At 35.7% G+C, this 72,089-nt stretch overlaps 1 protein-coding gene across 4 annotated transcripts; it reads right to left on the bottom strand.

Annotated features, from left to right (window-relative positions):
• Positions 1-19,659: 19,659 nt before the first annotated feature.
• SLC35F5 (solute carrier family 35 member F5) lies at positions 19,660-55,690 on the bottom strand. Of its 4 annotated transcripts, XM_017664258.3 has the most exons (16): positions 55,387-55,688; positions 54,388-54,478; positions 54,094-54,235; positions 50,515-50,658; positions 48,805-48,867; positions 46,772-46,853; positions 45,830-46,020; positions 41,531-41,612; positions 40,847-40,934; positions 37,049-37,113; positions 35,025-35,129; positions 32,734-32,893; positions 28,611-28,701; positions 23,260-23,414; positions 22,730-22,823; positions 19,660-20,504 (listed from the first exon to the last, which is right to left on the bottom strand). In XM_017664258.3, exons 1-15 carry the CDS (start codon positions 55,424-55,426, stop codon positions 22,748-22,750), a joined length of 1,575 nt encoding a protein of 524 aa, XP_017519747.1. In that variant the 5' UTR covers positions 55,427-55,688; the 3' UTR covers positions 19,660-20,504; positions 22,730-22,747. The 4 variants fall into 4 exon arrangements, 3 of the variants coding, with proteins under 3 accessions (XP_017519747.1, XP_017519748.1, XP_073097440.1); XM_017664259.3 differs by lacking the exon at positions 54,388-54,478; XR_005061042.2 differs by lacking the exons at positions 19,660-20,504; positions 22,730-22,823; positions 23,260-23,414; positions 28,611-28,701; positions 32,734-32,893 and adding an exon at positions 36,179-36,237 and having other exon boundaries at positions 55,387-55,690.
• Positions 55,691-72,089: the final 16,399 nt, after the last annotated feature.

Below are 72,089 nucleotides of genomic sequence, written 5' to 3'. Positions count from 1 at the left end.
AACAGAATTAAAGGAGGAAATAGAATGCAATGCATTCATTTTAGGAGACTTCAACACACCACTCACTCCAAAGGACAGATCCACCAGACAGAAAATAAGTAAGGAGACAGAGGCACTGAACAACACACTAGAACAGATGGACTTAAGAGACATCTACAGACCTCTACACTCAAAAGCAGCAGGATACGCATTCTTCTCAAGTGCACATGGAACATTCTACAGAATAGACCATATATTAGCCCACAAAAGAGCCACAGTATATTTAAAAAGATTGAAATTCTACCAACCAGCTTCTCAGACTACAAAGGCATAAAACTAGAAATAAATTGTACAAAGAAAACAAAAAGGCTCACAAACACATGGAGGCTTAACCACACACTCCTAAATAATCAATGGATCAATGACCAAATTAAAACAGAGATCAAGCAATATATGGAGACAAATGAAAACAACAGCACAAAGCCCCAACTTCTGTGGGATGCAGCAAAGGCAGTTCTAAGAGGAAAGTATACATCAATCCAGGACTATTTAAAGAAGGAAGAACAATCCCAAATGAATAGTCTAAAGTCACAATTATTGAAACTGGAAAAAGAAGAACAAATGAGGCCCAAAGTCAGCAGAAGGAGGGAGATAATAAAGATCAGAGAAGAAATAAATAAAATTAAGAACAATAAAACAATAGAAAAAAATCAATGAAACCAAGAGCTGGTTCTTTGGAAAAATAAACAAAATAGATAAGTCCCTAGCCAGACTTTTTAAGAGAAAAAGAGAATCTACACACATCAACAGAATCAGAAATGAGAAAGGAAAAATCATGATGGACCCCACAGAAATACAAAAAATATTAGAGAATACTAAGAAAATCAACATGCTAACAAGCTGGAAAACCTAGAAGAAATTGACAATTTCCTAGAAAAATATAACCTTCCAAAACTGACCAAGGAAGAAACTGAAAATCCGAACAGACCAATTACCAGCAAAGAAATTGAATCGGTAAACCTAAAACTACTCAAGAACAAAAGTCCTGGGCCAGATGGATTCACTGGTGAATTTCATCAGACATATAGAGAAGACATAAAATGCATTCTCCTTATCGTTTCCCAAAAAAATAGAAGAGGAGGGAATACTTCTGAAATGATTCTATGAAGCTAGCATCACTCTAATACCAAAACCAGGCAAAGACCCCACCAAAAAAGAAAATTATAGACCAATATAACTGATTAACATAGATACAAAAATACTCAACAAAATATTAGCAAACTGAATTCAAAAATATTTCAAGAGGATCATACACCATGATCAAATGGGAATCATCTCAGGGATGCCATGATGGTACAACATTAGAAAATGCATCAACATCATCCACCACAGCAACAAAAAGAAGGATAAAAACCACATGATCATTTCCATAGATGCTGAAAAAGCATTTGACAAAATTCAACATCCATTCATGGTAAAAACTCTTAACAAAATGGGTATAGAGGACAAGTACCTCAACATAATAAAGGCCATATACAACAAACCCACAGCCAACATCATACTTAACAGTGAGAAGCTGAGAGGTTTTCCTCTCTAAGATCAGGAACAAGACAGGGATGCCCACTCTTTCAACTTTTATTCAACAAAGTACTGGAAGTCCTAGCCATGACAATTAGACAAAACAAAGAAATACAAGACATCCAGATTGGTAAAGAAGAAGTCAAACTGTCACTATTTGCAGATGACATGATATTGTACATTAAAAACCCTAAAGACTCCACTCCAAAACTACTAGAACTAATATCTGAATTCAGCAAAGTTGCAGGATACAAAATTAACACACAGAAATCTGTTGCTTTCCTATACACTAATGATGAACTAACAGAAGGAGAAATCAGGAAAACAATTCCATTCACAATTGCATCAGAAAGAATAAAATACCTAGGAATAAACCTAATCAAGGAAGTGAAGGACCTATACCCTGAAAACTACAAGGCACTCTTAAGAGAAATTAAAGAGGACATAAAAAATGGATGCTCATTCCATGCTCTTAGCTAGGAAGAATTAATATCGTCAAAATGGCCATCCTGCCTAAAGCAATCTACAGATTCTATGCAATGCCTATCAAAATACCAACAACATTCTTCAATGAACTGTAACAAATAGTTTTAAAACTCATATGGAACCACAAAAGACCCCGAATAGCCAAAGCAATCCTGAGAAGGAAGAATAAAGCAGAGTGAGCTTGCTTCCCAACTTCGAGTTCTACTACAAAGCCACAGTAATCAAGACAATTTGATACTGGCACAAGAACAGACCCACACACCAGTGGAACAGAATAGAGAGTCCAGATACTAACTCAAACATATATGGTCAATTAATATATGATAAAGAAGCCATGGACATATAATGGGGAAATGACAGCCTCTTCAACAGCTGGTGCTGGCAAAACTGGACAGCTACATGTAAGAGAATGAAACTGGATCATTGTCTAACCCCATACACAAAAGTAAATTCAAAATGAATCAAAAACCTGAATGTAAGTCATGAAACCATAAAACTCTTAGAAAAAAACATAGGCAAAAATCTCTTTGTCAGAAACATGAGCGACTTCTTCATGAACATATCTCCCTGGGCAAGGAAAACAAAAGCAAAAATGAACAAGTGGGACTACATCAAACTGAAAAGCTTCTGTACAGGGAAGGATACCACCAATAGAACAAAAAGGCATCCTACAGTATGGGAGAATATATTCGTAAATGACAGATCTGATAAAAGGTTGACATCCAAAATATATAAAGAGCTCACACACCTCAACAAACAAAAAGCAAATAATCCAATCAAAAAATGGTCACAGGAACTGAACAGACACTTCTCCAAAGAAGAAATTCAAATGGCCAACAGACACATGAAAAGATGCTCCACATCACTTGTCATCAGAGAAGTGCAAATTAAAACCACAATGAAATATCACCTCACACCAGTAAGGATCACCACCATCCAAAAGACAAACAACAACAAATGCTGGCAAGGATGTGGAGAAAGGGGAACCCTCCTACACTGCTGGTGTTAATGTAAATTAGTTCAACCATTGTGGAAAACAGTATGAAGATTCCTCAAAATGCTCAAAATAGAAATAGCATTTGACCCAGGAATTCCATTCCTAGGAATTTACCCTAAGAATGCAGCAGCCCAGTTTGAAAAAGACATATGCACTCCTATGTTTATCGCAGAAGTATTTACAATAGCCAAGAAATGGAAACAACCTAAGTGTCCATCAGTAGATGAATGGATAAAGAAGATGTGGTACATTTACACAATGGAATATTATTCAGCCATAAGAAAAAAACAAATTCTGCCATTTGCAACAACATGGATGGAGCTAGAGGGTGTTATGCTCAGTGAAATAAGCCAGGCAGTGGAAGACAAGTATCAGATGATTTCACTCATCTGTGAAGTATAAGAACAAAGAAAAAACTGAAGCGGCAAAACAGCAGGAGACTCACAGAACCCAAGAATGGACTTACAGTTACCAAAGGGAAAGGGACCAGGGAGGACAGGTGGGAAGGGAGGGCTAAGGCAGGGGGAAAAGAAAGGGGGCATTATGATTAGCTTGCATAATGTGGGGTGGGGGGCATAGGGAGGGCTGTACAGCACGGAGAGGACAGGTAGTGATTCTACAGCATCTTACTATTCTGATGGACAGTGACTGCAATGTGGTATGTGTGGGGGGAACTTGGTGATGGGGGGAGTCTAGTAAACATAATGTTCCTCATGTAATTGTAGATTAATGATACCAAAAACTATATATATATAATGGTAACCCAAGGAATGGAAGAAAATATTTGCAAGTCATATATTCAAAAAGGAATTAATATCCAAAATATATAAGGAACTCATAAAACTCAAGAGCAAGAAAACCAAATGCCTTAATTTAAAAATGGGCAAAAGACCTGAATAGACATTCTTCCAAACATACAAATAGCCAACAGGCCTATGAAAACATACATAACACTACTAATCAGGGAAATGAATGATAACTACAATGAGATATCACCCTCATACCTGTAGAATGGCTATAATCAAAGACAAGAGATAACAAAAGCTGACAATAATGTGGAGGAATGAGAACCTCTGTACACTGTTGGTGGGAATGTAAACTCAGATAGACACTATGGAAAACAGTAGAAAGGTTCCTCAAGAGATTAAAAATAGAATTACTATATGATCCAGCAATCCCACTTCTGGGTACATATCCTAAAAAAATACTATCTCAAAGAGATATATGTATTCCCATGTCCACTGCAGCATTATTCACAACAGATAATGTATGGGAGCAACCTAATGTCTGCCAACATATAAAAAAGTTGTGATATATGTATAGACACACACACACACACACACACAATGAAATATTATTCAGACTGATAAAAGGAAATCTTGCATGTGTGACAATATGGATGAATTTGGAGGACATTATACTAAATGAAATAAGCCAGACAGAACGCAGACAAAAACTGCATGGTATCACTTGTATGTGGAATCTAAAAAGAAAAGAAAAAGTCAAACTCAGAAACAGAATGGTGATTGCCAAGGGCTGGTTGGTGGAGGAAATGGGGAGAGACTGGTAAGAGTGCCAGCTTTCAGTTACAAGATTGATAAGGTCTAAGGATCTTATAGCATGGTTGCTATACATGATAATACTTTATCATATAGTTGAAATTTGCTAAAAGACTAGATATTAACCATTCACATCAAACAAACAAACTATGAAGGTGATAGATATTTTCATTAACTTGGTGGGAATCCTTCCACAATATATACATATATTGAATCACCACATTGTACACTTTAAATATATTACAATTCATTTTGTCAATTATACTTCAATAAAGCTGGGAAAAAAAAGAAGAAAAGTATTTGCTTGTTAACTTTTGTTTTATGATAACACCTGGGTTATGGCCTTAGGAAGGAAAATCTGAGCCAATAGAGAAAGCCTGATAATGTGGTTCTTCACTTACCTCCATCAAGAACCCTAGCAATCCACTACAGGAGGAAAATGGATTCAAGGTAGGACTCAACCTCCTGATCAAAAGACCCAAGATTAGTTGCTCATCAATATTGATTCCTTTATGGAAGCACATTAGTCTAGTATAAAGAACAATAGATTGGGAATCAGAAAATTGAAAAGTTGTCAGCAACCTTGATGTCAGGAAACATGGGGTATGAAAGAGTGGTCATATTTATTATCTAAACTGTGACACTTGAGTGAGAAAGCACACTGTGACTATATCAGGTGTATATAACATAGTATAAAATAGTACTATTTTGATTATAACAGATGTAAACTGGGACTTTCCTTAGCAAACTGGGATACATGGTCACCCTAATTTTGTCACTAGATATTCTCTACAGGCCCTTCCAGTTGTGAAACAGTGATCCCAAGATTAGTGAACTCATTTAAAATTTTTATCACTACAGGTTGTGGTTGACAAATGATTGGCTTCTGGTAGGTGAAGAAATAAGTTTTAAGTAGTCATAACCAGGTTTTGAGGACACTATCTCCTTAAGATTCACTCTTTCATGAGGGTTTTAATAAATTTTTTTTACTTCCTTTTGCCGAACACTTTCATGAATACATGATCCTGAATGCTTTATCTCTTTTCCTCACAGGCACTGAAAATTTTTTTCATGCTCTATTTTTATGTTGGTTTTTAAAAAAGCAATACTGTCACTCACATTTCCCTTTAGCCCAGTTTGAGGGGAGGAGATAGGAGAGAGGTGGGAAGTAAGTAGAGGGAGAGGGATGGGAATGATAAATAGAAGTCAAGGCAGGCATTTTTGCTAAATTCTTCTTTCTGGAATCACAGAACCAATCTTGGTTCGAGTATTTATTATACTGTGACATCTTCACAGGCTGTGATTCTATTGTTTGAAGACAGGTGTTTTCCATACAATCTGGCCTTCCAAATGCAAGCCAGCTACTTGGTGCTTATGTCAATTCTGGGCCTGCAGGACCTCCCCTCTCTAACTTGAAGGAGTTGAAACCCAAAGGCTGTATTTCCCAAGCTCCGTGTGGCCACTAGCTTCCAGTCAGGTTCTGCCAATGGGAGTCTATGGCAGAAAGAAAAGCAAGAGTATTTCTTTGCCTTCTTTGCCTCCAGCTGCATCATCTGTAAGGCTGCTATTCTTCAGTTTCCTGTGGGTGACCCTGGCTTTGCCCTACTTCCTCCCTTTGCTCTAACAGTCCCATAGTCTTAAGCTTGTTTGTCCTCTCAGCTTTTTTATTACCAGACCAGACAAGAGTAGTTTTCTTGGTGGGACCCTAACTGCTATTATATCCAGTAAGATAATGAGCTATCCTGATTCCGGAGGAAAAACTAGAAAGGGTATTTTCATGAGATGGAATGTAGTCTCCTACATGGAACCTTTCCAAGAGTAATGTGATTATTCAAAAATTTCAGCATTTATGTTGGCTTTAGATCTTAATATGAATAAGATGAACTCACTGTGCTTATTTAAAGTTTGGTCTCTCAAAATTGAACCATGTTTTTCCACAGGAATAACTCCTTTATCAATCCCTGAGATTATACCTTAGAGATTGGGCATGAAAGAATGAATTAATGGAAGTGTTTTAATAAATGGAAACTTTAGAAATCAAATACTTGTTTGTATAAGGATAGATCTGAACTTTTTATATATTTTTACTGAAATAAAAAACACATATGTTAAGTAGAATACACAAATGATTTTCTATGAAAATGCATTAAATCATATGTATTTTACATTAGGTTATTAATAGTCTATAAAATAATCTTCCTCAAATTATATAAGATGTGGTACATATACACTGTGAATACAGTGGAATATTATTCAGCCATAAGAAGCCATAAGAAGAAAACAAACCCTACCATTTGCAGCAACATGGGTGGAGCTAGAGGGTATTATGCTCAGTGAAATAAGCCAGGCAGAGAAAGACAAGTACCAAATGATTTCACTCATATGTGGAGTATAAGAACAAAGAAAAACTGAAGGAACAAAACAGCAGAATCACAGAACCCACGAATGGACTAACAGTTACCAGAGGGAAAGGGACTGGGGAGGATGGGTGGGAAGGGAGGGATAAGGGTGGGGAGAAAGAAAGGAGGCATTACAATTAGCATGTATAATGTGTGTGGGGGGGTAGAGGGCGGGCTCTACAACACAGAGAAGACAAGTAGTGATTTTACAGCATCTTACTACACTGATGGACAGTGACTGTGAAGGGGTATGTGGGTGGGACTTGTTGAAGGGGGGAGCCTAGTAAACATAATGTTCTTAATGTAATTGTAGATTAATGATACCAAAAAAATTATATAGTATAAAAATAAGCAATGTTTCAAAATGCCTCTAAAACCAAGACAGCTTTGGCACCAAATTATAACAGTAATGTAAGTAGTAATTAGAATTAATTTTGTAATTGCTTAGAGTTTAAATATTTCAGGATCTGAAAGATCTTAATTAAGTAGATTAATCATGAAGTTTAATAACACATTTGAGGTAAAAATATCTGCATTAAATTATCCACACCAAGGAAAATATATCTAAAAGACTTTCCTTAATTTACATACACATTCATCTTTCCAAAATACCCTTTCATTATCTCTGGCCTTCTGGGTCTGGTATATGAGCTGACTTATATGTGAAATGATTTCTACACTCTTACTTCCCTAGGAGTATTTGCACATAGCTGCTAATTACTCAACACAGTGCGCAACTTGGTCAGAATGATGTGCTCTTGTCTATGTAAAAATAAAAATCACAGTACACTAAGACCTGATAATGTCATCTTTATCAGCCAAAGGGGATGAAGAGGATACTATAAAATTATAGTACAGGGAATATCTTGGTTGCAAAACAAATCTTCACAAGGATTTACCAGAGTGACTAATAAAGAAATTCAAACTAAATATATATATTGAACTTTACCCTATACTGTTTCCTGGCATTTGATTTTATTTTTGTCATTATCAGATATTTCATGTTATACTAATAAAGGGAACTCACATTTTCAAAATCCTGTTTGCATTCTTTCTAGCATCTTTCTGCTCAGGTTGTTAGCCTTACTATTTCAAGTGCAGTTGTAGTCTCCCATGTGTGGGGAAAGCCTCCACCCAGGATCCCATGCTCTTGTCCAGCAGTCACTAGTTTAAGGAGACAGTTCTGGATGGATGCAAATTCTTCATTCAAGTTCCAACTATATCTCCAAACCTCAACCAACTGGTTATATGTGCTTTCTATTGCATATATTCTTCTCCATATTTACATTATAGCAGATTAAGATGGTGGGGGAAAGGCAAAAGGATCTGAGTTGTAATATTTTACAAACTATTGTACAATAGTTTGCAATTTAATTTAAAATGATAAAATATAACAGTTTAGATTGTAAATGAATTTAAAATGATAACTTTAATCATATTTAAAATATAATTTAAAAATTATAAAATTATTTTTAATTTGAAAATGACAAAATATGATAGTATTTTAGCTCAGTATTTCTGGCACCTGTAGTTTTTAAGATTATAAATTCATAATAGTGGATACACTAGTGATTATTTTTAAATAAAACACTGAATTATTACATGCTATAAAAGTCATATGCTCACACTTTAGCTTGGATTTGTTCTGCAGCTTATTCAATGTCTTAACATCAATCAGGTAGTGAAAATGACATATTTTTGAACATGCATTATAGGAGGCAATGTAGTGGAGACTCTAATCTAATAAGGCCAATCACTTAGAAAAGTGAGACTACTTATCTGATATACTCAGCCTCCATGAAACTATCATGGATTCAAACTTTGCTCAAATATAACTTCTTCAATGCTGCTTTATAAATCTGACTGAAAACTCCTGTGCCCTGACAAAAGCAAAAATGGAACATGGCCTATGCACTACCACTATTACTGCTACTGTCTCTAAAGCCTGAAGTACACATATGTTGTTTGGCATTGTCTATTTAACTAGAGAATGTTTACAATCCCAGAATTTGGGAGCTGAGAGGAATTTACAAGATGCAGAGTTTAGTGTCTCACTTTCCACTGAGAACAGTGAGCAGAGGGCTGAGCTGGGGACAATGAGCATCCAGGCTCACAGGGCTGGCAACTGCCAGCTTCACTACCTCTCTTCCCACAGTCCCAGGTGGGTAGCATCAATTTCCATTTCACAGGTCAGGAAATGTAGGCTTAAACTGGATTAAATAATACCCCCCCAAATACACCAGCTAATGAGGAACCGGGTAATCTAACTTCCAAGTTATTGCTCTCTCCTGAGGGTAATGATTCACAAGTATGGCCCCACCACCAGGAGCCAGGGGCATTACCTGGGCAAACTTGTTAGAAATGCAAATTCCCAGGATTTCCCCCAGACCCACTGAATCAGAAATGGTGTGTGGAGGGATGGGGGCCAGCAAGCCCTCTGGGTGATGCTGATACACACTCAAGTTTGAGAGCCACAGGTTCTTTAGCATATTATCTCTCTGAACTTTACTGGGGGCATGCATATTAAAGTATATATAATCTTACACTAAGCTACTACAAAGGTCTAAATAACTTAATGTGTTATTCTTTATGCCAGAATAATTAAAACAAGGATAGCCTGCAATAAAATTTTGCTTTGATGTTAGATGGTCTGATTGACACTGAGTTTATTTCACAAGAAAAAAAATAGTGAAAGCTACTCCACATAAGCAAATACTGGTATAAGATCCAAAGAACTGGTGTGAGAGAAAAGATGGTGATATGAGTAGTGTGGTGGAAATCTCCTCCCAAAACCATATATACAGCTTCACTACCTCTCTTCCCACATGTACAGAAGTAACAGTACATTAGCCAGTCTACATGTGGGAGAAGTTAACATCTCACAGACAAGGGTAAGGTAAAAAGCCATGACTTGGCAGGACCCGAGCACTCCCCCAACCCCAGCTCACTGGCGGGAGCAAAAAAATCAGAGTGGGGAGGGAGTGGAAGCACAGGACTGCTAAGTACCCACCCCTAGAAATCTACCCCGGGAGCACAAACCCACATTGCATGGTGCTCTGGAGATTAGAGGGGCTGAAAAGCAAAGTCTGAGACTAAGACTGTGAACAGGTTCCCACAACCAGCTGCCTTGGGACAAAAGAAAAGCAGGCGTTTTAAGGGACCTCTCAACAGTCAGAGGGTTGCTAAAAGGGCAAGGGATTAGGAGAAGGAACAGGTGGACAAAATCATCCTGGCACTCATAGGCCAGCAGACTATGAACTTTCAGGAGCTTCAGGCGCACTCTTCCCCTGGTTGGCAATGAAGCCCCGACGCCCCTCATGGTGCTAAGCAGCCGGCCACTCTTTCTTCCCACCAGCACCTTCATGCAAACTGGCTTTCTCCACCATTGTTGCAGACCAGCCAGAGGGCAGCCCCACCTATAGCAACTACACAGCTTAATGCAGAGGTTTCTCTCTGTGCACAGCTAACCAGCCCAGACCCAGAGGCTCTCCCTGTGCATGGGTAACTGGCACAGACAGCGGAGACGGGGACTGAGCACAGGAGGCACAAACGGACTTTGTTATTGTGGCAGAGCCCACACCAATCGCCTGCGACACCCGCCATTGCCCTAGGCCATTCCAAGGGCCACCCCACCCATGGCACATTAGCGGATTAACCCAGAGGGTGCTTCCTGCATGTGATTAACCAGCACAGATAGTGGAGACAGGCATGGTGACCGGTAAGTAGGAAGGGATTTTGTCATCCCAGCTGACACCCACGCCACTCACCAGTGACCACTCCCATCACTCCAGGACAATAAAAAGGCACAAGAACCTTGCTCAATCCAAAATTCCTCAAACATCAGAAAGAGGACTCGGTGAAACTGAAATCACCAATCTTCCTGAAAAAAAGAATTCAAAATAAAAATCGTAAGCATGCTAATGGAGGTACAGAAACATATTCAAGACTGAAGGGATGAATTCAGGAGGGAGATAACTGAAATGAAACAAAAAATGGAGGGATTTAAAAGCAGATTAGGGGAGGTAGAGGAGGCAGTGAATGAAACAGAAATCACAGAACAGGAATACAGAGAAGCTGAGGCAGAGAGAGGAAAAAGGATCTTTAGGAATGAAAGAATATTAAGAGAACTGTGTGACCAATCCAAATGGAACAATATTTGCATTACAGAGGTACCAGAAGAAGAGAAAGAAAAAGGGATAGAAAGTGTTTTGAAGAAATAGTTGCTGAAAACTTCCCCAATTTGGGGAAGGAAATAGTCTCTCAGGCCATGGAAGTCTACAGATCTCCCAATACAAGAGACCCAAGGAGGACAACACCAAGACATATAATAATTAGAATGACAAAGATCAAGGACAATGACTGAGTATTAAAAGCAGCCAGAGAGAGAAAAAGATAACCTACAAAGGAAAACCTATCAGGCTATCATCAGACTTCTCAGCAGAAACCTTACGGGCCAGAAGGGAGTGGCATGATATATTTAATACAATGAAATAGAAGGGCCTCAAACCAAGAATAATCTACCTGGAAAGATTATCATTTAAATTTGAAGGAGGGATTAAACAATTTCCAGATAAGCAAAAGTTGAGGGAATCTACCTCCCACAAACCATCTCTACAGTGTATTTTAATGGGACTGTTCAAGATGTAAGTGCTCCTAAGGTTAAATAGCTGTCATTAGAGAAAATAAAACCACAGCCAAGGAAGTAGACAACCATATGCAAAATTAAATCAGCTACCCAAAGTCAGTGAAGGGATACACAAAGAGTACAGAATATGACACCTAATATACAAAGAGTGGAGAAGGGAGAGAAAAAGTATCTTCAGACTGTTTATAATAGCATAATAAGTGAGTTAAGGTAGACTGCTAGATAGTAAAGAAGCTACCCTTGAACATTTGTAACCACAAATCTAAAGCCTGCAATGGCAATAAGTACATGTCTATTGATAATCACCCTAAATTTAAATGGACTGAATGTGCTAATCAAAAGACACAGAGTTACAGAATGGACAAAAAAGCAAGATGCATTTATATACTGCCTACAAGAGACTCACTTTAAACCCAAAGACATACACAAACTAAAAGTGAAGGGATGGAAAAAGATATTTCATGCAAACAATAGGGAGAAAAAATCAGGTGTTGCAGTACTTTTATCAGACAAAATAGACTTCAAAATAAAGAAAGTTACAAGAGACAAAGAAGGACATTAAATAATGATAAAGGGGTCAGTCCAACAGGAGGATATAACAATTAAAAACATAGATGCACCCAACATAGGAGCACTGACATAGGTGAAAGAAATAGAGAATTAAAGGGGGAAATAAAATGCAATGCATTCATTTTAGGAGACTTCAACATTCCACTCACTCAAATAACAGATCAACCATACAGAAAATAAGGAAGGAGACAGAGACACTGAACAACACATACAACAGATGGATCTAACAGACATCTATAGAACACTTCACCAAAAAGCAGGAGGATACACATTCTTCTCAAGTACACATGGAACATTTTCCAGAATAGGCCACATACTAGGGCACAAAAAGAGCATCAACAAATTCAAAAAGATAGAAATTGTACCAACCAACATCTCAGATCACAAACATATGAAACTAGTAATTTTACAAAGAAAACAAAAAGGCTCACAAACACATGGAGGCTTAACAACATGCTCCTAAATAATCAGTGGATCAATGACCAAATTAAAATGGTTTAGCAATATATGGAAACAAATAAAAACAACAGCACAATGCCTCAACTTCTGTGGGACGAAGTGAAGGCAGTTCTAAGAGGAAAGTATATAGCAATCCAGGTTACTTAAAGAAGGAAGAACAATCTCAAATGAACAGTCTAAAATCACAATTACTGAAACTGGATAAAGAAGAATAAATGAGGTCCAAACTTAGTAGAAGGAGGGACATAATAAATATGAGAGAATAAATAAATAAAACTGAGAAGAATAAAATACAAAAAAATTAATGAAACTAAGATGTAGTTCTTCGAGAAAATAAACAAAATAGGTAAACCCATAGCCAGACTTATCAAGCAAAAAAGAGAATCTACACACATAAACAGAATCAGAAATGAGAAAGGAAAAATAACTAACAACACCACAGAAATACAAAGAATTATGAGAGAATACTATGAAAAATTATATGCTAACAAACTGGATAACCTAGAAGAAATGGACAACTTTCTAGAAATATACAACCTGCCAAGACTGATCCAGAAAGAAACAAAATATGAACAAACCAATTACCAGCAATGAAACTGAATCAGTAATCAAAAACTACCCAAGAACAAAAATTTCTGGACCAGATGAATTCACCGCTGAATGTTATCAGACATTTACAGAACACATAATACCCATTCTCCTTAAAGTTTTCCAAAAAAAAGAAGAGGAGGGAATACTTCCAAACTCATTCTACGAAGGCAGCATCACTCTAAAATCAAAACCAGGCAAAACACCACAATAAAAGAAAACACAGACCAATATCCCTGATGAACATAGATGCAAAAATACTCAACAAAATATTACAAAACTGAATTCAAAAATACATCAAAGGATCATACATCATGATCAAGTGGGATTCATCCCAGGTATGCAAGGACGGTACATTTGAAAATCCATCAACATCATCCACTGTATCAATAAAAAGAAAGAAAAAATCACATGATCATTTCCATAGATGCTGAAAAAGCATTTGACAAAATTCAACACCCATTCATGATAAAAACTCTCAACAAAATAGGTATAGAGGGCAAGTACCTCAACATAATAAAGGCTATATATGACAAACCCACAGTGAACATCATACTTAACAGTGGGAAGCTGAAAGCTTTTCCTTTAAGATGGACAACAAGACAAGGATGCCTACTCTCCCCACTTTTATTCAACATAGTTCTGGAGGCCCTCACCTGGGCAATTAGACAACACAAAGAAACAAAAGAGATCCAGATTGGAAGGAAGAGGTTAAACTGTCACTGTTTGCAGATGATATGATATTGCACATAAAAAGCCCTAAAAAATCCACTCTAAAACTCCGAGATCTAATATCTGAATTCAGCAAAGTTGCAGAATACAAAATTAATACACAGAAATCTGTTGCATTCCTATACAGTAATGATGAACTAACAGAAAGAGAAATCAGGAAAACAATTCCATCCACAATTGCATCAAAAAGAATAAAATACCTAGGAATAAACCTAATGAAGGAAGTGAAAGACCTATATCCTGAAAACTACAAGACACTCTCGAGAGAAATTAAAGAGGACACTAATAAATGGAAATTCATCCCATGCTCTTGGGTCAGAAGTATTAATATTGTCAAAATGGCCATCCTGCTGAAAGCAATCTACAGATTCAATGCAATCCCTATCAAAATACCAACAGCGTTCCTCAACAAACTGGAACAAATAGTTCTAAAATTTATATGGAGCCACAAAAGACCCCAAATAGTCAAGGCAAACCTGAGAAGGAAGAATAAAGCTGGAGGGATTACGCTCCCCAAGTTCAGGCTGTACTACAAAGCCATAGTAATCAGTACAATTTGGTACTGGAAGAAGAAAAGACCCATAGAACAATGGGACAGAATAGAGTCCAGATATTAACCCAAGCAAATATGGTCAATTCATATACAATAAAGTAGCCATGGATATACAATGAGGAAATGACGCGTCTTCTACAACTGGTGTTGGCAAAACTGGACAAATACATGTAAAGGAATGAACCTGGATTACTGTCTAACTCCATACACAAAAGTAAACTCAAAATGGATCAGAGACCTGAATTTAAGTCATGAAACCATAAAACTCTTAGAACATAGGCAAAACTCTCTTGAATATAAACATGAGCAACTCTTTCATGAACATATCTCCCCTGGCAAGGGAAACAAAAGCAAACATGAACAAATGGGACTACATCAAACCAAAAATCTTCTGTATAGCAAAAGATACCATCAGTAGAACAAAAAGGCATCCTACAGTATGGGAGAATGTATTCATAAATGACATATCTGATAAGGGGTTGACATCCAAAAAATATAAATAGCTCACATGCCTCAACCACCAAAAAACAAATATCCTGATTAAGAAATGGGCAGAGGATCTGAACAGACACTTCTCCAAAGAAGAAATTCAGATGGCCAACAGGCACATGAAAAGATGCTCCACATCACTAATAATCAGGGAAATGCAAATTAAAACCACAATGAGGTATCACCTTACACCAGTTAGGATTGCCAACATCCAAAAGACACACAACAACAAATGCTGGCAAAGATGTGGAGAAAGGGGGACCCTCCTACACTGCTGATGGGAATGCAAATTAGTTCAACGATTGTGGAAAGCAGTATGGATGTTCCTCAAAAAACTAAAAATAGAAATACCATTTGACCCAGGAATTTCACTCCTAGGAATTTACCCTAAGAATACAGGACCCCAGATTCAAAAAGACATATGGACCCCTATGTTTATTGCAGCACTATTTACAATAGCCAAGAAATGGAAGCAACCTAAGTTCCATCATTAGATGAATGGATAAAGAAGATGTGGTACATATACACAATGGAATATTATTCAGCCATTAAGAAGAAAACAAGTCCTATCATTTGCAACAACATGGATGGAGCTAGACAGTATTATGCTCAGTGAAATAATCCAGGTGGAGAAAGACAAGTATTAAATGATTTCACTCATCTGTGGAGTACCACAACAAAGCAAAAACTGAAGGAACAAAACAGCAGCAGACTCACAGAACCCAAGAATGGACTAACAGTTACCAAATGGAAAGGGGCTGGGGAGGGTGGATGGGAAGGGAGGGATAAGGGGATTAAGTGGCATTATGATTAGCACACATTATGTAGTGGGTGGGCAAGGGGAAGCCACTATAGCACAGAGAAGACAAGTAGTGATGGGGAAGCCACTATAGCACAGAGAAGACAAGTAGTGACTCTATAACATCTTACGATGCTGATGGCCAGTGACTCTAATGGGGTATGCGGTGGGGACTTGATAATGGGAGGAATCTAGTAACCACAATGTTCCACATGTGACTGTATATTAATGATACCTTAATACAGGATCCCAGATTTAATACACTGTTTCTTAAAAAATGAACAAACAAAAAAAATATTCCAGAGAACCATTTTCACCTTGTGTCAAAAATAAGACTTGAAATCTGCCTGGTTTGCAAGGACCCACTGAAATTAATGGATATTCTTAGCTGATGGACTTTATTATTACTTGCCACATTCAAAACTAGGTATAGGAAAACCAAGTTCAGAAATACTGAATGCTTAGCATACAAGGATTTAAGGTAAAGTTAATAAAAGTAGCTCTTCAGAAAGAAATTACATGTAAAGTTAAATTAAAAACTAAAAATTTCATGAAGTACCTTGTTAAAGGCTTCAATCTGGAAGTTTTAATTTAAAAGTTCCCATTTGAAAGTTTTTCTTTTCCAATTTTAAAATATCATGAAGGAAATTTTGCCCTCAAATTAGTGTCTCTCCACCCCAAATCCCCAACTCATAAATAAAATCACATTCATGTTACCAAAATCTCAAAATTTCTGAGTTTCAAAATTTCGAAATGTTCTCAGTGGATAGTTTGCCATTTCAAAATAGCATTAGGGCAAGTATGCCTCACCAGGGAGCAGTAAGATTCCTATTTAATTTTCCTTAAATATGTCAATGAGTTCATTATTTGCCATTGTAATAGTTAACATATATCACATATAGGAAAATATTGCACATTTTATAGGAAGCATTATTTTTTAAATGGGGTATTATTAAATGATGCTCATTAAGATATATAAATCACTATTTATTTAGATAACCAATAAATTAGAATGAAAATAAGGTAATCTAATAGCAGTTAAAATAAAATTTCAATTATGCAATCTTTATGCCTGATGGCAAAACATAAAAGCTTCATGTTAATGTAACAGCAAATTCCCAAGGGTCATTATTTGTTTCTAGTTTATAATTCCTTTCTGTCCCCACTTGAATTATTAAAGTCACTTAAGATTATAAAGGAAAATTTCCTGTGTACATACAGTACATGAACTATGAAATGCTAAACTATTTTTGTACAAATGGATGAGGCTGATAAAAAAAAAAAAGGAAATGTGGGTAATCTAAAAGTTGTTAAGTCTATGTAAAAAAATGTACCTCAATTTGTCTAAATGAAATTTTTGACATAATATGACTAACTAAAATAGAACCTTAATTTCAAATTCTGCAAACTAAAAAACCTCATACTGTGAGACTGAGATTTGGCAGAGACAAGTTTGCTGTATGCAGACTTGCTCTGAGTGGATGGGATTCTAGTGACTGCCCTGCCACCATGGGAATAAAGTTGGGTATGAACCCTTTCACCACAAGAATGTTCCACTGTCATTTTTTTGGTCTCATTGAATCCATAGTGAACTTGTTTTCATGCTGAAACCCATTGGTAAAACATCCTTCTAAAATGTTATTCAGTAATAAAGAATATTTCAAAAGTAGGGAGAAATGAAGGATTGTAACTAGAATTGCTTAAAATAAAAATAACATTTTATTTACTTGCTAATATGGTTCTGGAAAAAACATTTTCTAATTAATTCCTACTTTACCCTTTGAAGATACTCTGTTTCTTCAAACAGCACACTGAGGATTAGTGCTACAGACCTTGCCACACAGCCTTAGGAAAAACCTTGGCTTCCAGAGATGTCATACCTTGCAACCCCAAATTGGCTATGCATGATTGACAGTAAAGTGGGCATTAGCATTCTTCCTGAAACATAGCTATAATACCTTTGAGAGCATTCACATTTTACCTTGTGAGCTCACTTCTATAGAAACAAGGAATTTTATTTGGCAGTTGCTGGGGGAAAATCAGTTTAATGTAAGGAATTAATTAAGTCAGGCTGATGGAAGTCAATATATCAATTTTTTTAAAAATTAAAATTTATTTAAAGGAACAAGTATAGCTGCATTACATATACCTAATGGCTTTTAAAGGCTCCAGAAAGCATTCATCTAAGCACTTTTAAGGCTGCCTCATTTTTCAGTTTTGTTATAGTAGAGTCTGAAGTTCATCTAACAAAAGGTCTTTCTGACAGAATAGCAGACTTCCTTCAATTAAGATCATAATTTGAAACATTATACAATAATGGGGCTTAAATTATATTTGGGAAGAAAAACATTCGAGATCCCTGTAAGAAGGTATTTGGTATTGGAAATCCCTATTTGGTCTTTATATTTAGAAAAATATAATCATGCGTCAACATTGTTCTACAAAGGAAGGACATCAGCAGCTACTTGAATGTAATCTCTCCCAACATTTCTAAAGCCCTGTAATGTGGGGCCCGATACTGAGATTTCTGGGTAATCCCAGAAAGGAAGTAATCCCCCATAACTTTATTTCTGAAGAAGATGAAACCTTAACTAGAAAGGTACAGAAAGGAAGTCCTCAACTGCTCTCACCATGGCTACAGTATTTGAATGCAAAAATAATTCCGATAAATGAAACCTGAGAGAAAACAATAGGTGGGTGAGAAAAGCAGCAGTAATTCATACCTTCAGTTAACCTATTTAATGGTGCACCTTCTAAATAGGTTGTTCTTTGATTAAAAATCAGCAGCCTTGTGAAGACCTCCTCAACATCTATCCAGCATGTTAACTAAGGTTTACTACTGTCAGCATCCTGAGTGAAAACACGTGACCTACATGACGTGAACACAAAGCACATGAACAACCAAAACACTCTTATGTTCAATCTGTTTTTTAGCCATTTTTACAGAATAATTTAAAATTTGAATTGCACCTCCATTATTTCAACTGCTTTACCCAGTAAATTGCCGAAGGTTCTGGTAAACTGTCAAACAGCAAAAAACAACAGAAAGTAGAGATATCTAGGATATTTAGTTGATAAACAACAAAAATTAGTCTTTGAGTAATCAAAATGTTACATCATTAAGTTCTTTGTAAAAGAAAATTACTTAGAAGTCCACATTCTTTACGTGTTTTTATCTTGTGTCAGGCTATCAAAATTAGTATTACTTTCAGCTTAACAAGAATTTTGGGTGGCACCAAACAGAACAGCTTTTTTAACTTAATATTATAAACAAACAATCTTTTAATATAGTACAAGAGTTCTTGGGACAAGCAGAAAAATAGCTAAATTTCATTTTAGACTCATGGTAACACCAAAGTTTTTTAAGAAGGTAGGATGAATTGAAGCTAAATACTCCATAGAGAATTTTTAAAAACCAGATTTGTTAAGAAATTTTGAAGAGAAATTAAACTATTCTTACAAAACTTGACAAGGAAATGGGTTCTGATTAATCAAAAGCCTGGATGAACCTGAGGCCTATGTCCACCCACTGACATCTACAGTGAATAGAGTTCAGGAGTATTTGTACAATAAGTACATGTAAGACCTCAGTTTACAAGTTGCAATTAGAAAAATTTTATGTTTAGTTTAAGCTTGATAGAGGAAAAATTCAAATGTAATTTTTAAGGCAGAATTTCTTGACCTTCCTTCTTTGGTGTCATAATCACTAAAACTTTATTTAGGAAAACTGTAATTATTTAAAGAAGAGGAATCCAGTCTAGAGTAATTTGGCATATTTATGTATTAAAAAAATCAGAAACCAATCAATAGATCTATAACACACAAATACATATATATAAACATTTTATTTTAATAATACTCTTTGTCACTTCAATTTAAATCATTCCATTATGAAAACGTCTTAATTGAAGAGAGAGTATTTCTTCAAAACTCTAATTAAGCAGAGCTTTATCAATTAAATTTACAGCAATACAGCCTTTAGAAATACATAATTCTTCATTTTACAATACTTCCCCTTTAAAAATTTATCATAGTTTGTCACAGATTTAAAATACAAGGCACCTAATGCTATGAAAGAATAACACAGTATATGTAGTGTAAGTGAACCAGATATTTTCCCAAATAATCTTTTTAAAGTCTCACTAAATTTGCATGAACATAGTTAGTGCATAAATTAAACATTTGTTCTATGTTATTTGCAATATTCAATAAAACTCAAAAATATAATCCATACCTATTATAGGCAGCTTATTTTAGCATTTTACATGTAAGAAACACTGATTTATATACTTAAATGATTTCTTGAAAACATTTTCATAATATAGTCCAGCATTTAACAAATAATATGTGAAAATAAAATCTCCAGAACATTAGGTTTTTATTCCTTGATTAGTTTAAATTATTTCATAAGCTGAATTCCTTGAGATGTGTAAGGCAGGTTGGTCCTTTACATAGACTGCAGACTGGAAATTCCTTCAACTCTAGTGATTATGTACACAGCTACATAACAAAGTATTTCATTATGAAAATGAAGAAAACAGATACGAGGAAAATATATTTTAAAGTTTCAAAGAACTGAAACTGTTTTTTTTTCAGACTAGGCACTGAAACATTTCTCTATAAAAACTTGCCAGAGATTGTCTCTCCGCTCTATAATGTTCCATCATCAAGCTAAAAACAAAAACAAACACAAAATCAGATTACAATTGTCATAGCTTTAATTTTCTAAAGTTCATGTTTTAAAAAATTATCTCAGCATTGAAATATACATCAAACCCAGTATATATATTTAATAACTGTATACTTGAATTTGATGTGAGTACTAGAACTCATGAATGTCAAAAGCTGACATCCAATACTATTTCAAGATCATATAATAATAGTTGCATTCATGGTATATTCCACTACTACCCCTGCTGAAACAAAGACTCCTGCCCACCCTGTCCTACTTCACTCTCTCATAGTTCATCTTCTTCAGTCTTTATTATCTTCCCTTTATCTCACTTCTAAAAAAAGTACCAAATCCTTGCCTGGGTGGGAGTGGGTATGAGTGTGAGTAAGGGAATAGTGTATAGCCCAGTGGGGAGGCAAAATGCATATACTACAACTTTAATCATTTTTATTATGTAAAAAATTTAAAGATGGCAAATAAATACATAGTTAGTTCTGCTCTGTCCCCAAACCCTCTGTAAAAAGACAATAAAGGGACTTTTTTTGTAAAGGAATAAACCACATGAACAAAGAGAAGAGCAGAAACAAGAAAAAAGCAGCTAACTCTTAGCTAGCAGTGAGAAATACAACCAGATAGCTCTATAAGGAGGGGTGAAGAAACAATAAAAACGGGAAGATTGATACAAAGTTTACAGAAACAGCAGTTATACACTCAGATGCCCTCCCTTCACTTTTCAGAGCTGGTTAAGTTCCTTTTTCCCCCAAAGCTTTGACGTTTACTCCCTGAAAGGGGTAGTAACAGAGGATCTCTGGAGTGGGAAAATTTCAGGCACAATCCTACATGGCTCAGGTAAATGCAACATTTATGTAGCCCAGAACAAAGTAAACACTCATTATACATTTGTCCAAAATTATGCAATGTCTATACTGGGATGGCAAGGAGGTAGGAATGATACAGGATTGGAAAGCAGGCACATAGGGTGGTGAGGGAAGAGGGGGAAACTAGGAATTAATCTATCCTCATCTACCACAGTGGGAAACCCAGCTGAAGATGCCTAAACCCAGGAAGTCAAGAAATAGAAGTGTAAGCACAGTACTTAGAGATAGGGAGGAAAATATCAGAACAAATGGCTAAGAGTTTAGAGGGATTCGTCACAGTGGAAACAGAATGAAAGCAGGTTGGAAGTGCAGGGAAGGGGCCAACTGCATTGTACAAAAAGTCTTCAACTCTTTGAACAATGTGCATGTACAACCATCATAGCAGTAAAAACTAGAATAAAAAATGACCAAAGGAAAATACAAAACCAAGACAATTAGCCTTGGGCTAGAGGTGATTTTATCATGCAGATAATAAAACTTAAGCTTCAAAGCCAATGAAAGTGCAAGGAGTTGACAGGAGTTGTTCCTGTGAAGAGGGGAAGCCCAGTTACAATTAGGAAACATTTCAATTGCCCAAAGTTGTCTCAGAAGAAAGGGACCTGAATCTCCAGCAGTTCAGTAATTTATTGTTATCTCTCATTCTAAATAAATACATCATCACTTTGTACATGCTAAAGATATATGTTGGATGTATTTCATGCATTCATTCAGTGAAACACAAAATATCATGTATTCTTTTGTCATGTCAGAAGTATAAAAGATAATACTTCTTAAAATTAGAAAAAATTGATAAATATTCTTGAAATATTCTTAAGTGAAAAAGCAGTCAGTGAATTAGGATATACATTGTGCCAGTCATGGACAATACACACACATCCATAAAGAAGAGGCCATATATATACCACAGCAATACATCTTTTCTTACTTTTATACTCACTTTATATTTTTATACCTTTCTAAAGTATATCATTAAGTAAAACAATGGTCCTTGGCATGAATAAAATTAATAGTTAAAACTTGGGATCACTTAATTTGAGTCAGGCACTTATGTACTTTAAACTTATCAAACAGTTAATACTTCTAACATTTTATGAGGGAGGATCCATTGTACTCCTATTTCACAAGTAAGAAAACACTAACAGAAAGGTTAGAACCTTGCATAAAGGTTGCACAGCTAGTACATGAAGAAGTTGGAACTTGAACCCAAAAGTTTGACTCCAGAGTTTGACTCCCTCAGCCTTTAGGCTGTGTTGCCTATCAAACAACTAATTATGGAAAATCAGTTATGTATTTGAGCATTACAGAAATTATCCTTATTCAACACTAATGCCAACTAACATACAAACCTGGACTACAGACAACAGCTAATTAGCTCCATCTTCCTGAGAAACACCATGCATAGGAATGAGACTCTCACATTGCTCACTGTCTTCTGGAACCCTTAAAAAAAGGCAACAGTTAAGGAGTTAAAGAAAGCTTTGAGTGATTTGAAAATTATCTGTTTCACTGGCTCTTCGAAGCTGAGAGGTCAAAACTCTCTTAAAAAGAAATTGAAAAAGAAAATTTGAGGCAATGTTATGTCATTATAAATTTTGTTCAAGCCAATTAAGTTAGTTTTCTACACTTAAATTCTTCATTGTAAAGCAATAGCACTTTGGTTTTACCTGTGAATCAGAACATTTTTAAAGTAGTTGTGAACAAACTATCTTATCACCCAGAGTCTGAAGAGTTTATTTTATCTGGCATAATACATATATAAGTTATAATCTTTCAATAATTCTTAACAAAATCTCTAAAAGCTAGGCTAGTGTGATATGATTCCTAGCTTATTTAGCAAATATTATTTTTTAAAAATTTATATTGGCAATAAACCTACCTCTGAATTCGATGTTTTCTGCATATAAAGGCAAAAATTCTTCTGATTCCCACCATCACAGGATCCCAATTATTATAATGGCACAGGAGAGTTGCAATAAAAAATGAAAAAAATACAGGAATAGCGCCTGCAAAAAATAACCAAGAAAACTGCACCTAAAAATAAAAATAAAAACCCCACAGTTATCATTAAGGCAGTTTTCCTCTTTAATGTAAGTTTCCCATTTGTGAAAACTTGTAGGAATAAATTAAAATACCAGAAAGATAGTACTTAAGCATTGGAAATATATTATTAAGTATATTATTATTAAATATAAGTATTCAAGACTTATGTGATTCACTTAAGTTACCAACAAAAATACTGATCTGCTGCAAAACTGCCTAAGGAAAGCCAGGAGGCATGCTTTTCTTTTATTACACATAGTATGTATGAGAGCAGAACTATGAAACTTTAAGCTTTCGTCTCACACAACATGTTGGCCATTTCTCCTCTACTGATTACTGCCTATTTTCAAGCTGATCCATACCTTTCAGTTTCTGAAGTTATTTTTAAAAACTCACATTTTAAGAACAGTATGATCAGCTGTGATGTTACTATGCATGGCTATTTTCTGAAGATTACTAAAAACAGATTAAAACTCTACAGTGCAACTTTTATAAGCCTTTTATTACTAATTTGTAACAAATTCTAATCCTGACTCTTTAAACTAAGTTGGTTACCTAGTAACAATTGAAAAATATTCAAAAGGAAATCACAACTAAGTAAAATAAAGACTACAAAGAAGAATGCTTTTACTAAGAAATGTGAGCTGGAGAAGAGCTCTCAGCCATCACCAGGTCTGACCTTCTAATCCATAATTTTATCAAGAGTAAGATACCATAAAGTTACCAAAAAAAACATTTTTCCCTTTCACTAGTTTACCTTTGCCATCTAGATCCAACTAAGGATTAAAAACACTTGTCAAAGAAGCTCCCACTGCATGACCACTGGGACTTGGCTGCAACACACTGATGGTTTGCTTTCAAGAGAGTGATGAAAATAGCAACTCCTATCTTTAAAACAGAGAAAATCTGTGCTTGCCTTAGGTTTTTTTTTTTTTATTAAAGGTTTGTAATCACAAGCAAAGAAAAACCCTCTATGTAACAGCTAAAAAATTCCACAATTCATGTTTTAAGCTTATCTTTTGGTCCTTGTCAGGAGTTCCGTATGTTTACGTAGATCATTTAAGAACAAGAAAGCAGGTTTCTACATGCCATCTAGAATGTTACTGCCTTTTGACTTTAAATCTTGTTGGCTTTAATTAAGTCTGCAAAGAATGAAATTACATTTCTGAGCTAGGGTTATACTTTCATCATTTCTGATATTTCACATAGTAGAACCTCAAAAGGGTTCTCACTTTTCTCCCTTTATTTTTAGTGATAGAAATCCTTTTTCATGACTCAGCCCCAAAACAAACCAAAGATGGTTACATTAGAACAGTAGCAAAGGCAGCTTATTAATGGCACATTTAAAAAATTTTGTTGGTAACTTGAAACTCCAAATGTTTTTAAAGGCCTGGAAATTTAAAAATTACCAGGTTCTCAAGCTAATGTGGCTTAATTGACTGTGCACCATTAGAGTTAACATTACTTGTTTATATCCAAGGACAGGGAGTTAAGGGCAGGAGAACTAGAGGAAGAGGAGAGACTGGAAGAGGATGATGCCTTCCTGACTTGGCTAGAGGGCCAGTCCTTGACAGGAGTTGGAAGAAATGTCTGTCTTGGACTCCTCTCCCCTCTGACTTATCTCCCTGTGCCCAGGGTCTACCTTTGCCACAACACTCACTCCCCTGCTCCCTCCGATTCCAAAGTTCTCTCCTTTAGTGTCTGACAACTGCTCCTCGCATCTGATTACAGTCATGGGGTAGAGAGGGCTAGCTGAATCATGCAGTTAATTGTGTTGTGCTTTAATTTGCATGTATGCAGTTAATTGTGTCATACTTTAATTTCCAGGCTTTAAAAACTTTTGGACCATGATGTGCAGATTTTTATTTAAATACTGAAACTTCGTTGTATTATAGTTTTTGAATTGACGGTGAAATGTATCCTTTATTTTTCTTCAGACTAAAAAAAGTGGTTTTAGAGGGCTGCCATCTAACAAAGTAATTTCACCTTAGACTTGTAGAGCCCTAGCTTATGTAACTGCCTACTTGAGAAATAAATCTGTACCCATCATGACTCTGGTACCAACAAAAGAAGAGGTTTCCTATCAGTGCAGATGCAAGAGGAGTAATCCTAGTGGTGATTTTAACTTTTGCAAACATTGTTGAGGTTTCCTGATCATACTCTGAGCAGTGAGGTTATACTAGAAGTAGTGCTTCTAAAAATAATATCATTACTTGCTAAGCATAAATAGGCCCAAAGAGTGTCAGTTTTAGAAACTGGTTTCTAAACAGCCCCAGTCATGGTGCTTATGTTACCTGCCTGGCTCTACAGGAGGCTGTTTTCTGGCATGGGACCTTGACATGAAAAATGCTGACTGGGACATTTTTCTTCCTGTATTTCTACATTAGATTTGGGTGTTTCAGACTGTAAAAGTCTTTGGGACATGACAGTAATGTGACTGCAGTAATTTTATTGGAAGTAACTGTACCAAAATTCACCTGGGTTTCCTCCCATTATTGGATCCTACTCCAAGGAAGTATTTGGTAAACCTAAATGGATAACCTGTGTGCTACAGATTTATTACAGAACAACATTCTGTGTTTGGTCTACATAAAAAATAGTTTGCTGGGTATCTCCTGCCCAGGTTAGTCTTGGTTACCATACAAAATATTTTTAAATGTTCTCTGCATGAAAATGTATGTTGTATTTTTAAACTTTTAGGGGCTTTATCTATTTTTCTAAGTCAGTTAACTGTACTGTTTGAAAAAGTATTTTGCATCTATTTTTGTAACTTCATCAGAAAAGAATCACAGGCAAGATTCCCTCTGGTGCAAAACATATGCTATTCCATATCATAGCACCATTAGTCAGAGTAAAGGGGTTTTGTGAGAATAATGCTCCTATGAGGGACTCACATGAAACACAAGAATAATCACTGACAACTTTTAACACATACATCCTGCTTATATGGTGCGCGCGCACACACACACACACACACACACACACACACACACACACACACACACACACACACACACACACACACACACACACACACACACACAGAGGCTGAGTAACCATAAGAACACCCAGGAAAGAGCAGAAGGCAAGAGAAACTAAAAAGCTTCCACACTGTTATCAAATTAGTGGTGTAATATTCTTGGAATATTTGCCAGGATAATTAATAATCTAGAGAAATTATGATGCATTTTAATGACCCAAGACCAGAAAAGTATGACAAACTTATGACTGATGAGAGTTTAAAATGTAGAGTTGATACAATGATTTCATGAGTATTCAACCAACTATATTTTATAACTGAATGAAAGCAAACTTTATAAAGATAGGTAAAACACTAGATGACTTTTAAAGCCCACTTTTAACAGTGCAGTTATTTGTGTGCTGCCAAACAAAAAACTTCTAATTTGATTTCCAACAAGCTATGAAGAGAATTTTTTAAGATGAAGACACTATTAGCGAAGAAAATTTCCTACATAGACAAAAAATTGTGTAATTGCTGAATATAAATCTGAATATAATGGTAGATGCTTTCTATTATATAAAATATCAATTATAAATAGGCTAAAATAATTTGTTTTAAGCACAATAATGTTGATAAATGCTAAAATTTCAGAAACTATATATAAATATGGTTGTGTACTATAATTAAAAACTCCCATGCAAGTAGGTTTCTCCTATCATGTTTCTGTGACAGCTCTAAGGTACACCCTGCTCCCTTCTCTAGACGGCATCTTCCTACCCTATCCCCACCAAAGGCCCAGCCTACTCATTTAGCTAGCCGCTTAGTTCTAGATGTGAAGACTGGTTGTGTTTTTCTAATAAATTACACATACACGTATTTTCCCTTTTCTTGTGTTTTGCCTTCACCTTAAAATTTTTGCGAACAAATCACACATTTATTAAACTAGATCCCTTGTGACAGCTCCTAAAATTAACTCAATTTTACTTTTTCAAATTTGCAAAAGCTATTTTCAAAATATCAGTCCAGCAAAGTACATTTACACAGCAGGCTATCAAAATCATCCAATAAGCAGCATTTCCCAGTTTTACTAGAATAATTTTAATTGACAGTCAAGATTATGACCCTGAGATGTAGAAGGACCTGGATATTATTTAAAACTATAAAGAATCTAATGATGTATAGTATTAGTGTTACATATATTTTACAATATTTGCACTGTTTGAAAAGTGCATGGTATATGACATAATTCTCAATTAAGGAAAAGATCTCCATTTTTAATCATGACAAATAAATAAGAGTTTACTGGACCATAAGACAAAATTAAATATTAGCACAGAATCGTTTTTTAAATCCATCTTTTAAAACCTACCAGAGAATATTTTCTAAATATTCTCACAAACTGCACAAAGACTTAAAAAGCTTTAAAAATCTGATTATAACTTCTACACATCATAAGCCTTTGGATTTTCAAGTATTTCCTCTTCAAATTTTATTAAACTAACCTCACCCCACCACCACCACACACACAATTTTTTACTTAATAGATTTAAAAGCTTACAAATATTCAACTAAGTGATAAGTGACTACCCTACATCTTCAGCATTAGGCAATGGCACACCTCTTTTCTCTGCTACCCCTGGGAGTACTGAAGAAACTTCTCCCTTTGGCTGCTGGGAAGGACACTCCAGATCCTCTTTACTGTCTAGTTATCATTACCAATATTTATTGCAAGAATCCCTGAATTCAGCCATAACTTTAGAGAAAAGCCTGTGCCCTAAGTCCCAATGGAAATGAGCGTTTGCCGAGAAACACTACTTGTGCGGCTCACATATAGTCTATAAGTATTCGCATAGTGTTAGGCAATCTTTGTAGTTTATCTTAGAAATCAAAACACTACTATTTATATGATAAAATATATCCCCTATTCCATACCACCGACTTACCAAAAGACATCTGGAACAAGATAATTTCCAAAACTGGGGAACTGCATATAAAGATACTACTCTTAACTAAGAAATTAAGAAAAAAGTTGAAAAGCTAAAAAAGCAAGATATCCAATCCTTTGACACTTTCTTTATCTCTATATAGTAAAGCACCTCAGGAGAAAAAAGTATCAAGTGTTATTCATGGTCAGATCCTTTACAATTTATTCACATCCCTTATTAACTTTCATTACATCTGTTTTAGTAATATACCTAAAATATCTAATAAATAGTTTGCCTTACCTTTTGCATACACATGTCAGCTATTATGGACAGAGGTATTGTAAGACTTAGTGCAAGTGTGCCTATCAATGATGAGGTAAGGAAGCAGCCCCTAAAAAGGAAAAAAAGAAAACAGGCATTTCTATATTGAAAAAGTAAATGAACCAAAGGAAAAAAGACTGATCAAAGACTATCCTACAATATAGGTATGAAAAATCAGGAGCAAAAAAAAAACTTAGGATGGACTCAGACATAAATAATAAAGTTACAAGGATGACTCAAAGTTTATCTTCAAACACTAAAATTCCAAATATACTGGTGCAAAAATTTTAAAATACTTCAAGCTATTTTCAAGATCTGCTTACAGATACTTACTCTGAATGTACAGCTTTATATTTCATTAACATTTTTCTATAAAACTATCAGAAAAGTTCATATAGTTTGGTGATGATACTTAGCTAGCAAAGCAAACTTTATTAAAATTGAAGTACAATACCTCACACAATGTACACTTTTAAGAAAGTGATAAGCCAACATGTGAGTCTGCCAACAAAGCAAAAACTATCTCACCCTCATGAAAACTAAAATTAGTCCTCAGATGTGTGTTGCTCTTTTGGTAGCTAGTATTGAAAAGAAAGAGCTAAGTATTTTTTAAGGATATTTCCTGTAGCTTTTCATTTTTCTAGGAATCATCCTAACCAACATGTAAGTTCTTCATTTTATTTTCACCTTGAACTTCCAATCTTGGTATCAAATTCTGAAATATCAATCTGCATATAATTTTGTTTAGTTGAAGGAAATGATTCAGGAAGGCAAGCATTTATACCAACCAGATAAGCCATTTATAAAGACTACTAACGTGGGTGTTAAAGAAGAAAATGAGTTATAGGCCAAGATAAAACTATAATGTGTATAATTAGGACTACAGACCCCTGGAAATTATAGGCTAGTAAATTCTACTTCAGTATTTGTTAGAATTAATAATGCTGTCCTGCAATAAGAGAGACTATCTCTTGACAAAGTGTCACTCAAAGTATTCGACAGAGGCTGGACAATCAGTCCACTAAGGATGACGCAAGTAACAAGAACGCAAGTACTAGTGGTTTCCACTTCTCATGAACAACTCTGTGAAAAGAGGGTTCAGGGGTCAAATATTTTTTTTTTCAATACAGCATATGTTCTTAGAGACTTATAATACAAAGTACAATTACAAAAAGTCTGAGACGAAGTATTTTAAAAACCTGTTTGATTTAACAGCTTTTCCCAATTAGTTGATAGCTAAATCCTATTTTCATGTATTAGCATTTCAGAGATATGCTCCAGGAAATGCTGAGACAGAGGACTGGACTCTATCTTCTAACATTTGTACTATTAGTACAGTATATGGACTGAACAGTGCACTTAAAAATTTTTTAAATAAGCAACAAGTGACAAGTACACTTGTTTAATGTGCAAAAAAAATTCACTACTGCACTTTTAAATCTGTAGTTTACTACTCAGCACTTGATTAAATATACTGAAGTTCACTGTTCTATTTATGCTTAAACATACAATAACCTTGCTTCCCTAAAAAGAATCATCAAAGATTATGATTTCTGATTTAAATTTTTATTTTTTTATGATTTAAAAAGATAAAAAATATATAGAGATATACTTTTTATCTTGGTTTTGTTACCAACAACACCTAGCATTTAAGGGATATGTTTGTTTCATTATTGATTCACTTACTGCTACTAAGTTGTCACCATAAGTACTCTTAAAACGCTTGAGTGTAGAAGTATATCTGAAAAATAAACCTTCTTGAAGTATTGAAAAATCTACACTAGGTAAGGATGAACACAGCTTTGTCTCCTAATGTATGACTTTGAGTGTCCAATTTAATTACTCCACAATAAACACTAATACACACAGTTGAGAATACAAACTGTGTTCCCTCTGTGGAGAAGGACTTTACAATTCTCTGTCAAAATCTAAAGTCCACACGTTGAACTCAGCATTTATCCTATAATACCCTTACACATATATGCAAAGACATATATAAGGATATTCAGTGCTGTATTATTTGCAAAGCAAAAGACTGGAAGCCTAAAATGTTTCTCAATAGGACTGGTATGTAATAAGGGCTTAGAACATAGTGGATCAGAAGTGACTCAGGCTTTTAAAAAATTGATTGAATCGAAGTGTGGATACGTAAAAATTTACAAGGCAATTTGTGTGGAAAAAAGATATGGAACAATATCCATAGTATGCTCCTGCTTGTGTATTAAAAATAAAACAAACTGGGGGGAAATTAAGAGATTGTTAACACACCTCTATATGTACAGAAAATTTTGTAAAAGGTTTAGCAGTTAATGGTAGTTGCCTCTAGGAAAAGGAATGGAAATATGGTATAAAGGGAGATAGATTTCCTTTTCATTGTAAACTCTTTTGTACATATTTATTCTTGTAATTTTAAAAACATCAAATAAAAAGAGAATAAAATATTCCAAACATGTTATTCACTATTACTTTAAGTACAAAATTTTCCAAGGGAGCAAACTCAAAAAGCTTGCATAACAGACTACATGTCACAGCTTATGTTTGATCATCCCCAAAGTCTACAGTAAATTCTAGTGAACATACTGAAACTTTTGCATGTTTATTAAACATATTCCTAGTGTTCAATAAAGATGAGCACTAATATTTGTAGGGGGTACAGTCCATGTTTATTATGAGTCTCAATGTAATAACAATGTAATAAGGACCATACTAAACCTTTCTCTAGCATAATACCTGAAGAAGATGTGAATTATTTATTTCAAATATGGACAAACTCCTTGCTTTGACACTTCTAATTTAAACTAAACCTAGAGAACTAGAGAATATAAATGTATTGAAATACAGTAAGTGCATGATTATTTAAAATATATGGTTCATTGGATTGAACCATATGAAACTGTAGTAAAAAATGGCTGAAGAACAATAATTCCTCATAGTTCAACTAAGTTCAATCAAAACACCTGCAGTAAGTAGTTCTATCTGCCCAGAACTAAATCAAGAGGAAAGATAAATAATAAAAGTGATAAGAAAAGAGTGTATGACATATTGTAATATATAAAATAAAATATGTAAGTTTTTGGTTAAAAAATTTTTTTATTAAAAAAATTACCTAAAATACTTAATGAAAGATAGAAAAATGAGTCACTTAATGGATTCTGATATCAAAGAGTTTTAGATCAGCAAAGGTTAAGTATATAAATTCTACAATAAATCTTTAAGTACTAAATGAAAGGAAGCAAGTGTGGAAGACATCAAGAAAACAGAGATATTTTCTTAACTGGAGAGGGAACAGAAGTATTGGCAGAGCATTAAGGAAGACTACATGGAAATGGATATTTTTGTTGCAGTTTTGCAAGGAAAAACTAGTCACTAGCCTTAATTGGCATACAATAAAACTAATTTAGTAGTTTAAGTACAACTTGTGTTTCATTTTAAGTTCCTATCAGATGGAAACAGGACTAAGTATCAAGCTCTATATTTGAAAGGTTTCTTAAACTCCATACATGATTCTGTTTTCAAACTGTTACCACACATCACCAACATATTTGATATAATAACATTTTAAAGTATGTTAACATCTCAAATGAATCAGAGGTTAGGGTTTCCTTATCTGGCTCACCCATATGAAAACTCCCCAGAATAAACAAAACAAAAAGTCCATGAACAACCACACATACATTCCAAAGTCTCTTAAATAAGCATGTAAGGAAAGTACCCTATATTCTCACTTAGAACTTACATTTTTCATATTTAGGACATATATACTTCTCATAAGCTTGGATGTCCATTAGATAATGACACATTTCATTTGTATGACACCCTACTTTCTAAAACACTCTCACAAATTTAGATCATTCATAATGATTCAACAAGTATTTATTGAGCTCCTTCTATATGTAAGGCACTCTTCCATATAACGGGTACAGAGAAGTTAAAAAACAAAAACAAAGTTCTTGCTCTAATGGCATTACTGTATTAAACTGTTAAGTGTATGGGGTGGGAAGGTGTACAGAAGGGGCCATTAGAAGACAGAAGAAATATAAATGCTTAAACTATCCAAAGTCCATAAATTGATGACTAATAAATCATAGGTAATAGTACATACCACAACCACAGGAACTCTGAGAGAACTGTTCCAATAAGGCCATTAATAATAATGCACATTAATACTACTTTATTGGGAAACTCAAAGTCCTCAAATCCAGTATAATGAAGTAAAAAGAAACCTGGCCACAAGAGCAGCAGATTAAACAGACCTACAAAACCTAAATATGTATAAAAGAGACAAAAATTAGTAATTGTGATTTATTTAAATTTTCCAAACTTATAGCTCTATAACCAGAAAACATTAGATTTTGCATAAAGGGCTCCAACAGGTTTCCTTAATTGGGACCTCTGTTTATTTTTCAAAGTCAGTCTTGTGGACAGCTCACTATCAGAAAAAATGTATCAAGCAACTGGTGATAACTGAGTCTTCAAAGCTCAATTATTCACACTACATGGAGCAACCACTATGCAATAAACAACTTAAAAACAATTGAAAAAGAAGGGTTGTTAACCTGAGCTTCTAGTAATACAGTGCCCTAGACCTTAAAGTAATAATTGGTGCATGTGTGTACATTTGTATATTCAGCCTAAATCAATTATAAGGAATTAGACGGTTTGCTCTCTGATTTAACTTATTTTTACGTCTAAAACATCTAGAGGAAGGTTCTGGCCCTTCCAGAGCTCCTACGCTAGCTGGTGAGATAACATACATACACAAATAGCTATTTGACATATGAACTAAGCACAGACTGACTACTGTAAATGAAAGCTATAACATTTAACAGTTAGAAGTATGTGTTCTGCAGTCTGATTGCCCTAGGTTCTGATCCCAGCTCTACCATTTACTAACAGTGTAAACTTAGGCAGGGTGCAAAACCTCTTTTAAGACTCAGTTTTCCAATCTGTAAGTATAAAATAGTATTTAAATGGGTTACTGGGAAGATGGAACATTTTTAAAAAATGTAGCACAGTACTTGGCACAGAGTAAACAGCTAATAAAGGCTAGCTATGATTACAGAAATCAAGTTTATATATGATTATATACATGTGATTGTAAAGACTATAAAGAAAAAAATTACAATTTTATAGTGATTTTTATTGTACTTTTTACAGTTAACATCAGATATCCACTACCACATCCATGAGGTAACTATAGAGCTTTCATAAATTACAGTAGATACATATTTTATATTTGTTGCTAAACAATAAACTAGTTTTTATGACGCCTATTTAAATTTTAACAGGACTGAAGCACCCACTCTGTCTGCTGCTAAAGACTCACACCCACTTTCTCTGAAGACCTGTCTTGGAGAACAAACAAGTCTCAGCCTTTCCCAGGAAGTTCCCGCCCCTGCTCATCTGACACTCCTGCAGCTAACTAATGATGGTGTGGGATTCACAAGGCCAGTCCTCATGACTGAAATCCTAAAGGCTCAAGGCCAGGAAATCTCTGAGGTGTACATAGACATATTACCTGCTCCTGCTTCCCCTCTTCCTCCTGCCCCATGTGCCATGAACTGGGTCAAATATTAACTGTACCTGAGACCATGTGGAGCTTTCCCCTTCTTTCCCCTGCTTCTCCCATTCCCTTGCCAGTTCTTCCTGCAGAGCACCTCCTCAATAAATCACCCATACCAAATTCATCTTATACCCTGCCTCTAGCAAATCCAATTTAAGGCATCTAGTAATAAAATAAATCATAAGGTATTTGCCTTTCTCTCTCTGACTTACTTCACTTAGCATACCTTCAAAGTCCATCCATGTTGTCGTAAAACAGTAAGATTTCATTCTTTTTTATAGTAATATTACACTGTGTGTGTCTGTGGGTGTATATCCCATCTTCTTTACCCATTCATCTATCAAGGGACACTTAGGTTGCTTCCATATCTTGGCTATTGTAAATAGCCCATAATTTTTAATGAAAATAAGGACATAAACTAGAATAGTATTTTACTTATCATTTGGGGGCAATTTCCCCAATTCCATGCTTCCCACAATTCAAAAATGGCAAAATGTGCAATACAACAGGTATCCTCTCACATGTTTACAGCAGCCTAATTCTGTCATATAAGTGAGGGGAATAGCTGTTTCCCGGCTGAAGACATTAACATGAAAAAGGCATTAGAAGGCATTTCTTTATCTCACATTGAGGCAGTGTGCATTCCCTCACAGGTACACACTATGCAGCATAGGGAAGAGAAAAACATTGAGATTGGGCTTCAAAAATCTTTAAAATCTGATGGTTTAAAGAATCATAAGGAGGGGGAAGAAGAGTTCTTTCCTATTCCCCCCAAAAACCAAAACTGTTCATTCAGAGTCAACAGTCTCACAAGTTAAACATATTCTTACCAAAGAACATTGGAATATCCAACTTATCTTCTCTGTCTACTTTTCTCTTAATCATAACAATATAGACAGCATAGAGCATGGCTCCAACAAGAGACCAAATGGAACCTGTAAAAATCAACATAATCATTTAAAGCACTTGCTCATTAACTCATTCAGCACACACTTATTTAAAATCTAACAATATATCAGATACTATTTTAAAAAATGAGTACATGAATATGAAAAGATGAAGTATAGCTCACCCCATCAATGTCTCCCAAGAGTATAGGGGAGGAGTTTAAAGTGCAAACAAATAAATGTAAAAACATCCACCTCAAAGAGCTCGTCAAATACTTGATATACATAATAGTAAAATTCACATATAAGCAACACTGTTTTTTCATTTTGAAATACATATTTCCTATCATCCTCTGCATAAACAATTTTCACACCCAACAGTGTCCAAGTTAACAAATCTCCCCATCTCTAAGCTGTTGCTTATACAGTTCTTCCCATCACTGTACATCTTTTTTAATATATATTCCATATATATTCTACTACCATCTTCAAAGCTATGTTAAAGTCCCATCTCTGACATAAAGGATCCTCTTTCTTCTCCACTCAATGTCCATCCTACTTGTCTTCTTTTTTGGACAATTTAATATTTACTATTGTTAAATACTGTGTTATTTTATTATCTAGTGGCTTCACTTTGCAAATCTCATATAAAGATTACAATCAAGAACTTAAAAACTGCAAACACACAATTTATATTTTTTAATGTTCCGAAATATCTAACATAACACAAGGTTCACAGCACAAACATAACAAACACTGATTCTCTTTAATGCATTAACTCTTTCTCAAAAACATTTAACCTTTAAAAACAGCAAAATAACATGCTGTCTGCCAAGTGAACACATTCAATACTTTAATGAATAATCCTAAAGTTCAAACTTTTACTAGATCTATTTCTTAAATTATCTTAAAATTTTTTTTTAAAGCAAAGGGAAAGCCTATCAACAAAATCTCACACATACATAACAAACACATATATTGTTTAACATGTACAAAGCTGCTCTGCGTGAGAAAGAGGTGATGCAGTTCAAGACACAACTTACTGGGCAGTAACCTGGGGTAGTTTAGAATGCATTGTTCTATTCAATGTCAAATACCTAAAGGATCCAGCGGGAAGTCATTACACTGGGTTCTGATTACCTTTGTTTTTCTTAACCTAAACAATGGATCAAAAACCAAATGTTCACCATATTAATAACTGCAAGAATCACAAATGAATGACAAAATTAGTGGATTCAAGTATAATAGGAACAGGATACTTGTTAGTTTCACAATATCTTCCTATAAGAGGCTTATTACTTATAAGGGGAAATTTAGTAACTATACTGGAGCAACCTGGCACACACCACCTTAAAATTAATGTTATTAGTAATGTGACAAATCAACATCATGTGCCTTTTGATATGATGTGCTGATCAGGAGACAGTATCACTTCCATGGTATTCTTACCAATAATGCACAACACAAATTTAACCATAAGGAAGTATCATATAAACCCATGAGAGACACTCTACAAAAGTGGACAGTATCTTTCAAAAGGGTTAAGGTTGCAAAAGACTAATGACTGAGGGAGAGTTCCAGATTAAAAAAAACTATGGAGATATGACAACTAAATGCAATCAGTGGTCTTAGACCAGAAAAAAAACACACAAGTGGAAAAAAAGGTAGAATTTGAAAAGGATATACAGACTAGTAATTATTATAATCAATGTTAATTCCTGGTTTTGGTAACTATACTACAATCATGCACACAGTTAACGGAAAATCTGGGTGAAAGCTATATGAGAATTTTGTGAACTGTTTTTGAACTGTTTCTACATTATTTCCAAAGGAAAGTGAAAATAAAAAAGGCCCAACTGGTTGCCCACCTTCTGTGTGTGTATGTGCATGCACATAGACACACATGACGGTAAGCACAAAACTTTCTTGTTTATCCTAACAGAAAGAATGCAGAATCAGATACTTACCTATTGTATCTCTTCCAGCAGACTCTTCAGACCCTGACAGGTTTACCAGCACAATACCTCCAATGCTATGAGAATAACAGCATTACTGACGAGCAAAACACTAAATTCCTTAAAAAGGCTAATGGCGAAGATACAAATTATTTACAAGTAATCAATCAAAACTAATCTCAAATTTGGATAAAATTAAAACAGTCAAATAATTTAGCGATTTCATTAATTTCTAGCAATAGTATCAGTATAGTGTAAGTGGTAAATTGCTATTCTCATTTAATTCTCATAAAATGTACAGTATTACCTTAAAAAGAACATATTAGTATTACCATTCCTGTTTTACATGAGAAAACTAATGCACAAAGAAATGAAGTAACCTGACCGAAATACAATATCTGGGATTAAAATGCAAGCAGTCTGCTTCCAGAGTCCAGTGTTTAATAACCTACTATGCGATCTACTGCCTTTCAATGAGGGAAGAATTAAACAACTTGCCATCCCTCTTTGAATCTTACTTTTGGAATATATTAAACTCATATAAACCTTGCAATGGCATTTATGCTTGCTTATTAGTAAAACCTAAATTAACAGTAAAACTATTTTCAAATATTTAAATAATCCCATTATCTTAATGGATAAAAATAAGATTGAATTAATGATGTAGAGAAATCAGAGTCCATTCATTCAATTGTTATTTATTGAGCTAAGCACTGGGTTACAGCAATGAACAAGACAGATATGGTTGCTGTCCTCATGGAGCTTATTATTTCTATGCATCTTATAAGTTGCATATATTTTTCAAGCATATGAAATACTGCTGATTTAAAAGAAAATCAGTCTAATTCTTTCACCTACTGATTAGAAAAATCAGGTCACACTGGGAAAGGAATATTTAAAATGAACTTTTTTTTCCCTTTATGGAATTATACCATCACAAGTCAAATCTAGTCCTTACATTAAATATCATATCTTTTAATTAAATCATCAGAATTTCCAGCTAATTAATCATTGCTCAAATTCAGATTTAGCTATTATTTACTGAGCACCCACAATACACTAGAAACCAGATATTTTAATTACATTTAGATGATAAAAATAAAGGCTAAAAATATTGGGCACCTATGGTCCACCAAACATTATTCCAAGCATTTTAGAAGCTTTAACTCATTTAACCTTCATAATAATTCTTTGAGACAAACCCTATTATTATTCCCAATTTACAGATGAGGAAACTGTGATACAGAGAGCCAAGAAATTTGCCCAAGATAGCAAAACTAGTAATGATAGGAGGTGGAATTAGATTCCAGGTAGTTTAGATTGAGGCCATCCTCTCTGTTGTATCTCAGTTGATGAAATAAGACCTTTTAGCTTATCAGATTTCCTTCAAGACTACTGCAATGTCAGATTCTTTTAATAACCTCAGAAGCTGAGTCTCACTGTATAAGGCCATTTCAAAAAAAGTATTAAATAATGTTTAATATAGTATTCTTAAGAACATACAATAAATATACAAAAAAAATCTAATCTATGTTTCTAGACTACAGGTCAAGCACTTTTCCTCAAAGAGACAAATATTTAAGGCTAATGCACTATATGGTTTCTATTCCAACCAAACTGTGCCATTGCAGTACTAAACCAACCACAGACAATATGTGGTAAATGAGAGTGGCTGTGTTCCAATAAAACTTTATTTACAAAAACAGAAAGCCAGCTCGTCTTAGTTTGCCAACCCATATTCTAGATCTATTTTACTGTACTATGTCAAAATATATCCATCCTCAGCGTTTTATATCCATTTCCTTCTTTTTCAAACCTTTCTTTATTAAGATAGCACAAACAAAATGGCACTGCCACTTTGGTTGGAGTTTCCTCTGTATAGAGTTTCCCCAAAAATTAAAAATATAACTATCATATGATCCAGTAATTCCACTACTGGGTATTTATATGAAGAAAAGAAAACATCAATTTGAAAAGATATATGCACCCCTAAGTTCACTGCAGCATTATTTACAATAGCCAAGTTATGGAAGCAACCCAAGTATGTATTAATAGATGAATGGATAAAGAAGATATAGAACAAATATACAATGGAGTATTACTCAGCCATAAGAGAAATGAAATCTTGATATCTGCAGCAACATGGATGGATCTAGAGGGTATTATGCTAAGTTAGATAAAGACAAATACTACATGATTTTATTTGTATGTGGAATATAAAAAATAAGTGAACAAAAAAAATCCAAAGCAGAAACAGACTCACAGACATAGAGAACAATCTGGTGCTTGTATGAGTGGAGGGCATTGGGAGGATGGGCAAAATAGGGAAGGACATAAAAGGTACAAACTTCCAATTACTAAACAAGTAAGACATGGGGGTGCAATGTACAGCATAGGGAATATAATTAATAATATGCAACAACTTTGTATGGTGACAGATGGTAACTAGATTTATAGTGGTGGTCACTTCCTAATGCATATAAATGTTGAATCACTATGCTGCACACCTAAAACTAATATATTGTGTGTCAGTTACTCTTCAATTTAAAAGAAAGAAGATAGTGCAAAGAGAAGTTAGAAATTAGCAGAAATTCTGAATAAAGTTGAATAAACCCTCATTTACTTCCAAAATACAAATACATTGTATTTCCCTAATACAAAAATATGTTTGGCTAGAACATTAGCCAATCATGCAAAAGAATAAATTTCCAGTGGCCATAAAGGCTAAATAATAAACAAGCTGGGTCAACCAGACTACCCATGGAAACCACATGGTCAACTTAACCTTTTTATCTAAAAGAGGAAAACACTTAATAATAAAGAGCTACCACTTACAGGATTACTGAGTACCAAATTCTATGATAATCACCCTTTATATACATTCATTCCAAATTTTAAACAAGACTGTAAAGTAGATGTTACTCTCATCATTTTTTTATCTAAGAACTCCTTTACCTAGAGAGTATAAGGGAACTTACAGAGGCAAAAAGCAGAACACTGATTCAAACCCAGCTCTGACAGCTAAGAAACACTACTCTCTCCATTAAATCTTTCTGCTACCTTCTCTGATTTCTAATTTTCCCTCACAAAACGCTTTATCAAAATCAACACATCTTTTTTTAGTACTGTCAGAGAACAAAGCCCTATGGTAGCCCTTTGGTGACACAAATAAGTACAAAACATAGGGTAGCCCTTTGGTGACACAAATAAGTACAAAACAAGGGTTTGGCCTTCAAGGGTTTATAAGTCAGTAGGGAAGGGAAGACAAACATACACAAAGTCAAATAAAAATAAAAGATGGAAATGTAATTATTAACAATACTGATGTTATACAGTAATATAAAATTGCAGATGAATTATACTTAAAGATTACTTAAGGCTGAGACAATCAAAGAAGACAGCATGCTTGATTTCTAGAAGTAGGAGAAGCGAAAAACCAAAAGAAAAACAAAATGTAGAATCTGATTTAGGAAAAGGAAATAGGAACTTGGGAGGTTATGAAGCATAAGTTGCCAAGTTAAATGTGAACATCAATAGAATGCTTAGCAGGGTCTAAAGTCACATGAAGTGGAACCAAAGCTGCCTTAGGGCCCTTATTCCAGTTACCCTTCCCGGAAGGTTTGGAAAACTAGGCAAGGATGTGCTACAAGGGCGAGTAGCCAATGTCCACTTAAAACTTTCTTTTATTCTATATAATATAAACTATCTTTGCCTATATAACATAAATTATCCTATGTCACTAGGTCACTACTAGAAATTTTTTAAACATCTTATTTTTAAGCAGAGTGAACCAGTTATGTATCTTCTTACCTTAAAATTACTGCTAACAGTTTAGAGAGAGTAAATCTATCTCCACTGTTACTTGGAAACACTGCAGCAAGGATTAAGGTAAAAAGTCCTATGGGGAGAAAAGATGAAAAAAAGATACATTAGCTTAGATACTGTCAAAAACAGCCTCTAAACTGAATCATGTTTATTCTAACAGTATAGATCAAGGATGGTCCTATTTATTTTGAAACTAGTAAGAGAGCTAAATTGAGCAGAATAATATTCTTACCTCATCATAATCAACCATGTGTGCTAAAGTTATTTTTATACTTCAAATATACTTTTTTCTCTTCCAAATTTGGAAGGTGAGTCAATTTTTAAAATAAAACACCTTTCATAGGACAAATTATGTTTCTGAAGTAAGCAAATACATTTAGCCCAAGGGTCTAGAAAAAGGTCTGTAGGAAGAATATGTAAAAGGAAGGACAACTGTAATAATAAAAAGCCAGCCTATAAAACTTTTATTATTATATAAAAAATACTGTAATTGAAGGAATGTAAATAGCACAAGGCTGTGACACAAAACTATAAAAACTGTTACAATACACTAATGTACATTAGAACAAATGTAGTAATTTATAACAAGATAAAAATGTGTGTATTTGAATATATGTATCAAAAATAGGTCTTGATTTCTAATGTAGGTTTTGAAAACAAATTTCTTACCAGAAGTTGAGGACAAAATATTAACTATAGCGACTTGTGTGTCTGAAAGTGCTTCTTGATAGGACAAATTTGCCAAAAACCACTAAAGAAAAAGAAAACAAAGTGAAACCTAATGAACTATATATTTATATCTGTCATTACAATTTATAACATTTTTTTCTCTCCCTAAATATTTCATCATGAGGTTATAAATGCTGCTTTGTGTTGAAAAAAATCACAGACCCAAAAAGAGGACATTTATAATTAGACCTAAGATCTCTGTTTTCCAATTTCCCTTAAGAAATTAACAATACTTATCTAAAAATCAACATTCATGCTTTTAAATGAGGGTAAAATTGAATACCAAACCAACTTTAAAATTTGCCTTATCCAAGCAATGTAAGCATTCTATTAAACTTATCTAAATCAAATTTAAATTTGGGAAAATTCTCAAATGTTAAAATATGTACAGATGAATATAACCTGATGAGAAATATATTAGATAAGATGATGCCTATGGGGATAGATCAAAGCAGCTAGGCAGGCTGAGAGATAAAAGGCTATATGTTCACTTGGAAATTTAAAAATGTCCAATGACAATTGTGAATTTACGGGCTAATTTTGATTGCTTCTTTGATTCTCAGTTTGACACAATACAAAGAGTTCTCATAATTCTGGATATTAATTAACAGAAGTTTTCCAGGCATAAGAATTTTTTTCTTTTGTTTTCTTTTGTTCATCTAGGCCAGGATATTATATTCTCAACCCTGTGCCTACCTTAAGGTATAAGAAATAAGATTTTTCTTTTGCCAAAGTCTGAGGGTGTATATGTGTCCACAAAGTTCATTTATTTTCACTGCTATCAGATATTCTAATGCATATTATCATAACTCATCTATTTTTCTGTGGATGGACACTTTTTGACTATTTCCAACAATGCTACTGTGGACATTCTAGCATGCCTCCTGGTGCATATGTGCATGAGTATCACTAATGTGCATATACCAGATTGCTGTGTCAAAGTAAATTATCTGCTTGTCTGTTTTTGGCCTCTCTGTTACTTAGATTGATTAGATAATCATATTCCACTGAAGAATGAGTTTTCTTTATTAAGAAATGGACATCTCTTGATCTCTCTCAGACCTTGTAGTTGAGTGAGTGGTATAATTATTAGCATTTACGTTTCAAAGGAGCAGCCTAGACACATGATCTTAGAGAAGTGCTAGAAGGTAACAGCTGAGAGTCCAGTAGTCTCCATTCAGTCTACATGGTACTCAAGAGTAAAGACGGAGCGAAACTATGGCAAAGTGATTCTGACTCTATCTGTAGTCCCTCTGACTTCCTAGAAATGCTACTTGACTTTCTATGTTACTTGACTTTCTGGACAAGAAAATGAGGTAGCAACTGATGAAATATCAAACCTTTATGGGCAACAAACATATATGGCAATAGGAGTCGCAATCTGCTTAGAGTTGAAGTGCTAGAAAAGAAGTAGAAGATTCTGCCCTTAATTATCTTCTGGAGATATAATAATGCATATAAGGTGATAATTAGTTTTCTTGACCCACTTTTCTTACCACTTTTATACGTAAATACTGTGCTCATTTTCCAGTCTCACTGGTCTCTTACAATGCAAGATAAATAAAAATGTATCACTTAAATGGCAGTCATTCAAAGATTATAAGAATTCATCATTAGCTATGAACTCTTTCCAAAAAGACCTTTCTATTCTCCACCTTTCTCCATTCTCTGGCTCTCAAACCCATGGCACCCTATCACAGAAGACCCATTTCAATTATCCTTCAATAAAGATTATCCTTACAATTTTTTCCCTTATAATTAGAGTTGAGTGAGTATACACTTACTATTAATCTATCATAAATAATTTCTACAGTATTTCATGAGTGCTAATTCATTTCAAAATTATCATAAAAGGCATTTTTGGTAAAGCCTAAGTGACCTGTATATTTTATAGGAAGAAATTAAAACACCATAAGTCCTAATGAGACATAAGATATTCAAGAATTGGCATACTATGGTAATTATTAACTCCTTTGACCTGCACTGCCCAATACATTGGCCACTAGCCACATGTGACTACTGAGAAACTGAAATGTGGCTAGTCTGAATTGAAATGTTTAGCAATTTAAATTGAAATAAAAACTGAAATTGAAATGAGTTAGAAGTTGAAATAGAGTGATTGAATTGAAATGTTTAGAAGATTATAGTATAAAAAATGTAAGCTACCTCATCAATGATTTTATATTGATAACACTGAAATATTTTACATGTAGTGGGTTAAATAAAAATATAGTATTAAAATGCACTTTTCTCTTTTTTCTTACTGTAGTTAGTAGAAAAATAAAAAATACATATGTAACCTGCATTTGAAACTCACACTATATTTCTATTGAATCTTACTGAAGCTTAGCATTAAGTTAGGTTTCCAAAAAGCTATATGCCTGGGCTATATTACTCTGACTTTCTACAAAAATACCTTTACTAAAGACTAATATAACTCTCTGTTCTTTTAACTTATTTAAGATTGATTTTTTTTAAAGATTATTAAAAGTGGAACAACCCAAGTGTACATCAACAGATGAGTGGATAAACAAAGTGTGATACATCCGTACACTGGAATAGTACTCACCCTTAAAAAGGAAGGAAATTCTGACACATGCTACAAGGATAAATCTTGGAGATATTATGCTAAGAGAAATAAGCCAGTCACAAAAAGTAAAATATTGTATGATTCCACTCATAAGAGATACTTAGAGTAGGCAAATTCATAGAGACAGAAAGCATAATGGTGGCTGAAAGGGCTGCACGATGTGTGAAAAGGGACTCATCATTTCATGGGTACAGAGCTGCAGTTTTGCAAGATGAGGTAAGTTCTGCTGATGGATAGTAATGGTAGCAAAACGTCAATATACTTAATGACACTGAACTATGCACTTAAAAATGGGTTAAAGTGTTAAATTTTATGGTATGTATATTTCCTCAAAGATTTAAAAAGCTATTATCTGCACACATTTATCTGTAAATCTGCTATACAGAATACTGCTTTATTATATAAGAACATAGTAATACATTTTCTGAGTTTTAGGTTAGGAAAAAGTTTGCTTCATCCAAAGAAAAGAGGTATTTCCTTTTAACAATAAGCTGTGTAACTCAGGAGGTTTTCCTTTTTTCCTTTCTGCTATTTTGCCTAGAGATGAATTGTGTGCCCACCTCAAGTAGGTTTCTTACTTTAAATCATAGTTACTAATATAATCATCTCCTTCCACAGCCAGCTTTCAAACCCTCCTCTTCCAACACACACACACATTACCTGTTTAGTCTGGCTCTAACTTTTCCCTTTTGTTTTTTACTCTTACTAAATAGGTGTTTTTATTATGCTCCACCTCGAATCTCCTTTAGAAATTAGGTAACATGTAATTAATTTTAGTCTTGCCTTATGTTCATTTCAAATAAGCAAACAGAAGTCACAACTAATAAATTGGACATTTATTAGCCCTTGGCATACTCCAAATATATGAGCCTTTGATTTTATTACATATGTAATTATACTACAAGTCCTAAAGACTTTTTGATTTGCACTGTTGAATATATTAATCAGGGTATCACTCAGAGATTATTCAGGCAGAGGAGAGAAAAATGGACTGACTAAGCAGTAAGTATGAGAGGCAAAATTGTGAAGTAAAAAAACCTCATGGCAAGGCTAATAATATTGACATTAGCATTGCAAACAATACCTATTGTTTAAGAAAGCTCAGCATAAATTTGTATCTTAAAATCTCATGCTAAACAACCTTGGATTAGACTACTTTCAAAGGTATAAATGAAGGAATACTGAAATTCAGTTTTAAAATTCTAAACTTCAGAGTTTACACTAACTCAGACAATCCCTACTCCTAGCTTAGCCCAAAATAGTATATTCCCTCTGATTGCTATACTTTATTGCTTTGGGAAATCTTTAGACAATTTTTCAGTTTCTAAATAATAGAGAAGCTGTCAATACAAGAAATTCTGCAGAAATTTTTACTCTGAGTATTTAATAAAATATTTGACATTTACATAAATTTAACATAAAACTGCAAAAATATTCATTTGATGAAATCAATACATACAATAAGCTCTTATTGGACGTTTATTAGCCCTTGTATACATCATAGCATTCTTTGCTGTATGACAAGCAATGATGCCAGACAGCGGAATGTCAAGTCATGATTAAGCAGCCTAATAGTCTTGTACGTCAATAGTATGTTGTTGGTATGTACACTGCCTTAAAATTCAAGTTAAAAAAAAGAGAACACCTACCACAAAGCAAAAAAAAAAGCTAATTTTTGCTACTTGAGTTGCAGTAAGTTTCCCCACAGTTTTGAGCAAAGATTCTTGTTCTTTCACAGTAGGATATGACATGCGAGACAACTTAGCTTCCAACGCATGGCTTGATGGAAGCTGTCGAATCTCCATGATGTTACTGAACCTTACACGGGACTTTTTGGGAGCTTAGAAGGAAAAGCATAGCACAAAATAATTAAAAATTTTCCCTTGCATCCAACTAAAGTCAAAAGCTTTAATATATACTAATAAATGTGTATTTTTTAATCCATCTGTGATGGACAAAGAAAACCCAGGGCATTTTTGCTTATTCAAGAGTTAACAGGAAAAATGTTTGCATATATAAAAATGTTCCAAAGTTTTTGAACTGGGACCAACATTCCAACAACAGTTCTGCAATTGTGTACATACACAACTGCCTGGCTCAGGTTTATAATATGATTATTATTGTATTATTCATAGAAAACTTTATTTGGACTTTTCTTCCTGGATACCCAATTTATAAGAATTATTTTCCTGGTCAAGCATGCAGAACATTCCTCTATAAGGTCCATTACTTGCAAGAGAGTAAGAGAGTATTATGGATAAACACTGTACCTTACATTGAAGCTGGCATTCTTTTACTCAATTCACAGAACCAGCAAAACTCCCGTAATTCATTTAAGAGGATATGATATTGTTTGTTTAAAAATATATATGTAATGAAACCACAGAGATTTCTGGTATTTGGAAATTATTTCTAGTTAAATTAATAAAAACTTCCAGAAGACTACAGGCCAAGCCAACACCACATGGAAAAGAAGTATTGCCAGGTAATCCCAGTCAACCCACTATCCAGAATTACTAATTTGGGGGTGGCTTGACTGAAGCTAAAATGTCCACCCATTTTTTAAGTTATAAAATTCTAAGTTTGCTTACTTTTTTCAGTATGTATGTTTGTGTTCTCAGGTTTTTCACTTGGAAGATCATGAAATTTAACAGGAACATATAGAGGTTCACTCTGGAATGTAACAGAAATAGCAACAAATATAAACGCCAAGTATAACAGCTGACATATTAGCTAAAATTTAAATGGATGCTATGTAGACATGAATGCCACTCAAAACATGGCTGTTTACCACCATGTTATATAGCATAATTTTCCCAAAATGCATTTTTAAGACTTAAAGGGGAAACAAATGATCCACACAGGTACAATGACAGAAAAGAATCAGTTTCAGTTTAAAGTTTAGAAATGTATCAGAACAGCATTGGTAGATTCTGATGTTTAACATTTAAAATATCATAAAAATAGACCTCTCTGTTCAGCTAATCGATTATCTCCTACTCCTTTTCATTTACTCTTTTAACAAATACATATCGAGCTCCTACTATGTCAGGAGCTGTTCTAGATCCTGGTAATACAAGACAGAGTCTCTGTCCCCAGTGGTCATATAGTCTAAAGAAAAAAGCACACAATGAACAAATAAGTATATAACATATATATATATATATTTGTCAAATTGTGTCCTTTTATTACTTAAGATTAGAAAAAAAATCCCATAAAAGCCTTTATAGGATTAACAGATAAGAAAAAACAGCTACTACTCGTAAGTTCTTACTACATCCTGGCACCAAGTCAGAGCAGTTAAGCATACATTTCTCATTAGTCCTTGCAACAACCTTATAAAATGGTATTTTAAAGGAACTCTCTAGAAGCTGAGATAGAAAACAGTCAAGTGGTAGACAAGAGAATTAAAGCCAGGTTTACCTAACCATGCTCTAAAGGTCTACATTTTTAAGTAGTTCTAAATTCCTCAATTGTTTTTACAAACATTCTTCAGATGATCTATATTTAAGACAAAATTTTCCAACTGGTCTGTTTCTTAAATTAACATAAAATAGGTTTTTTATTTCTTTAATTTCTCATTTAACTTCTAGTATAGAACTCTGCCAAGGAAAATATTCAGTAATTGAAGAGACAATAGGATATGGAAATAGACATTGTCTCTGTTAAATTGAACTCCTCATTATAGCATTTAGCCTAGAACTATTTGACATAATCATCTTAATGATGATAGTAAAACTTAGTAGAAGAGTAGTTGGAAGAGTAGGCTGCTATCTATACTGATGGAGACAACTGATAGTAATCTTGTTGATGCTTAAGATCCAAGAGAAAAAAAGACATTTTCTCTAAGCTTCATAAACTCTTCACAACACACAATGAACAAATAAGTATATACCTACCCTGCATGTAACTGTAGTTCTAGAAACCAAACAAACAAAAAATTGTACTGTCAATAAGCTCACCAAGCTAGTGCTCCACAAACTGGTATTAAATTCTAGAATAACTTTAAAACTTTTCTCAGATGGAATGCAACATTTGGAATATTTCAAAGAGATGACTTGGTGATGATGTAAGAAGAACAGAATGTTGCATTCTCTTTCTCCAAATAGATTATAAATGCTTAAAATAAGTAACTATGTCAATTACTTTTTTGTTTATTACTTGTCTCTTCCCCTCCCCAAACACACATTCTCACACACTAGAAAATACAGTGTATTTCCAAAGCCTAGAACAAGGGTTTAACACATACCAGGTGTTCTTAAAAACTTGTGGAAAAAATGAACAATCTGCTTTTATATTCTCAATGTCAAACAAATACATTTGTTTCTAAGTGATAATAATAGTGAACATGAAGTGAAAAAGTTGGTAAGAAACAAAGGACAAGGATGTTCTTTATTTTTTTCACTCCTTAATCAATTTCCCCTTCCCCTTCTCCCCAGAGATGGCTGAATTGCTTATTTCTAGGCCCCAGGCAACTACCAAATTACAGTTCTCATGGAGAGCACCCAATATTGAGATATATCTATATCCTAATATAGTTGTGGTGCTACAAAGCTATTTTAGTTCTTCCCACCATGGCTCAACTCCCCCCGGCTCCACTCCTGACAAGAAAAACAGCACTTACCAAAGAACTATTCATAGTTGTATCTGTTGTGCAAGCAGCAAAGTAACCTTCAGCATCTGCAAACTAGAGACAGTGGGACATATAATTCAGTTAAACTCATGTAATAAAGTAAGACAAGTATTAGTAGCAGCTCATAGGAATAGCATAAAAATCCAGAGCAGACCTCTGAGAGTACAACTATTAGTAGTAGTAATAGCAGCTAACGCCAAGTATTCAACTGCACAAGGTAGGTTTTATCAATTTCATATTATTGATGAAGAAATTGAGGCTGAGAGGTCTCATCTAAGTAACAGAGCCAGGATTCAAACCTTAGTCTAACTCTAAAACTCATGACTTTTCACAATACTATTGTAACATTTCAGACTAGCAGGGAAAGAAGGGGTGGGTTAACAAAAAGGACAAAAACATCATATTATCATGGTAACAGTGTTGACTTCAAGAATCCCCTAAATGGGTCTCAGGAACTGAACCCTACTTGGAGAACCCTGCCAGTGCTGTCTAAGCAGGCTTTTACTTACTACTCTGCTTGAAGTTTCAAGATACTAAACAACTTGCCCAATGCCACACTCTCCACTATTGGCAAGTGACAGAATAGTCACACACCAGAATTTACTATTTTCTTCTTTCTGTTCTTCTGTATTTTCTAAGTTTTTAACAACATACATATATTATAAACATATAACATTCCTACATTAATACTACATTAAAACTACAGTATATATGTATTTCCATAATACACGTGTATTACTTCTGCAAAGTAAAAAATAGAATGTACTCATTCATTAGATAAGAAAAGAAACAATACTATTTTAAACCACAAAAAATAGTACACATGAAAGAAAGAGATTAACAGAAACAGAGAGTAAAGGGGGTACCAGATGCTGAGAGGAGAGGAGAATAGGAGTTATTGTTTAATGGGTACAGAGTTTCTGTTTGGGATGATGAAAAAGTTCTGGAGATGGACAGTGGTAATCGTTGCACAGCAAAGTGAATGTATTTAATGCTACTGAACAATGCATTTAAAAATGGTTAAATGGTATATTTTATTTAGATATATTTTACTACAATAAAACATACAGAAAAAATGGTTAAAATGGTAAATTTGGTGTTACATATATAATCACAATTTTAAGAGAAAAAGGATTAATGTAAAAGACAGTTTTATATTCTTCATTCTCAAAAATTCTGTTTCTACTTCTACAAGGAAAATACATCATTATATACACTGTCATTTCTTTCAACACTATGAATCAGCATGTTATGTTACACTAATGAAATAATATAATTTGGTTAGCCAAACATCTGAAACATCCCCTAAAATGTGCTATTTTCAATATATTTTGAATTACTTTGTTTCTACATTCAACTATACAACTAATTATACTCATCCAGATATATTTCTTATTCCCCACTTTCACTTCTCCACATTGATTGGTTTGAACTAGTTCAATAATTTTTAACAACTCAGCATGTTATGAGGTAAGGGAAACAAAGTGATTATGTAACTTTGATGCCTTATAGGATATTCTGATACCAACTTAACTGGAAGAATAAAGTTAAAAATTTGGACAAGAGTAGGTTCTTATTATCATGGTATCTTCACTCACTTAAGTAAGTTAAAATCTAACTGTCCTTCCAAGAAATTAATCCATTTTTAAACTTTGAAAAAAAAAACACATGTCCAATAAACACTTAAAATTTAAAACTTACAAAAGCAGCATGCTTTCCTCGAAATCCTCTTGTACACTGTTGTCTCCATGGTTTCCAAATAATAAAGCCCAAAAGGTATAGAACAAACATAGATGTTTTTGCAAAGGTGCTGAAGAATGGTTTGTTGTACTGAGTAAAAACATACTGTGGAGGAAAAAGTTACATAAACTATGAGATGATTTTAAACCTTGTTACTCAGCTCCCATAAAATAAAGCATTAGATGATTTTTAACTCAATAAGTTCACTTGGAAAGGAAAGATCAAAAGAAACTACAAAAATATTTTAAGAGTCATTTCTTAATATTGTATTTGCTTGCATAAAAGGATAATATTCCCAAACAAAACCTGAACAAAAATATTGTTCAGCATTCATTAAAAACCTACCTATTGTGCAGCAGTACTATGCTAGGGGCTAAGGCAAACTAAGACAGACTTTCTTGAGAGGAGATATATATGAAGAATACCCAGTACATGTGCTAAGTACTACAATAGAGGTATATGGGGTGACCATGGGAGTACCAAAGGCAGACAGACCATTTTGAAGGTTATCAAAGTTTCCTCAAGAGAAGCTATTCATGAGCTGTATGTAAAGGGCTAAAAATAGCCCAAAGAGAAGAAACAGCATGAGGAGAGGCTGGATAAAACTGCATGACTTTGAATGTTATTAGGAAGTTATACAAAAACCTGTAATCTTTATTTAAACTGGAAAAATCAACATGAACTTAAGATTTTTGATTCCTTAAAAACAAAATTGTTAGGTACACTGAAAGGCCTAGAAAAAATGACAACACAGGAGGAATGAGCACCTCTAGAATCCAGATGGTGGTCCATAGCATTTTGCACCAAAAGAAACCATGGGTTCTTAAAGAAATGGCCAGATCCAAGTATACAGCAGGTAAAGTACCAGACAAGCCTGGGGCACCTTGTGCCAGAAAGCAAAGGGATGCTAAACATTAATGCGGTCATACTGAAAGGACCCTACAGTCAACTGAAAGGGCTCCCACTGGTCAAAGATAGGGCTTAAGCATCAAAAGGAATAACTACAATTGTTTTAAACACATCAAAGATACAAAAGTCCAAAAAAGTCCAGGAATGTATAATGATATCCAATGGTTACTACTGGAGGTTGCTAAGCAATATTACTGTAAAATGAATAAAGGAAAAGAATCAAGACTTATCCAACCTTTCTTATTAGAACCAAGGTTCAAGATAACCAAACAGCAGTTAACAGAAAAGCTCTTTTAAAGGATTCCAGCTAATAATTGCTGAAAGAATGACCCTTAGAAAAAACGTTTTACAACCCCTGTGTAATACTCTGTCTTGACAAAAATCATAGGTATATCCCACTATTACCCAAAGGTTGATGAAGAACTTTATAGTGTTTGGATTGGCATCACCCTAAGCAAGATGTGCAGCCATTACGTGCATCATATTGTGATGTTATAGGAAGTACCCAGTACCACCAAGGTATTTTTTCCCAAAACTGAACCTGAATCAAATCAAGACTTTATACCTAATTACCATTTTACAGGAATGAAGAGAAAAAGAAGAACAAGTTAAGTGACACCTCAAGGAAGCAATTAGCCAAATCCAGAATGAGTATATTATGGACTGAATGTTTGGGTACCCCAAAAATTCATATGCTAAAATCCTAATCCCCAAAGTGATGTACTGTGAGTGGGGCCTTTGGGAGATGATTAGGTCATGTTGATAGAAGCCTCGTGAAAGGAATTAGTGCTTTTATAAAGAGACCCGAGAGAGCTCTCCTGCCTCTTTTGCCTTGTGAGGTTGCCACTACAAGATGGCCGCATGAAATCCCAGAAGTGGGTCCTCACCAGACACCAAATCTGCCAAAGACTTCATCGTGGACTTTCCAGCCCCAGACTGTGAGAAATAAATGTCTGTTGTTTGAGCCACCCAGTCTAGATGGTCTTTTCATAGCAGCCTGAATAGACTAGCACAGCGTTATACATCCTACAAGAAAAGTGATCCAGTTTCTCTAACAAATCAATAGCATGATAAGGGGAAAAGGGAAATACTTGAATAAATATGACTTAAAAGATAAATTTGAATTTGGACTAGGTAAAAGATTATTTTAAGAAATTACAATTAATTGTGTTAGATAAATTAATGGTATGATTGATTATATTTTTAGAAAAGTCCTTTTCAGTTTGAGGTGAATATTAAAGAATCTGTAAGTGACATGTCAAATGGCTAGAATATACTTTAAAATACTCCAGAATAAAAATGTTTGGGGAGAGGTTGATAAGATTGACAAAATTTGGTAACTATTAGGTACATGAAGATTCATTATACCATTCTCTCCAATTTGTATGCCAGAAAATTTCCATAAGATTTTCTTTTTGAAAAGTAATTTATTTCAAAAGCTTGATGAGCATATTTGCTCAATAATTAGGCACATTACATACACTGTTGGAAAACAAAAATTATAAAATACTCCCTAACAGATTTTACTTTGTTCAAAAATAGGAACAAGTTTTTCTTTTTAACTTTGCTTAGATATGGATTACTAAATTATAATTTGATCAGGTCATCTTTTGTCCTGAATTTCATTACCTGATAAATAAAAACCAAACTATTTATTGAAAACTAAAATAAAAATTTAAAGGTAGGCTTATTTCCCTGTCAACATTAAAGAGATTTCTTTGTGGCTAAAATAAAAAATGGTAATCTAAAAAAAAGGTTATAGAAGAGTGAAAAAATGTCCTTTTGTATTCCAGAGCCTAATTCCAAAAAGCTAAAAGTATACTGATTCATTAGATACAATGACATTATCAACTATTTACTACTCAGCTATCATGTGAGATGACCAACAGTTACCACACTATTTCTTTTGACACTTAAATTCATGTAATAAAAGCTAGTTTCCTTTTATTAGCCTTAAGGTTGCAACATGTAAATTGTAAAGCAGTAGTTTCTGAAAATAAAATTGCTTGTCTTTTTAGAGATCATTTAATCAAAGTAACCTTACAAGTAGAAAGAAAAACTAGCTTGTGAACTCAAAATAATACACTATCAAAGGTCCCTGATAAAGACAAAATAAAATTTAACTGAAACCAATCACCTTGTACTCACAATGCTTGAATGAACAAACATACAAATATGCATGTAGCCACGCATGTTCACAATAGTGACATGTACATGAAAACTCTGATGACTTTCACTCATGTGTTCAAAAGCATTTTTACTTTCCGCTAACTGGTACCAAATGGTTTTGCATCCTAAATGGTTGTTCCACTAGAAAACAGTATTTATAGCAAAAGAAATTGAATTCAGGGAAAAGACAACAGAAACACTTGCTTAAGAAAATACCCATATAGTCCAGCTTTTTAAATAACCTTCCCTAAAATATACAGGAAAACTGTCTGAAACAACAAAAAGGGTATCCTTTTAGCTGCAACTTGAACTGGCACAAATTCAGGATCAAAGAAAATATAAATAATTCAACAACATTAGAAATACTGCTTTAAGGAAGCAGGATAATAATGACTAGAGATACTGGAGATTAACAGTAACATTACTCTAATGCAACATCATTCCTAAATAAGAATTACATACCGAAGTAAGTTCTGAGGATGCGACCCATATCACATCAACAAGTAGGAGAATAACAATTCCAAGAACCATTCGTCTGCGCTGAGCAAAACCACTGCTCTGGGAATTCATTCGGTTCATGATAAATACACACACCATCTGCAGTCTGTTTTTTAGAAAATACAGATCACATTAGAGAGGATTTTTGAAAAATTACCATAAAAAAGTGAGAAAATTAGTGTAACAGAAACATCTAGCATTTGTTAGCTAAGGTTTAGTTTGAAAGTCACGCAGTAAATAAAAAGTTATTACATTTACCTTATATTAAAGGCCTTTCTGAGATCTTCAAGAGCGATGCCTAAAAACTTGGCAGATCTGAGTCTAAAAGGAGGTGAAGCACTCAGCACACCTAAAAACAAGCCCAAAATGTTGCCTATGGAAACATCGACCACTCAAAATAAGATTCATCACATGTTTAATCATCTTCAAAAATGAACGTAAATGAAAGTAAAATATCAAGTGTGTTCAATACAATCAACACTTTTCTCTAAACTCTCGTGTTACCCATTGTAGACTTCAGATTATGCTCACAGTAAAGTACATGGCACAGGAAATAAATTCAGCAAACTGCATAATTAAGAAGAGTTTACTGGAAGATAGCTCCTGCGAGTTTCCTAAATACAGAACTCCATTCGCCTCTCCCTCCCTAAAATATACAGGAAAACTGTCTGAAACAACAAAATCCTTTTAGTTGCAACTTGAATTGGCACAAATTCAGCATCAAAGAAAATATAAATCCATCCCCGGGGCCAGTGCCTAGACGCGAGCCTAGTTTTCCAAGGGTCTTTTGTGTCCCTCACCTCCTCCGGCAGAGTTTGATTTTTTGAGGTTAGTGATTTTGTTGTGAGTCTTGGAGGTACATTTCCATCACCTCACGTGGTAAAGGGAAAGGATACTCCACGGCCCACACCTCACCGCCCCCCGTCACATCTAGTTGCTGTAGATCGAATAGTAGTAATTAAGGAAGCGGGCGGGAAAAACAGCTGTTAGAGAGATTCCTTCTCCTTTTTTTGGAAGAAAAAAAAAAAGTGAAGCCCGTGACGCCTCGCCCGGAGTGGAAGTGCGATAAACCCAGAGGCGGCGGCGCTAGAGCAGCTTCCACTACTGCCTCGCACGCCCCTGTCAGCCTTCAGGACCCCTCCCCTTCTAGAGACCGTACTGGTTCCTTCAAGGCACCTCAGCTGTCACCAAGGGCTGGAGGTGGGGCTGTTCGAGGGCACCCGGCCCCGGTTCTGGCTCCCTCCCCTGCTTGCCTACCTGGCCTTCCTGCCCCGCGATGGTGTCGTGGCGGCACCATGAGCGGATCAGGCCCGGACCCGCCGCCGCCCCGCGCCACGGCCGCGGCCTCGGACTCACAGAGCTGACGCGACGCCTGACATTGCGTTGCGCTGGAAGGCCAGCCCCTGCAGCCGCGGTGCCCCTCGGGGCGAGGCTGTCGACGCCACCCAGCTCCACTCGGCCCGGGAGGGCGTGGAGCCCGCGAGGGGAACCGACGGCGCAGGAAACGATGGCCGCGGAGGCCCGGAGCTTGGACCGTAGACTAGACCCCGCCCCCGGCCGGCCTCCCAGCCGGCCAGCCTTCCAAGAAGCCCCGCCCGTCAGCCCGCCGTCGCGGCGCGCGGGTTACGTCACGTCGGCGCGACGGCGGTTCGGAGTGGGCGTGTCTCCAGGGAGACAGTCGCGTCCGGCTAGGTGTTGCCGGGTTTAGAGCACTGAGCTAGGAGTCTGGGTAGTGACTTAGGGAGGAGCGGAGGCCGGGAGAAGTGAAGCAGGGCTCGGTGGAGGAAAACGGAAGCGGGCGTAGGTGGCAGGAGCGGAGCGAAGGATGAGGGTGGTGAGGGAGCCACTAGGTGGCCCCGCGCCAGAACAAAAGCTACTTACTCCCATTTCTCAGAGCTGGGCCGCGAAACGCTCGATGTCCCTTTCTTGGGAGACCAAAAAATAAAGTGGCTTGGGAGAACCTTTGCTTTCTGGAAACTTTTTGGTGTAGATGAGAGTTGTGTCCGCAGGGAAAGCTACTTCACACCCCTGGCGCTGATCTAAAAAATTAACGGTACCAGATTCATCTAATTTTTTAAAATATATATACCAGAATTACAGTTTACAAATATGAAGGGTTTATTTAGATTAATTCATATCATATAGTAAGAGCTCCTCAAATGTTAGTCATTATTAAAACTATGTTTTTTTCACTATCTTTTGAATAGCCCATAAAAAACGGGCTTGGCTAAATGTCCTGATTTGTACTTAGAAAACAAAAAGACTTGAGTTCTTTAATTTAAATCGTGCTGTCTACCACCAATGCATTTATTTATTTTTATTTTGGTATCATTAATATACAATCACATGAGCAACATTGTGATTACTAGATTCCCCCGACTTAAAAAGTCTCCACCACATATCCCATTACAGTCACTGTCCATCAGCATAGTAAGATGCTATGGAGTCACTACTTGTCTTCTCTGTGCTATACTGTCTTCCCCGTGTCCCCCCTACATTATGTGTGCTAATCGTAATGCCCCTTTTTCCCCCTTGTCCCTCCCTTCCCACCCATCGTCCCCAGTCCCTTTCCCTTTGGCAACCGTTAGTCCATTCTTGGGTTCTGCTGCTGTTTCGTTCCTTCAGTTTTTGCTTTGTTCTTATGCTCCACAGATGAGTGAAGTCATTTGATACTTACCTTTCTCTGCCTGGCTTATTTCACTGAGCATAATACCCTCTAGCTCCATCCATGTTGTTGCAAATGGTAGAATTTGTTTACTTCTTATGGCTGTATAATATTCTATTGTGTATATGTACCACTCTTTATCCATTCATCTACTGATGGACACTTAGGTTGCTTCCATTTCTTGGCTATTGTAAATAGTGCTGTGATAAACATAGGGGTGCATATGTCTTTTTGAAACTGGGCTCCTGCATTCTTAGGGTAAATTCCTAAGAGTGCAATTCCTGGGTCAAATGGTATTTCTATTTAGTTTTTTGAGGAACATCCATACTGCTTTCCACAATGGTTGAATTACTTTACATTCCCACTAGCAATTTAGGAGGGCTCCCCTTTCTCCACATCCTCACCAGCATTTGTTGTTCCAGTCTTTTCTGTGTTGGCCCTCCTAACTGGTGTGAGATGGTATCTCATTGTAGTTTTAATTTTCATTTCCCTGATAATTAGTGATGTGGAGCATCTTTTCATGTGCCTCTCGGCTGTCTGAATTTCTTCTTTGGAGAAATGTCTGTTCATATCCTCTGACCATTTTTTAAATATGGTTATTTGCTTTTTGAGTGTTGAGGCATGTGAGTTCTTTATATATTTTGGATGTTAACCCCTTGTCAGATATGTCATTTACAAATATATTCTCCCATACTGTAGGATGCCTTTTTGTTCTACTGATTGGTGTCCTTTGCGCTACAGAAGCTTTTTAGTATGATGTAGTCCCATTTGTTCATTTTATATTTTGTTTCCCTTGCCCAAGGAGATGTGTTCAGGAAAAAGTTGCTCATGTTTATATTTAAGAGATTTTTGCCTATGTTTTTTTCTATGAGTTTTATGGTTTTATGACTTACATTTAGATCTTTGATCCATTTTGAGTTTACTTTTGTGTCTGCAGTTAAACAATAATCCAGTTTCATTCTCTTGCATGTAGCTGTCCAGTTTTGCCAACACCAGCTGTTGAAGAGGCTGTCATTTCCCCATTGTATGTCCATGGCTCCTTTATCATATATTAATTGACCATATATGCTTGGGTTTATATCTGGGCTCTCAAGTATGATCGATTGGTCCATGCGTCTGTTTTTATGCCAATATCAAATTGTCTTGATTACTGTGGCTTTGTAGTAGAGCTTGAAGTTGGGAAGTGAGATCCCCCCAGCTTTATTCTTCCTTCTCAGGATTGCTTTGGCTATTCGGGGTCTTTTGTGGTTCTATATGAATTTTTGAACTATTTTCTCTAGTTCATTGAAGAATGCTATTGATATTTTGATAGGAATTGCATTGAATTCGTAGATTGCTTTAGGCATGATGGTCATTTTGACAATATTAATTCTTCCTATCCATGAGCATGGGATATGTTTCTATTTATTGCATCTTTAATTTCTCTCATGAGTGTCTTGTAGTTTTCGGAGTATAGGTCTTTCACTTCCTTAGTTAGGTTTATTTCTAGGTTTTTTATTCTTTTTGATGCATTTGTGAATGGAATTGTTTTCCTGATTTCTCTTTCTGCTATTTCATTGTTAGTATATAGGAATGCAACAGATTTCTGTGTATTAATTTTGTATCCTGCAACTTTGCTCCATTCAGATATTAGATCTAGCAGTTTAGGAGTGTATTCTTTAGGGTTTTTTATGTACAATATCATTTCATCTGCAAACAGGGCCAGTTTAACTTCTTCTTTACCTATCTGGATGCCTTTTATTTCTTTGTGTTGTCTGATTGCTGTGATTAGGACCTGCAGAACTATGTTGAATAAAAGTGGGGAGAGTGGGCATCCTTGTGTTGTTCCCAATCTTAAAGCAAAAGCTTTCAGCTTCTCGCTGTTAAGTATAATCTTGGCTGTGGGTTTGTTGTATATGGCCTTTATTATGTTGAGGTACTTGCCCTCTATAACCATTTTGTTGAGGTTTTTTATAATGAGTGGATGTTGAATTTTGTCAAATGCTTTTTCAGCATCTATAGAGATGATCATGTGGTTCTTGTCCTTCTTTTTGTTGATGTGATGAATGATGTTGATGGATTTTCGAATGTTGTACCATCCTTGCATCCCTGGAATAAATCCTACTTTGTCATAATGGATTATCTTTTTGATGTACTTTTGATTTTGGTTTGCTAATATTTTGTTGAGTATTTTTGCATCTATGTTCATCAGGGATATTGGTCTGTAATTTTCTTTTTTTTTTTTGTGGTGTCTTTGCCTGGTTTAGGTAGTACAGTGATGCATGCCTTGTAGAATGAGTTTGGGAGTATTCCCTTCTACTTTTTGGAAAACTTTAAGGAGGATGGGTATTAGGTCTTCACTAAATGTTTGATAAAATTCAGCAGTGAAACTATATGGTCCCAGCGTTTTGTTCTTAGGTAGTTTTTTGATTACCAGTTCAATTTTGTTGGTGATAATTGGTCTATTCATATTTTCTGTTTCTTCCTGGGTCAGCTTTGGAAGGTTCTATTTTTCTAGAAAGTTGTCCATTTCTTCTAGGTTATCTAGTTTGTTAGCACATAATTTTTCATAGTATTCTCTCATAATTCTTTGTATTTCTGTGGTGTCAGCAGTGATTTTTCCTTTCTCATTTAACTTTGTTAATGTGTATAGACTCTTTTTTTCTTGAAAGTCTGGCTAGGGTTTATCTACTTGAAATTAGTATGTGGGGAAAATTTAGTTGCAGATTATTAATCAATATATTCCAGCACTGGCTTTATTATTTCTTTCTTTAATGTTCTTTAGGGTTGCAGGCTCACAGTAAGCTATGTTTTATGCTATATATATGGTACATAGACTGAAAAAATAGTACAGTATAAATACCTCTCAGGATCTAAGGGTCAGGAAAACTGGGTTCTAAATCTGACTGCGATTTGTAATCTTGAGGATTATTCTATTTAATTTTTCCCCAGTTCTCCATCTATAAAAAATATGTGGCCATGTTACCTATTTCTTAATTAAATAATGCAAATGATAATACCTTGTAAATTAATGTAAATACAAATTAACCATTATTACTGCCTATTTCCTGCTAAAGAGTACCTGCTCAAATACAATGCTGTGATACTGTGATAAGTAAAGTAATTCAAGGCCAATTGTCTTCAACTAGGTTAATCCTCCCTAACATTTTTTGTGAGTACTATTTAAAGGAAATTCCACGGGACTGTTCCATGATAGCGGAATCTGGTGTGGTTTCCGTGTGGTAGCACATCCTGTCCTCAGGCATTCCTTTCTTTTGTCCCCATGTATATATCTTGCCCAAAGCTAAATCCGAGCTCAGTAATTTCGAAGTCTTGGAAAACTGCCTTCTGATCTTATAAATTGAACTCTTATCTCTATGTGGTGAATAAGTCTTATAAGTAAATTATCTTTACCTTTTCATCCCCACCAAATTCTAACTGTCTACATTTTCAAGTATAAGTTCCACAAGAACAAGGATTTTTCTTATACTTAATTCCTTCCTCATGTCTTCATTTCTTGATACCACCATTATTCTAGTCTCCCAGAATTAAAAGGTTGATCGTTTATTAATTTACATTTTACTCTTCAAAACTGATCACTCTTCAAGTCCTTTTGAGATCTCTCTATAGAAGACTCTTATGACTCATCAGACAATTATTGTTTGATACCTTCAAAAAAATATTCCAAATGTAGAGAATATAATTTCCCCAGTAAAGTACATATACCACAATATGAATATGAAATCAAATTTGCATGTGTGTGTGCATAGAACAGTTACTATCTAACTCTCCTGTACACCAGTCTCAAAGATCACAATTCTGGTTCAAGTCCTAGTAAAATTACGAATGACTATATTATTAGTTAATAGTTGAAACAATCTATAATAATTCTGTAAGTCCCAAATAAATGAACACCCAATGAGAATAAGCAAAGGATACTTGTTCAGAGTTTTCTATATACAGTAGGGCAGTAAGCCACCATTGTTTGTATTTGGCATACTCAAAAGCGGGCAGGGGCATGAAAAAGCTTTAGCAAAAAACAAAGCCTTCAAGTATAACTGGATTGGAGGTTGTTGGGATGGAGAAGCTAGAGAAAGACTAGAAGTAAGGCATCATACTTGGTTTGTTATGGGTGAGTGTTTGCCTTTCTCTAGATGGTACTCATTTGGAAATGGAGCAAAACTAAGGAATCTGAGAAGGCAGTATAGCACAGAGAAGACAAGTAGAGACTCTATAGCATCTTACTACACTGATGGACACTGACTGTAATGGGGTATGTGGTGGGGACTTGATAATGGGGAGAATCTAGTAACCACAATGGTGCTCATGTGACTGTATATTAACCATACCAAAATAAAAAAATAAAAAAATAAAATCTAAGGAAACTGAAAGTTACTGATCACATCCTGGCCAGAGAAATTGTGGTTGCCTTTCTGGACAGATTACTGCAGAAGTTGTGGGTCAGAGTTCTATGTTCTATATGTTATATATGTTCTGGCCATTGTCCCTTAGTATATTCTGTCTCTTGCAAAAGTATACTGTGTGTTATCATATTCTCTGCAGTACCTATCAGAATGCTGGGCACATAGCTCAATAAATTTTATTTGCTTCTAAAACATGGTTTAATGGATTGAGGTTCACAATTTTTTAAAAAATTACATAGAATACTTCTTTTGAATGTGACCCTTACTGAATTTTATGGGATAAATCAAATGTGATAGTGGAAGTTATACATTTGAAAGTTTCTGAGATATCTAAGATACTATGGGTTTATTGCATGCCTTTGAGTTCTCTATTTCAAAGAATCTATAGGCAGGTTAGAGGAGCAAAATAACAGATTTGAATAAAAGTTTCCAACATCACAGAATAGGTATCTTGAGACAGTGCCTATCGATGGTCATTCACCATGCCCTTGAGGGTGTGGACCAGAGTTCCAAGGGCGTGATCTCTTCAGGTAGATGTAGACAGAGAAGGCTTTAGAAACAGTGGAATCTGAACTTCATTTTAAGGATGGGTGAGATTTTGATAGGGCTAGGGAGAGAAATGATTTTTTTCTGAAAGTAAAAGAATATGAGTGTAGGGAATTCTTTTTCCTTTTAGCCTGCTAGGGCTCTGTAAAATTAAAGCGACAAAAGACAGATTAACTGGAGGCAGTGTATTAAGGAGTACAGCACGCATCATTTGGGAGAGACCTCAATGAAGAGTAACTCAAAGGGGTGGTTAGAACTTGGGTAATATAGCATCTTAACAAAACAGCAATTATTTGTAGAGAAGTAACAAAATAAAGGAAAAGACCTTTAGGCTTTCAAGAGCAACAATGTGTGGAAAAGTAAATATGTGAGGGAAACTGATGGAATATGGGTTTGTTTGTGGAGGTCCATCTTGGCATTTCTTATCCTGCACTCAGAGTATCGAGCCTTCTGTGGGCTCTAGCTTCATCCTTTCACTCTCAGACTTAGGCACCAGTCCTCATGCTCCTTAAATTCAAGAGAGCATGTGCCAAGACCTTTGAATGCTCTCTTTAAGTGCCATAAACTTCCAACTTTTTCATGGCCGTAAAAGTTCCCCAGAGAGGGGGATTCATGGCTGTCTTCATTTTTCAGAAGTTTCTGCTTTTAGTCAGATAAGGAAAGGCTCAGGAAGGCTTCTTTCTCCATTTATTGGTTCTCTATTTACCTGAAGCTCAGAATAATCCTTATGCCAAAGTGGCATATTTTGGAGTGGCATATTCTGGTCCCCCAGATGAGCGACAGAAAAAGGTGTGTCCAGAGGAAGTTCTAACACTGATTTGGCAGAGCACAGCACGTATGTAGAGAAGCAATGGGAAATAAGACAGATGAAGCAAGTTCTGAGAAAGCTGCAGCCTGCTCTGAAAACTAGGTCAAAATTTGGACTTTTATTTTGTATGTGATGAAACCTAGGTGCTCTTAAATAAGAGAGAACCACTTTTAGTAAATCACAAATTATTGAGTGTGCACTTGATGTCTACCAGTGTGGTGGTATTGTGGGGACACTGCATAAGAGGTAGAGTCTGCCTTCATGGAAATCATGTTACAGACAAAACTGCTTAACTAATTAGAGTATTGCTAAGATAAAGAATACTGAAACCAAATGCACTTTTCCTCGTATCCCCTTAGTGCTCTGTACTGTGTTGTACACCAAATTGATGCTCATTTTGAAAATGTTCTCACTTAAATACTATTTCCTTTTATATTGTAACTTTTGAAAGCATGCTTAGCAAGGAACTAGATAAAAAATAAAAGGCCCTAGCTTGGATACCCAGAAAATGAACCAAGATACGATATGAGGAGGAGCTTCCGGCATCAGCACTCTCTGGAGGACTCGTGCTGGGGGATGATCATCAAAAAGCCTCCACAGGGATCCGGGCGATGCTGTGGTTGTGGCTGCGTCCACCTCACCGTTTCCTGGACTTGCCATTGGAATGAGGAGGGAGATGTCTAGGCTGGCATGTGCATACAGTGAGACAACGAATTTGACCGGATCTGTACTGTTGGAACTCAACCAGGAGTTGGGAGGGGTGCAAGTTGTAGCACTCCAAAATCTTCTGACTATAGACTATCTACGGTTAAAAGAACATATGGGAGGTGAACAGATCCCAGAAATGGGCTGCTTTAATTTGTCTGATCTTTCTCAGACTGTTCAAGTACAGTTGGACAATATCCATCATATCATAGACAAATTTTCACAAATGCCTAGGGTGCCTAAATGGTTTTCTTGGCTTCACTGGCGATTGATGGTAATTATAGATTTGCTTTGTTTATGTCACTGTATTCCTATTATGTTAATATGTGTGTGCAAATTAGTTAGTAGTTTAAAACCTATACATACTTAAGGTACTCTACAAGAAGATATGTCAAAGAAATAATCAATCCTCCCATGTTTTCTTCCATATGCTACCTCTATAGCTTTTCTTCTTCCTTCCTAATTACAACCCTTAAATAGAATTCGTGCCTCATATCGAAGTTACCGAGTATCATAATTCCTCCAGATGGTAAAGATACCTTGAGACAAGTGCTGGGCATAGAAGCCACAGGGCATAAATCTGCAAAGAAGTAAAAAGCTAACCTTTTCAAACAATATGGCTTCTCTCCCACTTACCAACTTTACATTTCCCTGTATGGCCCCGGAAGATGACTGGTTAGCCAGAGACGGGTAAGATTCCTCAAGGGAGGAACAACCTAAGACAGGCACAGTCGCAGGGGGGCCAACAGAGGTGAGGCTCAGAACCTCATTCCCCCTGCTTTGAGAGAAATCTTCTGCATCCGTGGATGGTTTATTGCCCTTGTCTAGCTCGGAATAGCACATAGTCTACAGGCACACACCTGATCATCTACAATTGCTCTCTTACAACACTAAACTATGTTTTCTACCTTTATCTTGCATCTACCTACCACTTCAGCATTTTATTAAAAATAAAAATAATAATAATAATAAAGGGAGAAATGTGGGATCAACATATAAATCAAGTACAAAAATCAAACGAATATTCATATTTGACCTGATTGTTTATAGTTCATAATGCGTGATCAAAACCGAAAGTCTCTGTGATGAATGCCCTTGTACTGTTCACCATGTAAGAATTTATTCACTATGTAAGAATTCGTTCACCATGTAAGAACTTGTTCGTTATGCTTCAGAAGATTGGAGACTGACGAGAGTTAGGCTTGAGATGGATTAATGATTGTACATTGAGCATTGACCCCCCTATACTGAATTTTATTGTTGTTAACAACCATTTGATCAATAAATATGAGATGCCCTCTCAAAAAAAATTAAAATTTAAATTTAAATTTAAAAAAATAATAAAAAAATAAAAGGCCCATCTAACTGATCCTGAGGAATTTTCAGTGTCACTGTCCATGTCCACCCTGGGACTTCAACCAGCTGAGCAGCCCATGCCAGCAGGCTAGAGCATGGTAATGAGGAGCTGACTGATAGCCACATCCACTTCCCAACATGATCTTGACCTCCTCAGCTTCCAACTTGTTCTCTTATCTCCCATCTTTGGCTGTGCTCTGCTCCTGATACTTAACACCCAATACTACTTACCTAATACAACTTGCCTCTTTTCCTCTCTTATCATTTGCACCAACATCCAAGCTCCCATCTGCTTCTAGGCACTAAGTAAACAACCCAGTCTGAGTCTCAGAGTCTCTGAAACTCCTCCTCAGCCCATGTGGCTCCTGTATAGCCTAGGTTGCCTCAACTCCCAAGTGAGAAAATTTGAAAATTTTCAGACTGAAGCTGTGGTACATATAGCAGGTGGTTAGATGTGACAACTTCCTGTTGTCTCCTGCTTTAAGCAAAAGCCCCCAAACACAGAACAAACAGTAGGTATCAAAGACAGTCACATTCTAAGTTGATGTCTTAGACTATAGGGACTTATGGAGGAGATGTCCTAATCCAATTTTCCCATCAGCATACCACTCGTATTCAGGCTGTATATGTAGACTAAGAATCCACTAGAGGAGTCAAAATTTGTTTGAAGAGCATTGTCATGTGATCTAAATATTCCCATTAGCATCTCCACAGGGATTTGGGAGGTGTGCTTCTCCCCTCCTCAAGCCAAGCAAGGTGGGAGGCAGGCACCTCAAGTGAGCATTCCAAGGTCTTGGAACACGTTCTCTCAAGTTTAGAGATCACAAGGATTGATGCCTGAGTCTGAGGGTGAGAGGACTCCACTAGAGCCCACAGGAGGCTCACTGCACTGACTGCAGGATAAGAAGAGATTTCAGAGGGAAATGGCCTATACTTCCAGGAGGAGCAAATGAAGATGAGTTTCTCAAGGACCAGAAATGAACCCCATAGGAAGGAGCCATACTGGGTTTCTTAAGAGTGACTGTATCCACTAGGGCAACATAGAGGGATGAACTGTCCCTAACAGAGAACTACTCAGCATCAGTATCTTAGCCAATGTTAAAATAATTTTAATAGACTATTTTTTTAGTGTAGTTTTAGGTTCACAGCAAGAGTGAAAAGTATAGAGTTCCTATACATCCCCGGCTCCCCAACCACAGCACACAGCCTCCCCCTCTACCAACATCCCACACCAGATTCAGATAGTATTTTAAATGTGGTGATTTTGCAAACACAATTTTCCCACGCCTCTCTTGTCTGAAAAAATACATTGTGATTGTTTTTCACAATGTACATTTGTTGCAGCTAAGAGGGAGTCTTTGATAGTTTAGCATGATTGGTCCTTCAATTTTCTTACAAACCAAGTCAGTCACTCCCTCAGGGGCTTTTAAACCAGTCTCTCTTCCACACAGGCTTTTCCTGTTTTCAGTGAGTTTTGTCTTCCCTGCCAGACTTAAACTGTCAGTGATCTTTTCCCTTAAATAAATGAATAAGTCTTCTGAAACTACCCACAGTCCCCACCTTATTACCAGTTTGACTTTTGATTTTTCAGCTTTATGATGGTATGAAGGAGATATGCATTCAGTAGAAACCTCACTTTGAATTTGGATCTTTTCCTGGGCTAGAGATCTCTGGTATGACAAACTTGTGATTCTGTGCAGGGCAGCCATAGGTGGCAGGATCCTCTCTTGCGATGCTGGGCAGTGGCAGTGAGCTGCGTGACAGACGTCAACAACTGATACAACCACTTTGTATCCATACAGCCATTCTGTTTTTCACTTTCAGTTCAGTATACATACAGTATTCAATAAGTTATTACAAAATAGGCTTTGTATTAGATGATCATGTCCAACTGCAGAGTAATGTCAGTGTTCTGAGCATGTGTAAGGTAGGCTAGGCTAAGTGATGGTGTTTGGGAGGTTAGCTGTATTAAATGCATTTTGATTAAGGATATTTTAACTTGCAATGGTTTATAGGGAGGTAACCCCATCATAAATGGGGAAGATCTGTAAGTACTTACTGTGTTGGATTTATCTGTCTATGCTTTACAAATGGGCCAACTAGGGCTTTAAACTTTGGCTGAAATGTAGTTTCATCATAAAGATTACATAGTGAACCCAACCCTTCCTTGTTCAATCCCTGGGAAAATCTGTAGTGGAGATAACTCAGTATAAACATAGCAAGGATATGGAGCAAATCAGCAGAAATGTCATGCTTTGATTCATTAGCTTGCTTTTTATAACATACCTTCTCTGTGCCAGGTATGGTGCTTGCCATACAATAACAGGAAAATCAGAAATGGCCCCTATCCCTAAGGAACTCAGTCTAATGCAGTGATTGTCAATAGGCTGATTTTGGAAATGACATATGGCAACGTCTGGAGATATTTTTTGGTTGTCATTCTGGGGGAGGTGCTACTGGTACTTAACAGGTAGAGGCAAAGGATGCTGCTAAACACCTTTAATGCACAGGACAGCCCCCTAACAAAGAATGTCCAGAGTGCCAAAAGGAGCCCCAACACAAAGATGTCAGTAGTGCTGAGATTGAGATACCTTCATCTAATGAGTAGAAATATCTTACTCACCAATCTACTGAACCATAAGCTAAATCCTCCCAGGTGGATTCCATCTACTGGGAATCCTCACTTAGAATGAAGTGTTTTGAGGTTAATGCAGACATTTCAAATCTGCAAACAGAAATAGGTCCAGCCAACATCAGAAGAATGCACAAGGATGAACAGCTGGCTTTGCTTACTGTTATGTTTTCAGGTTCTATTATAATGATTTTTAACCTAGGGACCAGAGTAGAATCACATGGGAAGTTTAAAAACCTTTCATGATCAGATTACCTCCTACTTCAGTATCCAGTAGAGAAATGCAGAGCGAAACAGTTGGAGGCTAACCCCGACCATGAAGTGCTTCTCTCTCTCTCCCTTCCTTCTCTAAATTCCTTGAGCACTTACATACACCTTATTTCACACTTGACTATGTATGGCTTTGAAGCTATTGTCTACTCTCTTCATTAATGGAAATATTATCTTCCTAAGAGATGACACCATAGGAAATTTCTTCTCTAGTTCTTTTATATCCTCCCATGGCCTAATATAATGCTAACCACTTAACAGGTGCTAAATAATTGGTGCTTAGTGACTTTAATAAGGAGAGACCCATTTCTTAACATAAAGGTTTCAATTATAAAGATAGGAAGAGAGGGTGAACATCATATGTGTCATAAGATGACAAACAATGCAATGGATCAGAAGAAAAATAGGCTATAAAAGGCTATTGTTGAGAGAACTGTGCAATTTGAATATGGACTACTCATCAGATAGTAATATGGTATCAAAGTTATATTTACTGGATTTGGTCAGTTTGGTTATATAAGAGAATGCACTTTACACTTAAACAGTTCAACAACACAAATAGTAGTAATAATAATATATGTGTATATACATATGTATGGATATATAGATATAATGAGAAGATAATAAAGTAAATATACCAGAATGCTAACAATTAGAGAATCTAGAGGAAGAGTGTATGAGAGTTCATCATACAATTCCTGGCAATTGTTTTATAAGTTTAAAGTTTTCAAAATAAATAGTTTAAAATGCAAATTAACTTAGGTTTGGCAGTTGCTTGAATGCATACAGAAAAAAAGAGTGAAAGACAGGTTCTTTGAATGGAAATTATACCTTTGCCATCTGCTATAAACATGACTTACTTACATGGCTACAGTAAGGCTCATATTAGAGATGGAATTAAGCCAATTAAGGAAGTGTTCTACTTTTCTTCTTAGACAGCATATCCCAAACTTGCATTTGTATGAAAGCCTACTGGGATGGAGAGATTCTCTCCCTCCCTGTTCTAGCTAAAGAAATGGTGTCCATTGTTTATTCCTCTGATGTCAAGGACAGATTTACTTTTCCATTCCCCTTTGAATCTCTAAAGCAGTAGATAAATGGAGGAAGATGGTCAAGGTAAAAGTCAGAGGCCTTGGGGGAAAATGTCTAATTGTCTTTTTTCCATCCCTTACCTCAAGCCCTTAAAAATTTTTGACCTTTAGTCCTTTAGACCACTTGTTTTTCTTCTGCTGTGGCACTCCTAAATACTCTGTATTTCTTCAAAGGCTTCTATACCCCTAATACCTGAAACCCTAGAGACTATGATCATCTAGAGTAGTTCCCAACTGTTATATATTCTTACCATCTCATTATAGTAAAGAAATAGCCTACTCATCATTCCCAGTTTTGCAGTGCTATTGATTATTTGATGCATTAGATCATTCAACAAATATTAGTGGGTGCCAAATCTCCTCCTTTCCCAGACTTCCACCATCTCAGTGAATGGGACTACCAGTCCCCCTGGGGGGTGGGGCAATGTTAATCTTTATTCACCTCTTTTCTTCACGCCCAAGTATATCAACAAGTTCTGCCAGCTCCACCTTCAGAGTATATCTTGAGTTTAGCCACTCTCCACAAACTCCACCCCCATATCATAGTCCAAACTGCATCCACCGGTCACCTTGACTACCAAAACTGTGCCCCTATGGATCTGCCTCAATGCTTGCCCTATATGGTCTTTTTTCCAAACTGCACTTAGAATGATCCAAAGAAAGAAATCAAATCACATCACTCCCATACTCAAAACCAGCCTAGAGTTCCCATCCCACTGAACAATCGAGTATTCTTATTGAGGCTTACAAAGCCCTAAATACACTGACTCCTACCTACATCTCCTGCCATTTCCTTCACCTCACAGGTTTGCAGCCACACCATTTCCTGTAGCCCCACCATCATCCCTAGCCCTTCCTGCCACAGAACCTTTGCATTTGCCATTCCCTTTCCCTGGAACATGTTCTTGAGTTGTTCCCAGTCTTCTCCTCAGATAAATTTTCCCAAACCCACCCACTCTAAAATGACTGTGTGCCCATCACTGCTCTTAATGGCCAGGAATATGAGAGCATAGAGAAACAGATGAACAGTTGGGTGGAGATCCACTCCTTTGGCATTACACATCGTAGGTGGTGTAGTGCCTGAACACAAGGGGTCATCTGAGATGACCGGGAATGAAACTGACTAAAAAATATCTTGTCTACTGGACAATTACATAGGCTGAAATTCTACTCTTAAGGATTAAATTTTTAAGTCTTCTACATCAAGGAACTGATTCTTCTCCAATTATTTAGACCAGTAACAAATTCTTAATGAATAGGATTCTTCTCTATCTTCAGTGCTACAGCACAGGACTTGCACATGTATGTATTCAATACATATTTGTTTGAGAAAAATAAAATATATTCCCTGATTATACAGTCAAGCTGGGGAAACAAGGTAAAGGCAGGGAGAATTAGACTATGATCCAGGATAATATGTACTTACAATATGCATTCAGGTGCACATCACAGAGTTCCTACTAGCAAAATATGGGATTACTGGAGCAAAATCATAATAGTAATTGCAATCAATTTTGAATTACAAAACATGTGTGAAATCTATTTTTAATTTTCAAAAATCTTACAAAACTCATTTATTACTTTTCACAAATTTCTAGGTGTCAACTATTTTGAAAAATGAGTAAATTTCCCTTTAGAGAAGTATTCTGGCTCATTAATGAGGAAAGAATAATAATGGAATATCACTCATGTTACTGAACCAATTCTTTGCTCCTTGCAGCATCCACTCCCTTTTCTATGTAATTTTGCGATGCCCTCCTTCCGAGCCACCAGGTGTCAAGGTGGACAACAGCCAATTAGGACAACAGCCAAACTAAAATCAACAATAAAGCCTTTTTCACTTTCTGCAACAATGCATGCAAGAGGCAAAAGATAAGGGCACCAGCTCCCTAGTGTTCCAGTGCTCCCCATGGAATAGCACTAGACTAGGGTCAGGTGGATGCATTGCAGATGGGGAAATCATTACATCTCTAAAGGACCCTGAACAAAAGACTTCTCTGCCTTGTCATGACCGGGGAACTGGTAAGAAGGAAAGAAAGAAGGGATCAGAGTACAAAATGCTGAGTCAAAGTGGAGGGAAATGCCTCAGCCCAAGCCCTGATAAGGAGGTCTTGGAGGATACACCTGGGAAGTGCCCAAGCTGAGGTCCCCATTAGTAAGAACTCCGAATGGAGGCTCCAGGGCTAGGAATGTAGATATGTGTAAGAACATGGCTGGTGGGGGAGGAGGGCCTCAGTCCTTAACTGCATCTCCAGAGTCTGTAATGTATCTTGCACCAATTCTAGCAGGGGGAGGGAGCACAGCTTCTTCCTGTGAGGCTTGCCAGAAAAAGCCCTGTAGTTGCTTATGGTCACTCCTGAAAGGTCACACACAGGATTTTGGCCTGGAGCCTGACTCTTCACTCCTCCTGAAGGCATGACTTCAGCGTCCCTTTGGCCATATGACTTGCTTTGGTGAACAAGATGAAGTGAAAGCAATGGTAAACAAGCTAAATAAATATTTGCTATTATATGCTACTGAAATTCCTTGGTCCTTTCTTATATAGTAATAGCTAACTGATACAATATCCAGTTTGCAAACCCAAATTAACTAATGGATCAAGGCAATGATTGTCAATGACTGCTGATATCACAAAACCAGAGATGACCTGATATTACATGCCTCCTGATGGAAGCATACGCCACGACCTATGAGACAACCTTGCCCACACATCAAACCTGAAACTGATCAAGCCTCTAGATCTAAGAACCAATTTACAGAAAACTCAGCTGATAGGAGAGCATATTAAGCAATACTAAAATCGACATTGTGGGAAACTCTGAGGACAATAATCCAGTTTCTTAAAAAAAATAATTTAAAAGGAAGAGGTAACTAATAGATTCAAAGAAATTTAGAGATATAAAAATTAATTGTCATGTATGGACCTTATTTCGATCTTGGTTAAAACAAAACATTTAAAACATTATGAGGTAATAAAGGTGATTTGTGATTTGGACACTGGAAAGTTTATATTTTACGGAATTATTGCTAATTATTTTAGGAGTGATAATAGTCTCATGATTGTTCCCCATTTGTCTATGGCAGCATAATAAATAACCCCAAACTTAGTGACTTCAAACATTGTATTAAATATTTTTGTTTATTAAGGTGTTATTGGCATACACTCTTATGAAGGTTTCACATGAAAAAACAATGTGGTTACTACATTTACCCATATTATTGAGTCTCCACCCATACCCCAATGCAGTCACTATCCATCAGTGTAGTAAGATGCCAAAGATCTACTACGTGCTTTCTCTGTGCTACACTGTTCTTCCCGTGATCCCCCACACCATGTGTACTAAACATAATACCCCACAATCCCCTTCTCCCTCCCTCCCTCCCCACCCGCCCTCCCACACCCCTCCCCTTTGGTAACCACTAGTCCCTTGGAGTCTCTCTGAGTCTGCTGCTATTTTGTTCCTTCAATTTTGCCTCATTGTTA

The sequence above is a fragment of the Manis javanica genome, chromosome 7 (genome assembly GCF_040802235.1).
Source record: "Manis javanica isolate MJ-LG chromosome 7, MJ_LKY, whole genome shotgun sequence".
Taxonomy (NCBI): Eukaryota; Metazoa; Chordata; class Mammalia; order Pholidota; family Manidae; genus Manis; species Manis javanica.
Note: the sequence above shows the minus strand (reverse complement) of the source record. Positions and strands in the feature narration are given on the sequence as shown.

Excerpts from the sequence above, each read along its gene's own strand:
- SLC35F5 (XM_017664258.3), bottom strand. The coding sequence starts at position 55,426 with ATGGTGCCGCCACGACACCATCGCGGGGCAGGAAGGCCAG. Across the intron at positions 46,854-48,804 it reads CAACTATGAATAGTTCTTTG|AGTGAACCTCTATATGTTCC; the intron begins GTAAGTGCTGTT and ends GTTACATTCCAG. Across the intron at positions 35,130-37,048 it reads TGCTGGAAGAGATACAATAG|GTTCCATTTGGTCTCTTGTT; the intron begins GTAAGTATCTGA and ends TGATTTTTACAG.